Here is a 72,089-nt window from a genome sequence, read left to right as displayed (position 1 = left end):
GTTTGTAGTCCAGAGGTTGGCCAAAATGAGTAAACTAGGGTGTGGCTTGATGGAGGGAAGTGGTGGGTAGTGTGTTTATGAGAAAACAAAAGTGTCAAAGCATGGTTCAGTATTTTAAGGGAAGAGGCGCATGGCTAAGTAGGATAAGGCCAATATCCACAATGTGTCTACGTTTTCTCTCTATTACACCATTTTGATGTTAAATATGGAGACAAATTAGTTTGTGTATAATGTCAATGTCTCTAAGAAACTTGGTAAAGGGTCTAAATTCACCAGCCCAATCAGTTTGTAAGGACTTAATGGGGAGGCCGAATTGAAGCTCAACCATATTTATTAACTGTTTAAAAACTAAAAAAGCATTAGATGATTTGAATGGGGCAAGGCCCTATATTTGTTCTAATGGTGTGTTGTAGTGAGTGTATGAAGGTGGAGAGTGAAGTTTGTGTGCTTTTCCCACACAACAAGCCGAACAAAACATAAAATTATTTTTATTTCTTGAAATTGGAATGTTACATTAATGAAGAATAAGATATAAAGTGTTTTCATTAGGATGACCTAACCTTAAATGACAAAGAAAATAAGAGCTTCATGACATAATGTCAACACGAGTACTAGATGAATTACAAACAAAAGTATTATAAGTGTTATGTGAAGCTAGCCAAGAGGCTAGGCTTGAAGAATGCATTTGAAGACTTGAGAATTCATTGAGTTCATCTGGTCCTATTGAACCTTCTAGCAAGATAGAATCAATGGCATGAGATTTAACAAAATGATTAGGATAAAATCAAAATATACAAAGTTATCTTTAGCAAATTTATACACACAGATAAAATTTTTGGTAACGGAAGGAACATGAAGTAAGTTGTGCATAACTTAAGGAACATTAAGATTAGGAACATTAAGATTACAAGGAGAGGTGAAATGAGGGGAACTGGAAGATAGAAATGAAAAACCTTGGCCATTGCCTATGAAGATCCGCTCTTGTCCTTCCAAGGGCATTTGTTGGTGAATGTTTCGTAAACTATTCGTCACGTGATAGGAAGCACCGGAGTCATAGAATCGGGATGGATTGGGACGGGGGAAGTGTTGTGATCATGGCATTAGGTGTCGGGAAATTTTGAGGCATAGTAGAGTGGGGTGGAAGTTGGGGACGAATCCATGTGTTTGGAAAGCCATAGTATAAACCTTTAGGTGCATTTAAGCTTGCATAAGGTGCTTCAAGGCTTGTGTAATTTTGAAAATCATCAGGAAGAGGTGCTTGATAATGTTGATTGAAGCGTGGTTGCACATAGTAACAGTATGACCAAATTTGAAACAAACTTGACATTGGATATTGTTGAACCTGCCACGGCCGTGTTCGCCACAACCACGACCAACTCCACCATAGCGGTGGTTGCATATAGTAGCATTATTGCCAAATTTGAAGTGAACTTGACATTGGATATTGTTGAACCTGCCACGGCCATGTTCGCCATGACCATGGCCAATTCCACCATGGCCCGAGAAATTGAGCACTAAGGCATTGTTATCTAGTGCTTGCATCGCCTAATGCTCACCCTGAGGAGCAGAGGGAATTGCTGGGGGGAATCAACAAGACTCTTTGTTTGTGTTATAGATTGATTGAAGTTGTTTTAGAAACAGTGAATTTCTTGAACTTTTTAAGATGCATTTCACGCGCAAGGAGAGCTTCAACTTCCTCAAGTTGAATCGATTCAAATTTACATTCAACAACAAAAACTATTGACTAAAGTCATGTGGTAGACCTTAAAGAATCACATCAATATGTTGTGAAGGAGGAAGAGGATCACCTAGGAAGCAAGAGAGTCAATCAACGCCTTGATTCAAAGGAGATACTCTTCACCAGTACAATGTGATATAGAGTCGTTGCTCGCAATTTAGAGGGTTGCCGACGAACACAAATGAACTTTTTGAAATATGCATGGATGCAATCTCAAAGCTGATGAGCACGAAGGCAGCCAACGACTCTGGTCATGGTTGTGAGGACTGAAGCCATGAGAGCAACTACTGATCTTGTGTGATCCAAGGACAATACACAGGATTTTCAGTTCCTACATTTTGATCAGAAATTGAAAGGCACTGAGTTGGAATGTCAGAAGAAAAGGAATCAATTGAAGGTTGTGACCGTTGGTCATAGGCTCAACTTGTTGACGCCATATGAGAAAAGAAATTCTCATCTAATTTCTCTGATATTTTGAGTTAAATGAGATAAAATTGAGGAATCAGATGAGAATTTTTTTCTCATATGGCGTCGTCAACAAGTTGAGCCCATGTGTTACAATGACTGAATTGATTCAGTTACAACTGAATATTGGTAGTTATATAGCTAGTCTAGTCCTACACCAAAGTTGCCTTATCCTACACTCAGTCATAACTTATTTTTGGTTAGTTATGCCACGGTGGCAACATATGAGAAGGGAAGCTACTAAAACTACTCATCTCCCAATTATCTACTATAGATAAGGAATTCTTCTTCATATAGACAACAATGGTTGTAGGTATCTCTTGCCATTATTATCACCAATGCGATTATGTATTTAAAAGGCTGATTTTCCTTTGCTCAAAGCTCTGTACTATCTACTGTTGATAAAAATTGGTTACTTCTTCCAATATATATGGCCATTTATTGATGGTGTTTTTCACTTTGGTATTGAATTTCATGTAGTTTTGGTATAAAGTATTAACCATTTTGAGATCAAACAAACTTAACTAAAATCTTTTAGGTTTATCTCTTTACATGTTTCTTTGGCTTTGGAAAATAACAAACAAATATTGAATTTTCACAGTTCGGTCATCAACCACCCTATAATCTCCCTCTTCAGTTCTTAACTTAGATATGCCCTAACATGAAATCTGTTGGCTTTTTCTTTCACCGTGTATATGAAATGTAGAACTTGACACATATAAATAGATACATGTCTTTTAATTTGCTTGCTCAAATTTACAAAACTGGTTTGTAAGGTGAGGGCTGCTCAAGCTGTATAATCACTGCACATGCTATATCACTTAGTATTGTGGGGCTAAATTCGCCCTTTTACACCCAACATAATGAAGGTGTTCGAGGATGCAATGAAGGCAACCCAAATGCCGCAGTGTTGGACTACTAGGAACGGGCCATTAGCCTGAAGTGTGAACAGCGCAGTAAGCCTAACCACAAATCTAGCATAGGCTCTGATATCATTTTTGGGTTTATGTTTGGTCTAATTCAACCTTACAAAACCGGCTTGTAAGGTGAGGGTTGCCCAAATTTTTCACACACTATATAGGTCCTATCTCTAGGCAATTCGGGACTAAATTCACCCATTTTCACCCAACACAGTGAAGGAGTTGGGGACTGCAATGAAGGCCCAAATGCCGCAATTAGACGGCTGGAGGCAGACAGCTATGACGGAATTTCCAACAATGATCAAATTGTAAAAAATGCTGAAATTTGTGTTGGGCCAAATATTTGTTAAGATTATAGAAAAGGAAAGCACATATAACTTGATAATATATTTTTAACACATTTTAATAGTTGAGTATGAGGATAGATTTTCCTTTATGCTATTCAGATGGTAGATGGTGTTTTACAATTAATCCGACAAAACAATTTTTTCTTTTTCTTGTGATTATATATTACCGTTTACATGATTCTTATAATATCCAAATTCTACCTGACTTTTGAATTACTTATCTTAAATGGTAGACATTGATCACCGATAGGTTGTGATTTTCTTGGTCAGATCTCCGGAGCATATAAATATCGCCGAAATATGATTTATGTGCATGCCAAGGGGATGATCGTGGATGATGAATATGTTATAGTGGGATCTGCTAACATAAACCAAAGATCTATGGCTGGTACTAAAGATACTGAGATAGCTATGGGTTCATATCAACCTCATTACACATGGTCTGCGAGGAAAAGACATCCACACGGACAGGTTCGTATTTATCAATTAGCTTTATTATTTTAAGTTCTATCAGCAACTTTTCTATTTGAAAATTATGTAATTTTGCAACTTTTCTATCTGGAAATTACGTAATATTGCAACTTTTCTTATCTCTTATGCATATCTGTGATGGTTTTTATTGTTGCAGATTTATGGTTACAGAATGTCACTTTGGGCAGAACATCTTGGAATGTTAGATGAAACTTTTAAAGAGCCGGAGAGATTGGAGTGTGTACGGAAAGTGAATGAAATTGCAAACAATAATTGGAGAATTTACTCTTCTGACGAATTGTCACTTATACAGGGACATCTTCTTAAGTATCCCGTAAAAATTGATTCTGATGGGCTGGTCAGCTCATTACCTGACTGTGACAGTTTCCCTGATGCCGGTGGTAAGATATTGGGGGCTCATTCCGCCACAATTCCAGATATCCTAACAACATAAACTCCTGAATTCATTTGAAGTTTTGGTGAATATTTGTTGCGTGCCTCTTCATAGGGAATAACATTGGAGTGAAATGTTTTGTTTTCTAAAGTTGATTGTTCAAATCATTGGTAAACCTTTTACATAGGTAACAATCCATATTTGTAAAAAAGATGACTAATTTGTATATTATTGTGTCAATTGTATTGTAGATTGTTTGTCAATTGTATGACTACTATGTGTGGTAATAGTTTTCTGCAACTTAATTTGCACTCAACACACTTTGCTCCTAAATTTAAATTAGTGGTTCCTTTATAGCAGGGGTGTATATGGGCCGGTTTGAATTGGGTTTGGCCAAATGCAATATACAATCCATATTGGACACTCTGGTTTTGGTGATGTAAATTAACCACCCATTACATTAATGAGCCGATTTGGACAAATCCACTAATTTTCGGGTTGGGTTGGGTAGTGGGTTCCCCAAATAAGTTTTTTTTTTTTGCTTATTAACATTAAAGGACTAAATGATGAGTCATCATATATTTTTCATAAAAGTTACTCAAAATTTGTATCTTAAAAAAAATAGATAATCTATTTTTACTATTATATAATAGTAATAATAGTAATAATAAATGATGATATCAACTAATAAAAATGATTATAAAATACTAGTAACAAAATAAACTTGCAAGACATAAAATTGTATTAGCATTAAAATAACAAAAAGGTGAAACATTCAAAATTAGTTAATGTCATGGTTCACTAAAATAGTAAATGTTAAGAGACTAAATTTATAGCAGCTAAGTTAATATTCATCAAAATTATTAAAATTGTAATAATAAATATTTGATTAGCGAGTCAATGGGTCTTTTGGGTTTGAGTTTTACCCGAGAACCCGATTTTTAATAGAATTTTTAGTTTTAAAACTCATATCCACCCAATTATCCGACCCAACCCACTATTTTGGATTTTCTTGAGTGGGTTTGACTAGGTTTTGTGGGTTGACCCAAACTATGTACACCCGTACTTTATAGGATCATACCTGGATTCTAACTTTCTATTGGAAATCCTACATTGGATTAAAATTGGGTAAGTTTAACACAGTGTTACCCTAGGATTTCGACTTACCAATAAATGGGCAACTGGGGCTCAAAATTGGTAATTGGGCCTCAATTTGGTAGAAAAGCCCTAAATTGGTAATTGGGCCTCAATTAAATAATTACATTGCCATTTGGGTCGAAGTGGTTCGACTAAGTAACGCTTAGTAGTCGAAGCTGTTCGACTAGAAAGATTATCAGAGGCTTCAGCGTTCGATCAGAAGTATGCGAAGACTTAAGAATTTTGCTGCAGAAACTGAAGTGGAAGTCGAGAGGTATTAGAAGTTAAAAGGAGACAGTTTTCAGCAGTTACAAGAGACGAGTGGAGGTCTCACAGTTTAAGATCTTGCATGTCAAAGACACGTGTTGACTGATAATCAGTCGACCGTTATTAGTAGTTATTTTATTTTACTATTTAAGCAAGTTCCATAGGAATAGTTAGGGGTCCGCATTTTCTACATAAACACAAGTAAACTCAAATCTCTGTGCAATAATGAGTAAAGAGTGCAACCTTGGAATGTATGTATGCGTACCAGTTTGATTTATGCAATCATTTTGCTTTATATCTTCATCTTTCAGTGTGCATTTACTGCCTTTTTTATTGCTTTGATTTACTTTAAAGCCTTTAATTTCAGTGTTTTATTTTTATTTTGAAGTCACTGTTACATTCAATACAAACCAGATACACATAATATAACAAAATAAAGCAATTAGTCCTGGAGTATTCTAGTTGATTCCGCAAAAGTAACCTTTAAAAAGGAAACTAGCGCTTGTTTACCATTTTTCTGGGTAAACAAATTGGCACGCCCAGTGGGACCCGTCAATTGCTGTTTGTTTTATATTTGTTAGTATAATAGTTATGTATGATATTAAGAAGTGGTCGAAAATTAACTAACATGGCTGAAGTTAATACAAATAATTCTGATCTTTCTGGAAATCAAGGGGTTGTTCTAACCGGAACAACACCACAAAGTGCCGCAGATTCATCCCCAGTTAGAACAACAAATACTGGTGGATCGACGGCAGCAATATTGGTATCATCACCAACGAATGTACGGTCACCGTTTAATCCGTTACGACCGCCATTTCATGGAATGATGTCTCCATCAGGTTTTAACCCTCAGTTTGGAATGCCCACGTCTATGATGCAAGGTTTGCACACAAATCCTTCATTATATTCTGACAGCATGATGGCTACAAGCACATCAAATCCAGGGGGTCGACCTATAGGCATAGGATATAATCACCAGGCTTTGCCATCTTTAAGTACTACGTCAATGTTGTCAATTCGACAACAAATAGACGAAAGTAATCATGAAATGGTGAATGCCCTTACTCAACAAATGGGAACTGTTTTTACTCCCATGATAAATAACACGAACCAAAGTTATGGAATATTGGCTGGACAAATGGCCAGAATTGCAGATTTCTTTGGAGCGCCCCCACAACCAAATCTTTCGACAACTCAAGGGTCGAATGTGAGAGGGGTCGAACCTATAGGACAAGGAGATCAAATTGAGCAAGAGATCCCTAGAATAGTACAAAGGCATCAAGATGCTGACCAGGTTCTTAGGAACATCCAGCAAGATGTCAATGTTGGACACAGTAATATCTCTAATGTAGTCGAACAAATTTTAGTTCAGAATGGAATAAATGTAGGTTTGCATAGACCAAATTTCGTTTCCCCGTTGTCAGAATACGTAAGGCAAACAGAATTGCCTAGGGGGTGGAAAGTCCCAAAATTCACCAAATTTGCTGGTGAGACTGGAGAGTCGACGGTCGAACATATTGCTAGGTTCCAGACAAAGGCTGGAGAAATAGCAAACAATGAAAATCTAAAGATGAAGTATTTTCCAAGTTCTTTAACAAAAAATGCATTTACTTGGTTCACGACCTTATCTCCACAATCTTTGTTCTCCTTGAACCAATTAGAACGATTGTTCCATGAACAATTTTATATGGGACAGTCGAAAATTAGTTTGAAAGAATTAGCTGGAGTTAGGCGAAAGGGTACAGAACCAGTCGATGACTATCTAAACCGTTTTAGGTTACTGAAAGCTAGATGTTTCACACAAATTCCTGAACATGAGTTAGTGGAAATGGCTGCAGGTGGGTTAGATTATTCCATAAGGAAGAAATTAGACACCCAACATTTGAGAGATATGGCACAACTGGAAGATAGAGTACGCCAGGTCGAAAGGCTAAAAGCTGAAAAAGCCAGAGCTAGTAAATATCATAAGAAAGAAAAGATAGCTCATGTCACTACAAGTGAGTTCGACTCTACTAGCGATAGTGAATACGAAGAGGGAGAGGTCAACGTGGCTGAATTAAAGCCAGGACCACCATATATTTGTAAATTGCTCAAGCCCTCAAAAGATAAAAATCTGATTGAAAGTAAAAATGAAAATTTTTCTAGTAAAACGTATTCATTTGATATAACAAAATGTGATGAAATATTTGATTTGTTGGTTTCTGATGGGCAAATCATAGTACCCCCAGGACTTAAAAATCCTCCTCTCGAACAAAAGAAAAAAAGAGGATTTTGTAAATTTCATAATTTCTTGGGTCATAAAACTTCTCAATGTGTCCTTTTCAGGGATTTGGTGCAGAAAGCTTTGAAAGAAGGAAGGTTACAGTTTGGAGAAAAGCCAAAGTCATCAATGCAAGTTGATATTGATCCTTTGCAAGTCGAAGAGGCTCACTATACTGAGCTTGCTGATGTGATGATGGTCGAGACTACTGATGGTTTCGTTAGAAAGCAAAACGGCGCTACTGATGGCAAAGTTTTGAACATGGTTTATCCTGAACCAAAAGAAAGTCTTTTGAAATTCCTTGAGAGATGCCACAATAACAACTTTCAAGTTGGATTATGCCCAAGGTGTGATGTTGTTTTCAATGTCGATGCTGCAAACAAAGTGAGGTTCGATCCTCGTCGAGGCAAGAATCGTCAATTCATGTACACAGGAGAAAACAGTGGTCGAAGGGCTTGAGAATACAGGAAGATGTTTGAAAAACCAAGGACTTTCCGTCCCAAGACGGATGTCCCTGAAGACAAATGGGTGAAACCCATTAACTTCAGAGGTAAACGCCCAGAATGGCAAATTCAAGGCGAGGGAACCAATGCTGAAGGCTCTTGGACGGATAGTGGATCTAAAAGAAAAGATTACATATCTCCAAACTACAAAGGAAAGAACCCCATGACTCGAACGCAGTGGAGGCGTTACCAAAGAAGCCATAAGAATGGACAGGAAAATTCGAAAATGGTGCAGGCAGGATTTTCTCACTATCAGCCAAAGCCTTTTCACAGGAAGTTGACTGAAGAGCAGGCTAAAATGGCAAATGAAAGACTGGCTGCAGGAATGATCCTAGGAAAGAAACTGATTAAAGAATTGGTTGATGATGATGCTCCGATCCTCAATACAGAAAAAGAGACTGAGTATTCTCCACTGTCGGACGAAGAGGTCGACGACAACTTTGACATAGAGTCAGATGAGCTGCTAATCGACTGTGGAATTGTCTCTGTACTTCCAGCAGAGTTCGACAGAGTATCTGAGGTATCTGAGAACGAAGATGATTTTCTTCCTGACGAGAATGTTGAAGAAACACCTGTCTGTTACTATGTAATGGGAAAAGGAGTGGTAGAAGAGCAAAAGGCTGTGTTTGAGAGGCCAGGTCGAGGAATGATGTATCATTTGAAGCCTTTATTCATAAGGGCAAAAGTGGATAATGTTCCAATAAACAAAGTGTTTGTCGATGGTGGGGCTGTTGTAAACTTAATGCCTTATTCCTCACTTCAGAAAGTGGGTAAATCTGACAAAGATTTAAGGCCCCATAATATGGTGTTGTCTAATTATGAGGCAAGGCAAGTGGAATACTTGGAGTAATTCAAGTAAAACTAGATGTTGGTTCGACTGTCAGGTCAACCATCTTTATGGTGATTGCATCGCAGGCAAATTTTAAACTGCTGTTGGGTCGAGAATGGATCCATGGAGTAGGGGCAGTTCCTTCGACCTTACACCAGCGTGTGGCCATTTGGAGGCCAGATGGTATAGTGGAGAATATTGAAGCTGACCAAAGTTATTACAAAACTGAAAGTGGTCGTAGACACTTTGACCAACATCTGGCAAATGTAGCTCCTTGCTACAAAGCAGAAGAGGTATACTCTTCTGATGAAAGTGTGTCTAAGTATTTGAACTTAGACCCAAATTATGGTTTCATTTGGAATAAAGAAGATCCTAATGAACCATTGAACCATGAAAGTCCTCCAAAGCAGAGGACATCAGTCAAAGATGATGACCACTGAGTCAGAATACCTGGCTCGAATAACGGCTTATTTGGCCGAAAACAAAGAAAGAACGGCTTTAGAAGCCGAATTAGAGAAAAATATGGCTATTGAGGCCATGTTGGTAAAAAATGAGGACAGGCCTGAAGTCGATCACCAAGTCGAACGACTTGATGGGATATACGATGATGAACCTTTAGGTTTCGAAATGGATCCATTAGGATCAGTCAAAAGAATGCAAGCTCAAGATCCCCTGGAAGAAGTTGATTTGGGTGATGGGATCATTAAAAGGCCTACATATGTGAGCACGAAGCTTGCAAGTTGTTTAAAAACCAAGTTGATTCGACTCCTAAGAGAATACAAAGATTGTTTTGCTTGAGATTATCACGAAATGCCTGGTTTGGGTCGACAGGTGGTGGAACATCGACTACCTTTAAACCCAGGTAAAAAACCTATCAAGCAGCTTCCTAGAAGATTTGCGCCAGAGGTTATGGAAAAAATTAAAGTAGAAATTGAAAGATTGCTGAGAAGCAAGTTTATTCGAACTGCGAGGTATGTCGAATGGTTAGCCAATATAGTGCTTGTCATAAAGAAAAATGGTAGCCTTCGTATATGCATAGATTTCAGAGATTTAAATAAGGCTACCCCTAAAGATGAATATCCCATGCCGGTTGCTGAAATGTTAGTCGACTCTGCAGCCGGATTTGAATATCTCAGCTTATTGGATGGATATTCAGGTTACAACCAAATTTTTATAGCTGACGAAGATGTACCTAAGACGGCGTTTCAATGCCCATGTGCTTTAGGAACTTATGAATGGGTAGTAATGCCCTTTGGTTTAAAAAATGCTGGAGCTACATACCAACGAGCCATGAATTCCATGTTTCATGATTTTATTGACAAGTTTATGCAGGTTTATATTGATGATATTGTAATAAAATCTAACTCTGAAAATGGTCATTTGGACCATCTTCGACAATCTTTTGAACGAATGAGGAAATATGGACTCAAAATGAACCCTTTAAAATGTGCTTTTGGTGTACATGCAGGGGATTTCCTGGGCTTCGTGGTTCACAAGAAAGGCATTGAGATAAACCAAAATAAGATGAAAGCAATCTTGGAGCTAAAGGCGCCAGAAACAAAGAAACAACTCCAGTCATTGTTGGGGAAGATTAATTTCTTGAGGAGATTCATCTCAAATCTAAGTGGCAAAACGAAGATATTTTCACCACTTGTGAAGCTCAAGAACCAAGATCAATTCAAATGGGAGCAAGAACATCAACATGCATTCGACCAAATAAAAGCTTATTTAACTAAGCCTCCTATTTTGTTACCCCCCAATAGGACAAAAAGTATGAAATTATACATAGCTGCATCAGGCTCGACAATTGGGAGTATGTTAGCCCAAGAGGATGATAATGGCGTCGAAAGAGCTATATATTATCTAAGTCGAACCCTAGTAGATGCTGAAACTAGGTATAATGATATTGAAAAATTATGCTTATGCTTGTACTTCTCATGTAATAAACTTAAGCAATATATAAAGCCTGTTGATGTGTATGTGTCCTCTCATTTTGATGTTGTTAAACATATGTTGTCTAAACCAATTTTGCATAGTCGAATTGGTAAGTGGGCCTTAGCGCTAACTGGATTTTCCTTGACACATGTCCCTTTAAAAGCTATGAAAGGACAAGTTGTGGCTGATTTTATAGTCGACCATGGGTTAGTCGAATTGTCTCTAAATCAAGTCGAACGAACTAACTGGAAACTGTTTTTTGACGGTTCTAGTCACAAAAACGGAGCAGGCATTGGAGTCTTGATTATTTCTCCCAAAGGACTTCCAACAAAGTTCCATTATAAAATGAAAGAAATATGCTCTAACAATGAGGTCGAATATGAAGCCTTGATAACTGGTTTGAAGGCCCTAATAGATTTAGGGGCAACACGAGTTTAGATTCGAGGTGATTCTGAGCTAATAATTCGACAAATCAAAAAAGAGTATAAATGCATCAAAGAAAATCTAATAATGTATTATGCAATCGTGATACGCTTATTAGAAAAATTCGAACATGTTGAGATCTTGCATGTACCAAGATCTAACAATTACATTGCCAATGAATTGGCACAAATTGCTTTTGGGTATAGAGTTTCTAAAGACAAGTTAGAAGATATGGTCGAGATCAAGAATAAAGAAACCCATGAAGTATTAGACAAGTTAGGTCAATTGTCAACGTCAAAATTTGAGGGGGTAGGTGATAATGTTGAAAGTAAAGTTGAAAGTAAAGATTTGTATGCCTTGGAAATTTTTGCCATCGACAATATGACTGATGCTAATTGGAGAAACCCATTGGTCCAATACCTAAATAATCCAGTCGGAGGAACTGATCGAAAGATTAAATATAGAGCTCTAAACTATATGATATTAGGAAATTATTTATACAAGAAAACAGCCGAGGGTGTATTGTTGAAATGCTTAAGTGAAGCTGAAGCATATTTGGCTGTGTCAGAGGTTCATAGTGGTGTTTGTGGAGCTCATCAGTCAGGCCATAAGATGAAATGGTTGTTGTTTAGACAAGGTTTATATTGGCCGACAATGCTAAAAGACTGTATTGAATATGCAAGAGGATGCCAAGAGTGCCAGAAATTTTCAGGCATTCAACATGTTCCAGCCAGTGAATTGCATGCCATTGTCAAACCTTGGCCTTTTAGAGGATGGGCTTTGGATTTAATAGGAGAAAGCAACAAAGATTCATTTTAGTAGGAATAGATTATTTTACTAAATGGATAGAGGCAATCCCACTAGTTAATGCTGATCAAGAAGCAGTGATTAGTTTCATACAAAAACACATTATCTATAGATATGGGATTCCAGAAACTACTACTGATCAAGGATCAGTTTTTGTTGGTCGAAAGATGCAAGCTTTTGCAGCAGAGACATGATTTAAATTGCTAACATCCACTCCGTATTATGCTCAAGCTAATGGTCAAGTCGAAGCTGCTAACAAAGTTATTATAAATTTGATAAAAAAGCATGTGGGGAGAAAGCCAAGAAATTGGCATCAAACGCTCGACCAAATCCTTTGGGCTTTTCGAACGTCACCAAAGGAAGCAATAAATACTACCCTATTTCGTTTGACTTTTGGGCATGATGCTGTATTGCCTGCAGAAATTCATCTACAGTCGACAAGAATTCAACGACAAAATAGTCTCTCGTCTGACGAATACTGGAATATGATGTTAGATGAATTAGTAGAATTAGACGAAGAAAGGCTAATAGCGTTGGATAGGTTAATAAGACAAAAAGAAAAAGTGGCGAAGGCTTACAACAAGAAAGTCAAAGAGAAGACATTCATGGTAGGTAATTATGTATGGAAAGTTATTTTACCCATGGATCAAAGGAATAAGTTATTGGGCAAATGGTCCCCAAGTTGGGAAGGACCGTTCAAAATTTTGCAAGTGTTTTCAAACAATGCATATGAAATTGAAGAATTAAATTCAGATGGTCGAATTTTGAGGGTGAATGGTAAATATTTGAAGAAATATAAACCTATACTTCAAGAAATTCGCATAATAGAATAAAACCAAAAGATTATATGAAAATGGCTAAAAATTTGGCCAATCATTACAAAAAAGTTCTTAATAAAGAGCATTGGCAGACATTACAAAATATAGCCAGTCAGTCCAAAACAAAATTACAAAGTTGGAAAATTGTTCCTAAAATAAGCTAGCTTGGCTGACTCAAAGTCGATCTTAGAATCAAGTCGAGACAAGTTTTGCTTAAGTTGTCGAATGTTGCTTTCCAACTTAAGGGCATTTTCACCATGACCAAGTCATTTCAAGACTTCTTGGTTAATAGTTTCAGGTGAAGGGATTTCTTCAGTTTGGGCTAAATTGATTTTCTCTTGTTCAAGACCTTGAATCTTCTTGTTGAGAGCATCAATTTGAGCTTTGTAGTCAGCAATCTTGTTGTCGATCTCTCCCTTCTTATCAGAAAACTTTAAAGTCTTCTCCTGAAATTCTTCGACCTTTTTGGCCGAAGCTGCACTGGCATCCCATTCCCTCTCCATTTCACGCTCCTTGTTCTTTGCCTGTCGTGTAATGTTCTTCTTTGTCATAAGGTCTCTCCAGAGCTGGTCGAAGTACGCCTCAAAATCAAAGAAGAATTGAACAACAACTGGTGGAAGAGAAGCTTTGATCAATAAATCTAAGATCTTACGAATTGCTCCACCAAGATGTTCAGAACTTTCAAGAACAGCGAGAAACTCAGGTTCGTTCAGATGGGCTTTCAGCTGGCATATAGCTTCGACAAGAGAAGCATCAATCTCAGCATCAGGATTAGTCGATTGAGCAGGAATCTCAAAAGAACTTGGTCGCAGCTTTTGAAGTCGAAAAAGAGCCTCCACAGGATTAGTCTTCTTCAAGTCCAGAATTTCTTCCTGACTAAGAGAACTGTTGGAATTAGTATCATCAGCAATAGAATGTGGTCTTGACTGAGAAGCTGCATTGGGTTCTGGTCGAGGAACATCTTCAGTATTTTTTATAGCAGATGATTGTTCGACGTTGGGTTTGTCCTGAGGATCTGTTCGACTTCGACCTGGAGTGTTAGCCGAATCAGTGTTGCTTCCAAAAGCGTCAGTCCTTTGAGGGCTAAAAGGATTGGAGTCATGAGTGGCTTCAGCAGTTTTCTCAGCAACTTCGACAACTTTCTCCTGAGTGTGGTCGACAGTTGGTGCACTCTATTCAAGAAACATGTTAGAAAACAGAGATATTGAAAGAGATATGTGGGAGAAAAATGCTAAGCTACCTCAGTAAGAATTTGAGATGAAGAAATTGTTGGAGCTGTTTGAGGTTTGACAACCACTTTGGGAATGTCCTTTACAACTTTTCGTCTTTTTGATGGAGTCAGAGGCGGGGGTCGTGAAAAGATCTCACTTTCCTGATTTGGTGGAGATGTAGTTTCGTCTGATTCAGTAGGAACTACCAACTGAAAAGGAAGAATAACAATTAATGAATGTTAAGGTAGATTTGATAAGATTAAAGATCAAGTTAAGTACCTTTTTAACAGTTTTGTTTTTCTTGATGGTGGTATTGCTCGACGTGCTGGGGCGCTTTCGACCTGGCTTAGGAGTAGGAGCTTCGTTTTGATTGGTAAGATCATGCCCTGAAAGGTCTAAAACTTATATTAGAATATTGTTGTTGACAATGAAAAGAAAACGAAGGCAGATATGAAATACTTACTTATGGTAAGTTGATCCTCCAACTTGTCGAACGCAGTATTCAGTTTCTTGGTAAAAGAATCTCGATCAAATAGTTGATAGTATTCAGACCACCACTCACTAAACTCTTTAGTTGTAAAATAGGAGTTCTGAAAGGTGAAAATTGGGTGTTCCAGAGATTGTTTGTTATGAAACTTCAAGCAGTCAAGGTGTTGACGGGCTGTGAACGGTCGACCAGAGTAACAAATATCACCATCATGGGAATATAAGCTTTTGGGCAACATCTGGCTTAAACCAAATTGCCGAGAGACCAAATTTGGTTGATAACTTACAAACCCATAGCACTTTCCCGTCGACTCAATACGATGAGTGAGAAGTGTTGGGGTCAGAAAAGCAGCCCAAATAGCATTCAGTTGAGCTCGAAGAGTCGGAGTGTTCCCAGGGAAAATAGCTTTGAACCAAGTTGGCCCAAAGCATCGATTGGAGAAAGGGGCCATGGAAGCAATGAATGTTTTACACTCAGAAAACAACCTCACATATTTGAGGAGGTTGGGCCTATTAGACTCATCTTGAGGAGTTTGAAAGGCAAGCTTGATGCCTTCGACTCTCCGGTCATACATGACCTCTAAAATGGATCGGGAAACAGTATAACCTATATGCGACTCGAAGGTGGCATTCAACCAATGTTGTAAGAGCCAATAAGGTCCCGACAGAGAGAGTTGTTTTGGAGTCTCATGCAGGCGTTTGATCCTTAAAGATGCTATACCTAAGGTATGATAGAGATAAGCTAGGAGCAGCTTACCTAAAGAGACCTTTCGACCTTCATGAATCTGAATAGCCAAAGGTATGTAAGCTTTAGCAATCTGAACTGATCCTGGACAAAACAGATAATATGAGAGCCAGTAGGTGAGGAAGGCAACATGCTCTTCGTCAGAGACTTCTTCTGTCGACTTGTCATAATGATCTTGCATATACTTGGTGATGGTAGCATTGGTGAAATTGAAATTCATTTTTGTGGGAAGAGTCGGGTCGAAGATTTCACCCAATGGCGAAAGCCCTGTGATGGCAGCCACGTCGAAGAGAGTGGGAGTCATCATTCCACAAGGAAGGTGGAAGGTGTTAGTCGAACCTTCCCAGAAGAAGATCGAAGCAAGTAGCATTGGAGGACAAACTCTATGACCAGTTCTGGATAATTGTATGGCGTCGAAGATGCCCAATTCCTCCCATCTTTGTTGTTTTTTCGCTTGAACTTTGTTAAGCCAAGCCAAGTATTCCTTGTTGCCAGGAGCTGGAGTCGAACGAAACACCCTAAGCGAAGGGTCCATAAACTTCAAGTCGAGGGTACGTGGTTCGTCAAAAGCTACAGGCATGGTGGTTTGGAAGCAAGGAAAGAAACCAGTGGTTTGCTCTGGGTGGTAACGATGGTTTGGTAATGGCCCCGATGTCATACCCCAAATTTGTCCTACCCCTAACTTCTAACTGGCTTAAGCATCGCATTCATCTGCATACCTCCATTAGGGCATTAACATAGACCATGCATTCATTAATTAATAATCTGGCAAGAGATCAAGGGTCTTGAAGCAGGCTGAAGTGTCACATAGGCCTTGGCTAGAGCTTATTTCCTCAAAGATGGTGTTTTGCACTCGACAAAGACTGTGATTGGTTCAGGTCTTTTGAAAGACATTTACTCAAATGGTTTCTATGCACATGGATTTCTTCCTAGGGTTTATTTCCCTATTTTTCTTGGATCAGGATTCTTTATATTAGGGTTTGTGCCTTGAGATTTTGTGGCTAATCAATTCCATGCCTTTTTATACATCAAGGTTATTGGCTTAGTTGATCTTCACCATCAGATGACATTCAATATGCTATGATTTGGAGTATGGATCCAATTGAGGTTTCTTTCTTCACCAGTTGATTCATCTAGGGGGATTGTATTACAAGTCATTGACCAAGAATCCTACCTCTGTTGCAAATTATGGGTTTGATGTCATTCGAGATATTCAGGTGCAAAGCATGGAAGATTGACTATTAAAAAATGAATACAATTGATTGAAATTTGAAGGAAATGAGTGAGTTTGAAGATGTGTTCACATGAGTTGACTTTTAGTCAACAAGTCAGCCTTAGAGGGTTGACCTTTGGTTGACCAACTATTTTTGTTTTGCACATTTTCCTGTGATTGACTTATGGTACGGTTCCCATTCAAAAGGAAAAGAAAAGAAGACTAAAAAAGGAGAGGAGAACACATTTTTGAAGACAAGTCAAAGCATGTCATATGATTGTTTCAAAAAAATCAATACAGGATCTGTTGCAATACAAAGTCATTACATCTTTAAGGGAAGTCATGAGTCAGTGGCATTCTTTACACAAAATGATTGAACTATTACACCATGTAAACACAAAAGGCTATCCTAAACTTGTTCTTGCAGCCGAGCCTTGTTTCTATTTTTGCCTCATCTTCAAGCTTGCCAAACTCATCACCACGTTGTCAACCTACAAAATCAAACCTGCATCACGTGTGTCTAAAGGAAGTATTCATGTCCAAAGAAAATTACATCATCCAAATTCCATTCAAAACTACAAAATCATATTACCACTCAAGATCCACCTACATGACAAGAACCAAAAGCTACATTGCATATTCTACTGAAAATTACAAAAATACAAGAGTTCTTCACACTACACTTTACATTTCCAAACTTCATTACAAAAGTATCCTCGCATCTCATTTCATCACAACATCCAGTTCAAAAATATATCCATTACATCCATACCAATCTACATAAAATCTACACTAAAACTAGGATCCAATCTTCATCTTCCTAATCTGAAATTCCGCCACGATTCCAAGATTCATATAGTTCATCCCTCATTGTACTATCTCCCTAAACACAGCATCCCTGCAACAAACAAGTCCAGCCAGTCAGAGTCAGTTTAGCACTGCATACGGCAAACAAGGAAAAAACAAACAATGAAGCAAGTTCGAAACTATCCGGATCTCATCGCCAATTCACACCCATTCAAACCACCTATCAACTAACATCATAATCCAAAACCTGCATAACTAAACCAGTTCAGAAACAATTCGCAAAAGAAAGAAAAACAGTTACTTGCAGCCTTTCCAAACTAAGTTAGCCATAAGCAAAACAGTTACATGAACCTACCACCTACTAACAGAATTCCAGCTCATCAAAAACAGATCAAAACAGAATTCTAACTACCTATCATAACTGTCATAACAGAAAAACAATTTAACCAATCATTTGCAAGCTCATATAACTTCTCCTCACTAACTAACAAACGTCTCAACTCAGCCAACAGAATAACAGAAAAAACCAATTAGTTACATCCCTATAACTAACTTTTCTAACAACTAACAGATCCCAACCGATTGCTAACAGAGAGAACTGAATCAAAACAGAAAAAGACCAACCTGAGAATCATATAAATCTGCAGCCACTCTTCACAAAGCTCCCTCGATCCGTTCTCTCATCACTCCTCTCATCTTCATTCAACATTCTCCCTCTCCTTCAATTCTCAGAATAAGAAATCGCTTCAATCGCTTTCTCTGAATCTTCATCAACCTTCATTCCTCATCCTCTTCAAGCTTCCTCTTTAATCTTCATCATCGCACTCATCTTCCATCATCAACCTGCAGAAGAACAACGAAGAAGAGTAGAAGAAGAAGCAAGAATTAGGAAACAAGAGCAAAAGATTGAAGGGCGCTTACTTGGATTTCTCGCTACCGGCAACAATCCTTATCGCATTATCTTCATCTTCAATCAACTTACGCACCAATATCATCATCACCACGGCGCTTCCGACTTCATCGTCACCGCGTCGTCTTCGAATCATCATCAAGAAACTATCGTCAACCGCAGCAACATTACCGTGCAAAGATTCATATCGCAAAACGAAAAAAGAAGAAAAAGAATAGAGCGAGAGATTAACTGGATTCTGGATTTCTCGTCGTCGCATTCATAATCGAAGATCTTCGGACTTGTCTCCGATCGGTGAGCCGTATAATCCAGTTTCAGATTATTGCGCGTTCTTGGTGTTATCGTGTCGCGGGGATCGTTGTTAGATTGTGTTGAGAAGGAGACTCGAGGGCCGAGAAAGTGAGAATCGAGCGTATGATACGGAGAGCTTGAGACGGAGATGTCAAAGACGCGAAGGTTGTCACGGCTTCGCGGTGGCGCTACAAGTTCTTTCGTCGGAGAAGAGGGAGTTCCGGCGCCGCCAATGAGCTCATCGTGAAGGAGAGGAGGACTCGTTCAAAGAAGGTGAATCGTCACCTTTAACTTTACCCTAATCCCTTTTTATGTTATTTTTATTAATTCATACTAATTGAATTCAATTTGGTTAATAACTGTTGATTGAATGTGATTAATGTGAAAATCTGAATGTGACATGGACCAAATAGAACCTCTTGGGCCATCGAACTGCATCATACACCCCTTGTTCGTTTTTGGCATGAGTGTGAGAAAATGGTACACACAAAAATAAGCCGTTGGGCCAACCATTCTGGGCCTGCGCAATTCACCTAGCGTCACACCTCTAATTCAATATGTCCCCCCCCCTGCTTACATGTTTTCTAATTAGAATCTAGGTTTTTCGACATAGTTTTGCTCTAATTGTTAGATGAAAACATGATAAAAATCATATAATTTTCTTTGTTAGACTTTAGATAATTTCTCACATAAAAACTCATAAAAATGGTAGTAATTTTTAGTTTGATTTTACACTAATGTTTGAATTGTTTTTGTATCATTTATATGCTATTTTTGTATAATTGTTGTGCGATTTTATTACTCGTTTTTGGTCTTACTTTAGGCCTACTTTGTTAATATCATTTTAATGCTCCTATTAGAATTTACCATGTTAACATTAGATTTAGAACAATTACAAACTTAGATTAGAACATAGAATTAATTCCCCCATTGCATTCTTTTTCTTTTCAACTTTTAAAATACTTAATAAATATCGATGAAGATCATACCGTTACTATATTTCATAGTAGGAAAGAAATGATTGGGGTGTAGGCCCCGATGTATGTTCTTTCCTACTTAGCGGAGAAGAAATGATTGAGGTGTGAAGCCTCGATGTATTCCTTAACCGTTATTTAGAGAAACGATCGTGGTGTAGGCCTCGATGTGCATTCTCTAAATATTCACAAAAGAACTCCTTATTGTATCTCCTTTACTTAGCGGAGAAGAAATGATTGAGGTGTGAAGCCTCGATGTATTTCTTAACCGTTATTTAGAGAAACGATTGTGGCGTAGGCCTCGATGTGCTTTCTCTAAATATGCAAAACGAAACTTTTTGGTATGATCTAAGTCACAAATTAAATCCCCTTAAAAAACACCAACCAAAAACACTTCAAAAAACCTAATAAATGGTCAGATTTAAAACAAAGTAAGGAAGTGGTGCGAAGCCTTGTAGTAGGTTCTCGTCATCATGGAATTACCCTAAAAGACATAAACCAATCTCTTTTTTCTTTTCTTAAGGGCAAGTTATCTCCGCTCCATTGCATCCTAGGTGATCCCTTTTGCAAGAGCGCGAGCGTTAACGCCGCCCAACTGAAAAACACAAAAACAAACAGAAAATCTTTAGCCGAGCTACGGTAACTCTGATTCCTGAAAAGGATACGTAGGCAGCGGGGTAGGGCCCGTGCGAGTACAATTCTTTATTTTCCCTACATTTTGCATTCATTTCGCATTTAGACATAGACATAGTTATACACCCATTAGATAGAAACAAACGTAGGTGGATACCATCGAGTACGATGGGCGCGAGGGGTGCTAGCACCTTCCCCTTGCGTAACCGACTTCCGTACCTTGATTCTCTGGTCGCAAGACCCTGTTCCTTCCTTTGTTAGGTTTTCTGATATTCCTTTCCCTTATGGGATAAATATATTGGTGGCGACTCTGTTCATTTTTCGCGAGCGTGCGACAGCTGGCGACTCTGCTGGGGATGCTGCTAGACCTGTTGCTGGTCCATCCATAGCGAGTCGATCCTAGCCTGCGTTTGTTTGTTTATTTACTGGGTGTTTATTTGTTTTTTATGTCTACACATTGTATATACGTTTGCATATCATGTCTATTTTCCTGCTTGCATATCATGTTTATTTCTGTTTGCACATCATGCATATGGATTATATTCTGTGTTCCTTGGGGTCTTCTGTTCTGTTTTGCAGGTTGGGTGGGATGTTCTATGAGGTAAAAGGCCCAATACCCAGGCCATGAGTGATACCTTAGGAACTAGGAATAGAGTGGCCATGACGGACAGAAGACGTATGTCTGATTGATCCGATCATGTATCCACGGGCAGAGCTTGGTTGAAAGAGGCAATATCGTATGATTACGCCTACTTTCAATCCTCTGTTGGCTTTTTTGACCTACCCTGACCTAGATACACCCGTGAGTGGGGAGGGATATACATGACAGGTACCGTTGGTGACTATTCTGTTCTGTTGGTGACTATTGGTTCTCCTGGTATTCAAAAAGGTGTCGGACCTTTGATCTCATGACATCTGACCTACATCAATTATTCAGAAGTTTGTACAGTGGTTACTAAGATTATATGGACCGAGGATCCCATGCTTTTGCATTGCATAACATCATTGCTTTGTCCACTCCATTTATGAAAGATCCTAAAGTCTATTTCCAAAAAAAAAAAAGAGAAAAGAAAAGAAAAGAAAATATATGTAAAAGAAAAGGAAATAGAAAAGCAAAAAAGAAAGAAAAGATATTCTATTCAAAAAAAAAAGGAAGAATGAAAGTGTGTGAAAAGACTTTAGGATCTCTCATAAATGAAACATGCATTCATACTATCATGCATTTCATGGTTCTTCCAAAGACTTATGGGACCACTTCTATCCAGATTTCAAGATCAACAACAGATTTGACTTCTCACCGCCACAACTCCAAGATCAACTATGGAACAACTCCGTGAGGAAATGGATGAGATGAGGGAACAAATGGGTCATCTTATGTTGGAGATGCAAGACTTGGTCCATAATCAGGATGCACTAAAAGAAGAGAATAGTCAGTTGAAGACTCAGTTAAGCTTGGTTATGGAAATTCTAAAAACAGTACTAAGAAAGGAATGGGATGTTGTTCCTACTGCTGCAACAGAAGTTGTTGATCCCTTCTCTTCAGTAGGATCCCTTCCCACTCATGGAATACCTCAGGAAGTTCCTCCTCAACTCCATGTGCCATTACCTCCATGCCAATCTGTTCTTCAAGGGGGCCAAATGTGTGGGAAAAAGCCTAAGAAACCTCGGAGAATTCTCAATCCTATCCCGATGCCTTACGCTCAGTTACTTCCCCGTTTGCTGGAGCTTCAGTTGGTTGAGCTACGAGAATTGGCTACGCCTGAAAAGCTTCCCCCCACCTTTGATGCCAATGCTCGATGTGAGTTCCATTCTGGGGCACCTGGTCATGATATTAAGAATTGTAGGGCGCTGAAGCAGCAAATTCAAGATCTCATTGATTCAAAAGTGATTTTGTTCACCCCCGAGGGTATGTTTGTTCAAGGAAATGGGGTTCCAACTGCGGTAGAAGAAAAAGTTGATTCATACTTCTATGTCAAATCCACTTCAAATCAGAAGCATAATGCACCATCTTGGGTTCCAGGTTTCCCACCTCATCAATCTCCATTTGTTTCACAGCCAGATCAAAAGAGGAAGACCCCTGAACAGAATGGGTACTGGAATCATTGCCATCAGCAGGGTCCGCAAATGCCAAGGAGACCACCAAGAAGGATTGACCCAATTCCTGTGACCTATAGTCAGCTGCTTTCTCATTTGCTCAAGGATTCTTTGGTCCAACTAAAGGAGTTTAAGCCCCCTCCAACATCGATTCCTCAAGGATATGACTTAAATGCAAGGTGTGAGTACCATTCTGGGACATCTGGACATTCAACTGAGAATTGTAATATTTTGAAACACAAAGTCCAAGATCTCATTGACTCCAAAGTAATATCATTCACTCCAAATGGCCTGCACATAAGACGAAGAGTTCATACATAAGTGAATGTCCGTATTCCAGAAAGTATCACCAAAAAAAAAAGGAATATAATAATAAGCCCAAATGGAGTCAAGGCTCCTCAACTATGGCAATCATCATTTCCTTTCTGTGTTCTCATTTCAAGTATTTCCTGTTTTGTAGAAAGCCGCTTCCTTGAACTCATTGGTATAATAATAATAAAAACACCACAAATTCTCGAGCAACTTTGTCAGAATCTCTTTCAAGTAGTAATCAAGAATGTTTTGTAGAAGCATCTCTCATTCTCAAGGTTCTTATGCTCAGTTGTATCCGTGGGGGTTGGTGTTTCAGTTGGTGTTTGAGTTCTCTTTGCAACAAATAGCTTCTCTAAGTTTGGTGACTACGCAAGGTTCCTCCATGTTTGATGGCAAATACTTCTTCAATGAATATGCTTGGGGCTCCCGCACGAGGGATAAGCAAGACGTACTCTTATCTTGAGCATTGCGCCATTTGCATTGCTCGAATCCCTAAAAGCTTTACAAATTCCTGGGTGGCTTCATCAGAATCTTCTTCCGTGTGATAATCAAGAGTGTTCTTCACAATGCTTCTCATTCTCAAGGTTTTGCTTCATACACCAGTTGCCTCTTCTCGAAATTTCCCTCTCATTGGCCTTCGTTTGTTAACAAAGACAAGAGGAATATGAGAAATAAATTGACGTGATTCTGTTGCCTTGTTCCCATTCGCTTCCCTGTTTGTTGGAACTTCAATTGGTTAAGATTCGAGTATTGGGTCTTCTTCACCACAAGTAGCTCTCTTGAGTTGATGATCATACAAGATTCTTCCCATTTATGATGGCGATTACTACTCTGGCAACTATGCTTGGGGCTCCCGCACGAGGGATAAGCAAGACGTACTCTTATCTTGAGCATTGCATCACTCGCATTGCTCGAATCCCTAAAGCAAGGCAAAAGTTTACAACTCATGGGTGACTTTGTTGGAGTTCTCTTTGGAAGTAATCTGAAGTGTTTGGAAGGAACTGCAGAAAGTGTTCAAGCTCAACAAGTCCAGACGGAGTCAAGTCTCCTCAACAACGACACCCATTTAGTTTCTTACTGCATTCTCATTGTAATTTTTTTTCATTTGTGTGTTTAAGCATCAATAGCATGTAAAAACTTGTTAATTTTTGAATGAAAATAAAAATACATTGCCTATGTTTGTCTTGAAGTAATCCATTCGTTATCACTCATAAAATGTTTTTGGCATTACGATACCAACTTTACTAATTGCTTGCTTATGCAAAAAGCTGAGGGAGAATGATGAAAGATAAAAATGCAAAATCTCTAATCATGTGTTTTCGAATAAAAACCCTACTGAGGATGTACAGGCATTGTTTCAAATCCCCAAACACTGGAGATATAAGGGAGATAGACCCTCGTTAACCCCTTTGAGCCTTGGAGAAGGAGTTTCTTTTCCAATCATAAAAACCCTTATTTTAACCTTGGGGCGGGGTAGTGTTCATTTAACTTGACCGAGTGATTCAAAACTCACAAAAAAGGTATGCATCTAAGGATACAACAATGGATATCCTTCAAAGGGTTGAGGAATGTCACAACCTCAATGGTTATCCTTATCCTATCAAGAGGTCAAGAGATGACGACACAACGATGGTTATCCCTCATCAATCAAAGAATGAGGCAGTCACAATCACCTCCCGCAAATCAAAGATTCAAGATCACACGACTTGTTCAAAAAAAAAAAGAAGGTGAATAAAAAAAAAAAAAGAGCCCGCTAAGTCAATAACATGAAAACAAGTGACTTAGGCAAAAAGGTTAGGGCATCCCGCTGGACTCCAATATAAAATTCAAGAGAATTTGTCCAGGCAAAAGTTAGGGAAAGCAAAAGCGAAAAACAAGGATTACAAAATAAAGATCCTCATCAAAAGAACAAAGTTGTGTGATCAGACACCAAAAAGGAAAGTGAGTGACTGCCATGTCCGAAAAACTTCATTGATTCTTCAACCATCTCAAAATCCCTTGTGAGGGATGAGCACTTGTGTCGAGTTAACTGAACATAGGATTGGAGAACATCACGAAGGGGGTGGGAACAAATAATTTTGAGCCTAAAATCCTTTGTTTTCTGAAAACCGTGAACCTGGCCAAGTTACAACCCTCAAAAGTCCTAATTGAAGTAGGGTTATTTTGAAAGCACACTCTGATGAGACAACATTTAACTGACTCCCAATGAAGCGTAACTCATATCCATGTTGGTATCGTATGCTTGCTTTATCTTCCATATGCAAAAATCGAGGTTGTGTCGACTAGTGATCCATTCACAAGAGGTCGCAACCTCATTTCATAAAAAAGTTTTAAAACTTCAAGACTAACATAGGCTTTGCATTAGAATTATCATTCTTAGAATTAACATTCTTTTGCATGCAAAATATGTGCTTAACATCAAGGAAATTTTCAAAGATCAGAATCAGTGAGTAACTTAATCATGTCAAGGTACAAGAGACTTGAGAACTCCGAGGAGTAAAAGCCAATCATTTCAAATGTTGACCATCAAGGGGAAGATCCTCTAAAAAACTCCGTTGGGCATGAACAGTTAATGCCTTCTTCGATTACCTTGAGGGGAAGAGTTTGAAGACTCCGTTTGAGCGTGGTGAAGTTGTTTCCACGTTTGTTTGACTTCAAAACAAAGAAAGCTTGAGGATTCTAAGTAAGATGTGCCTAATCAGGGGCAATTGAATCGAGGTTGGACCTCTCAAATTCAGTATATCTGGGGCAATCATGTCGATAAATCTCTTCAAGCTTTGATCAATCTGGGGCAATCAAGTCGAGGAATCTCTCTCAAATTCAACCAATCTGGGGCAGTTACGTCGAGATTTGACAAATCTCTCCAAGGATCCACTGGGGCAATTTCCTTCATGGGTCATGAAACTTGGGGCACGATCTTCTGAGTTTTATTGTCCTCTCCCAAATCATAGGAGTTTATTTCTCCTAGAACCTTGGTCTCTCCCTAAGCTTGGAGTTTATTTCTCCCGAGAGTTTGTTCCGTTCCTCAAGCATAGGAGTTTATTTCTCCTAGGAGTTGTTCTACTTCCTTAATCAAGGCTCCTTATCTGGATTTCTCATCCCCAACATGGTGAATCGAGGGAATATCCTCAAGTTGAAAACCTTCCAAGCAGTGGCACATGGTGAGAAGTCAGAAATTATTCTACAAGCCAACAACCAGAAGGGGCATCTTGCAAGTCAAAGTCCAATATCTTTGGGCACCTCCACATGGTCCTTAACACTAAGGGGATTCTCCCTGGTGTTTACCTCACCAATGCCTTTATTTGGCATCCTGCATATAGTGTTCACTGCATATAACATTGCATCCTCAAAAGCGTAGCATATCCATCAAAGTGGGGCATTACGCCACAGAAAAATTCAAACATGCATACAAAGCATAAGCCAGATAATACAAATCGTCCCTCAATCAAGACGATGATACATCCCCCACATAAAAGGTTGTCCTTACAAACTTCGATTGGTATCTGCTGCCACATCACAAACATTCCCAAACCACGGTGCCGATACGAGGTTTCCTCAGTTTCTGATGAGCGTCTGACACAATGTCTTCTTTTGTCCTGATGTCGAGTCGATGTTGAGTCATAAATCGTAAAAGATCTTATTCTTTCAGTCCTGAAGATCATGCTTAGGTCTTCTCCTGATGTTGAGTCGAGGTTGAGTCATAAATCGTAAAAGATCTTATTCTTTCAGTCCTGAAGATCATTCCTAGGTCTTCTCCTGATGTCGAGTCGAGGTTGAGTCATAGATCGTAAGAGATCTTATTCTTTCAGTCCTGAAGATCATGCCCATGTCTTCTCCTGATGTCGAGTCGATGTTGAGTCATAGATCGTAAGAGATCTTATTCTTTCAAGTCCTGAAGATCATGCTTAGGTCTTCTCCTGGTGTCGAGTCGATGTTGAGTCATAGATCGTAAGAGATCTTATTCTTTCAGTCCTAAAGATCATGCTTAGGTCTTCTCCCGGTGTCGAGTCGATGTTGAGTCATAGATCGTAAAAGATCTTATTCTTTCAGTCCTGAAGATCATGCTTAGGTCTTCTCCTGATGTTGAGTCGATGTTGAGTCATAGATCGTAAGAGATCTTATTCTTTCAGTCCTGAAGATCATGCTCAGGTCTTCTCCTGATGTTGAGTCGATGTTGAGTCATAGATCGTAAAAGATCTTATTCTTTCAGTCCTGAAGATCATGCTTAGGTCTTCTCCTGATGTTGAGTCGATGTTGAGTCATAGATCGTAAGAGATCTTATTCTTTCAGTCCTGAAGATCATGCTCAGGTCTTCTCCTGATGTTGAGTCGATGTTGAGTCATAGATCGTAAGAGATCTTATTCTTTCAGTCCTGAAGATCATGCCTAAGTCTTCTCCTGATGTTGAGTCGATGTTGAGTCATAGATCGTAAGAGATCTTATTCTTTCAGTCCTGAAGATCATGCTTAGGTCTTCTCCCGGTGTCGAGTCGATGTTGAGTCATAAATCGTACGAGATCTTTTTCCTTTCGGTCATTGTTTCATACAACCATTCTCTTTGAAAACCCCGTGTCGGCACCGCTACCACGTTATAAGCTATCTTCGTCCAAATCCATTGTTCACTGTAAATATATCCACCAGAAAAACAAATTCCTCTCTTTCCCCAGCAGATATCAAAACAAAAATAAAAAATAAAGACCACTTCATCTCCTCGGGACAAATTTCGGGTCTCGGATATTTAATCTTCTTCTACCTCGAATGTTCGAAAGGCTAGCGCCAATCTCACCTTCAAGTTTAAGACGATTAAATAGGGGCAGCTGTCATACCCCAAATTTGTCCTACCCCTAACTTCTAACTGGCTTAAGCATCGCATTCATCTGCATACCTCCATTAGGGCATTAACATAGACCATGCATTCATTAATTAATAATCTGGCAAGAGATCAAGGGTCTTGAAGCAGGCTGAAGTGTCACATAGGCCTTGGCTAGAGCTTATTTCCTCAAAGATGGTGTTTTGCACTCGACAAAGACTGTGATTGGTTCAGGTCTTTTGAAAGACATTTACTCAAATGGTTTCTATGCACATGGATTTCTTCCTAGGGTTTATTTCCCTATTTTTCTTGGATCAGGATTCTTTATATTAGGGTTTGTGCCTTGAGATTTTGTGGCTAATCAATTCCATGCCTTTTTATACATCAAGGTTATTGGCTTAGTTGATCTTCACCATCAGATGACATTCAATATGCTATGATTTGGAGTATGGATCCAATTGAGGTTTCTTTCTTCACCAGTTGATTCATCTAGGGGGATTGTATTACAAGTCATTGACCAAGAATCCTACCTCTGTTGCAAATTATGGGTTTGATGTCATTCGAGATATTCAGGTGCAAAGCATGGAAGATTGACTATTAAAAAATGAATACAATTGATTGAAATTTGAAGGAAATGAGTGAGTTTGAAGATGTGTTCACATGAGTTGACTTTTAGTCAACAAGTCAGCCTTAGAGGGTTGACCTTTGGTTGACCAACTATTTTTGTTTTGCACATTTTCCTGTGATTGACTTATGGTACGGTTCCCATTCAAAAGGAAAAGAAAAGAAGACTAAAAAAGGAGAGGAGAACACATTTTTGAAGACAAGTCAAAGCATGTCATATGATTGTTTCAAAAAAATCAATACAGGATCTGTTGCAATACAAAGTCATTACATCTTTAAGGGAAGTCATGAGTCAGTGGCATTCTTTACACAAAATGATTGAACTATTACACCATGTAAACACAAAAGGCTATCCTAAACTTGTTCTTGCAGCCGAGCCTTGTTTCTATTTTTGCCTCATCTTCAAGCTTGCCAAACTCATCACCACGTTGTCAACCTACAAAATCAAACCTGCATCACGTGTGTCTAAAGGAAGTATTCATGTCCAAAGAAAATTACATCATCCAAATTCCATTCAAAACTACAAAATCATATTACCACTCAAGATCCACCTACATGACAAGAACCAAAAGCTACATTGCATATTCTACTGAAAATTACAAAAATACAAGAGTTCTTCACACTACACTTTACATTTCCAAACTTCATTACAAAAGTATCCTCGCATCTCATTTCATCACAACATCCAGTTCAAAAATATATCCATTACATCCATACCAATCTACATAAAATCTACACTAAAACTAGGATCCAATCTTCATCTTCCTAATCTGAAATTCCGCCACGATTCCAAGATTCATATAGTTCATCCCTCATTGTACTATCTCCCTAAACACAGCATCCCTGCAACAAACAAGTCCAGCCAGTCAGAGTCAGTTTAGCACTGCATACGGCAAACAAGGAAAAAACAAACAATGAAGCAAGTTCGAAACTATCCGGATCTCATCGCCAATTCACACCCATTCAAACCACCTATCAACTAACATCATAATCCAAAACCTGCATAACTAAACCAGTTCAGAAACAATTCGCAAAAGAAAGAAAAACAGTTACTTGCAGCCTTTCCAAACTAAGTTAGCCATAAGCAAAACAGTTACATGAACCTACCACCTACTAACAGAATTCCAGCTCATCAAAAACAGATCAAAACAGAATTCTAACTACCTATCATAACTGTCATAACAGAAAAACAATTTAACCAATCATTTGCAAGCTCATATAACTTCTCCTCACTAACTAACAAACGTCTCAACTCAGCCAACAGAATAACAGAAAAAACCAATTAGTTACATCCCTATAACTAACTTTTCTAACAACTAACAGATCCCAACCGATTGCTAACAGAGAGAACTGAATCAAAACAGAAAAAGACCAACCTGAGAATCATATAAATCTGCAGCCACTCTTCACAAAGCTCCCTCGATCCGTTCTCTCATCACTCCTCTCATCTTCATTCAACATTCTCCCTCTCCTTCAATTCTCAGAATAAGAAATCGCTTCAATCGCTTTCTCTGAATCTTCATCAACCTTCATTCCTCATCCTCTTCAAGCTTCCTCTTTAATCTTCATCATCGCACTCATCTTCCATCATCAACCTGCAGAAGAACAACGAAGAAGAGTAGAAGAAGAAGCAAGAATTAGGAAACAAGAGCAAAAGATTGAAGGGCGCTTACTTGGATTTCTCGCTACCGGCAACAATCCTTATCGCATTATCTTCATCTTCAATCAACTTACGCACCAATATCATCATCACCACGGCGCTTCCGACTTCATCGTCACCGCGTCGTCTTCGAATCATCATCAAGAAACTATCGTCAACCGCAGCAACATTACCGTGCAAAGATTCATATCGCAAAACGAAAAAAGAAGAAAAAGAATAGAGCGAGAGATTAACTGGATTCTGGATTTCTCGTCGTCGCATTCATAATCGAAGATCTTCGGACTTGTCTCCGATCGGTGAGCCGTATAATCCAGTTTCAGATTATTGCGCGTTCTTGGTGTTATCGTGTCGCGGGGATCGTTGTTAGATTGTGTTGAGAAGGAGACTCGAGGGCCGAGAAAGTGAGAATCGAGCGTATGATACGGAGAGCTTGAGACGGAGATGTCAAAGACGCGAAGGTTGTCACGGCTTCGCGGTGGCGCTACAAGTTCTTTCGTCGGAGAAGAGGGAGTTCCGGCGCCGCCAATGAGCTCATCGTGAAGGAGAGGAGGACTCGTTCAAAGAAGGTGAATCGTCACCTTTAACTTTACCCTAATCCCTTTTTATGTTATTTTTATTAATTCATACTAATTGAATTCAATTTGGTTAATAACTGTTGATTGAATGTGATTAATGTGAAAATCTGAATGTGACATGGACCAAATAGAACCTCTTGGGCCATCGAACTGCATCATACACCCCTTGTTCGTTTTTGGCATGAGTGTGAGAAAATGGTACACACAAAAATAAGCCGTTGGGCCAACCATTCTGGGCCTGCGCAATTCACCTAGCGTCACACCTCTAATTCAATATGTCCCCCCCCCTGCTTACATGTTTTCTAATTAGAATCTAGGTTTTTCGACATAGTTTTGCTCTAATTGTTAGATGAAAACATGATAAAAATCATATAATTTTCTTTGTTAGACTTTAGATAATTTCTCACATAAAAACTCATAAAAATGGTAGTAATTTTTAGTTTGATTTTACACTAATGTTTGAATTGTTTTTGTATCATTTATATGCTATTTTTGTATAATTGTTGTGCGATTTTATTACTCGTTTTTGGTCTTACTTTAGGCCTACTTTGTTAATATCATTTTAATGCTCCTATTAGAATTTACCATGTTAACATTAGATTTAGAACAATTACAAACTTAGATTAGAACATAGAATTAATTCCCCCATTGCATTCTTTTTCTTTTCAACTTTTAAAATACTTAATAAATATCGATGAAGATCATACCGTTACTATATTTCATAGTAGGAAAGAAATGATTGGGGTGTAGGCCCCGATGTATGTTCTTTCCTACTTAGCGGAGAAGAAATGATTGAGGTGTGAAGCCTCGATGTATTCCTTAACCGTTATTTAGAGAAACGATCGTGGTGTAGGCCTCGATGTGCATTCTCTAAATATTCACAAAAGAACTCCTTATTGTATCTCCTTTACTTAGCGGAGAAGAAATGATTGAGGTGTGAAGCCTCGATGTATTTCTTAACCGTTATTTAGAGAAACGATTGTGGCGTAGGCCTCGATGTGCTTTCTCTAAATATGCAAAACGAAACTTTTTGGTATGATCTAAGTCACAAATTAAATCCCCTTAAAAAACACCAACCAAAAACACTTCAAAAAACCTAATAAATGGTCAGATTTAAAACAAAGTAAGGAAGTGGTGCGAAGCCTTGTAGTAGGTTCTCGTCATCATGGAATTACCCTAAAAGACATAAACCAATCTCTTTTTTCTTTTCTTAAGGGCAAGTTATCTCCGCTCCATTGCATCCTAGGTGATCCCTTTTGCAAGAGCGCGAGCGTTAACGCCGCCCAACTGAAAAACACAAAAACAAACAGAAAATCTTTAGCCGAGCTACGGTAACTCTGATTCCTGAAAAGGATACGTAGGCAGCGGGGTAGGGCCCGTGCGAGTACAATTCTTTATTTTCCCTACATTTTGCATTCATTTCGCATTTAGACATAGACATAGTTATACACCCATTAGATAGAAACAAACGTAGGTGGATACCATCGAGTACGATGGGCGCGAGGGGTGCTAGCACCTTCCCCTTGCGTAACCGACTTCCGTACCTTGATTCTCTGGTCGCAAGACCCTGTTCCTTCCTTTGTTAGGTTTTCTGATATTCCTTTCCCTTATGGGATAAATATATTGGTGGCGACTCTGTTCATTTTTCGCGAGCGTGCGACACCCGAGAAAGCCATTAATTTATCAGTAATCTGAAAAGGGATTAACATCTGGTTTTGCCAAATGATGGCTTTGGCCTCAGTAAGGTTGGGTTGAGGAATGAAACCTAAGCCTTGTTCTTCTTCCTCACGAGACATAATAAACCCTAAAGGGTTCGCACCCGTATCGTACACAGTGGTGTTGGTGGTTGTAGCTGCCATTGTTGTGTATAAAAGGAGAAGAAGAAAATGGGTAAAGGTTAGAGGAAAAGAGATGGTTCTTTCTGAAACGTTTGAGAAGAGAAGTAAAACGAGGAGAAAGAAAGAAAAAGGAGAAAGAAGCTGCACATATATATAAGCTGGTGGTGACGTCATTAGAAATCGTGCAAAAAGAAGTTGTAAAATCAATGGTCATGTCAAAGAAACGCTTTGAAAACTGGTTTCAGAAAGTGGGAGCAGTTATAGCCCATTACCTAGTGTTTAGGTAATAATTAGTGCCTAGGAAAATGAAATGTAATCATGGCGTAATGGGAATTAACAAAAGTCGAAACCCAAGAAAGAACTGAAACGCCATCTTTTCTTTTTCCTAAAGTCAGTCGAAAGAAGTCGCTCGGGGGGCAATTTGTTACCCTAGGATTTCGACTTACCAATAAATGGGCAACTGGGGCTCAAAATTGGTAATTGGGCCTCAATTTGGTAGAAAAGCCCTAAATTGGTAATTGGGCCTCAATTAAATAATTACATTGCCATTTGGGTCGAAGTGGTTCGACTAAGTAACGCTTAGTAGTCGAAGCTGTTCGACTAGAAAGATTATTATAGGCTTCAGCGTTCGATCAGAAGTATGCGAAGACTTAAGAATTTTGCTGCAGAAACTGAAGTGGAAGTCGAGAGGTATTAGAAGTTAAAAGGAGACAGTTTTCAGCAGTTACAAGAGACCCGTGGAGGTCTCACAGTTGAAGATCTTGCATGTCAAAGACACGTGTTGACTGATAATCAGTCGACCGTTATTAGTAGTTATTTTATTTTACTATTTAAGCAAGTTCCATAGGAATAGTTAGGGGTCCGCATTTTCTACATAAACACAAGTAAACTCAAATCTCTGTGCAATAATGAGTAAAGAGTGCAACCTTGGAATGTATGTATGCGTACCAGTTTGATTTATGCAATCATTTTGCTTTATATTTTCATCTTTCAGTGCGCATTTACTGCCTTTTTTATTGCTTTGATTTACTTTAAAGCCTTTAATTTCAGTGTTTTATTTTTATTTTGAAGTCACTGTTACATTCAATACAAACCAGATACACATAATATAACAAAATAAAGCAATTAGTCCTGGAGTATTCTAGTTGATTCCGCAAAAGTAACATTTAAAAAGGAAACTAGCGCTTGTTTACCATTTTTCTGGGTAAACACACAGACCACCTTCTTAATGATTCTTGGAACACTTTGGATTCATCTAATGTCCCATGGATATTTGATGGGGATTACTTCTCTCATTCTTATGAAAAATCAAAATTTTAGAATGGCTTAAATGCACTTTTGGTCCCTGTAAGTTAGCGAGTTTTTGATTTTCGTCCTTGTAATTTTTTTTTTTGTTTGAGTCCCTATATCTTACTTTTTGCTTGAGGTTTAGTCCATAAAGCCAAAATCCGCAGGAAAATCTGCAGGTTACCTGCGGATTTTCCTGTGAAATTTCCTGCGGATTTTGATTTTAGGGACTAAAACGAACACGAAAGTGAAATATAGGGACTCAAACCAAAAAAAATAACTTACAGGGACGAAAATAAAAAACTCGCTAACTTACAGGGACGAAAAGTGCATTTAAGCCTTTTAGAATTTGGAAATGTATTTTTAAACACACCACAATTATTTGTGAGTGCATCTCTGGATAATTAATGAAAGTGCACCTCCGGATAGGGTTTTAATCATTACGCACCATTGAATCCACTAAATCTCTTCTCGCTTCCATTCCTCACTTTCAATTTTTTCTATCAAACCAAGTTTTATTTCTACTCAATCCAATCCAAATAGTTTGTCAATTTCTACTCTTAAGTTTAACATATAATCAATTGAAGTGTTCGTCATCAACTACATAATTAGAAAGTTTTTCAATTCAAATATGATTTTCTATATATGCATTAGGAAAAAAGAACATTTGATTGTGTAATTCACATTATTATATAGGTAGTTATAGTCATTGTTAGGTACTATAACTGAGCAATGTGTTTTGTGTCATTTTAGTTTTCTTGCACTTATGCCTTGACTCGTTTGTATAGTTTAATTATAGGTAACATGACTGGCAACCAAGAACGAGTGATGCACAAAAGAGCATCCCAACATATATTTGTTCGCATGAAAAGAGCCTGGCCCTTACAACCATTGGTCGGTGCCAGTTCATTTGATGTGGAAGCGTCAACTTTTGGGGTTCAGGTATCTTCGACTTTGTCTTCCTGAAGAAAGGTGTCACATGCTGCTGTCCCGGAATCTCCATCAGTCCAGATTGATGCACCTACTACTATCATTCCTGAGAAATTTGGAGGCATGTATGACACATCCGGCACATGTGGGCTGAAGAGATAAAATTTATTTGTATTTATAATTTGAAATACATTTGTTTCAATATTTTAACTTTTTGACGGTGGTGTATTTTTGCAGTACTGTGATGCTTTAAAATGAATCAACCATGATCGAAAAATTGTGAGGTTGTAACAACATGAGGAGTAGTGGTTTCATGGTGCCATACAATTATCTGGGCTACGAGATTTATGCTTGGTCAGTTATACTACTATTAATCATGGTATGTTGTCATCATTCGTTGAGAGACAACACTCTGAGATGTCATATTTTCATCTTCCGTATAGTGAGATGTCCATCTCACTAGATGAAGTGTCATGTCTGCTACATTTTTTATCACAAAAAATATTATTCGACCACTCAAGGATGACCATACCTGATGCACTGGAGACAATGGTGAACTATTTGGGAGCTGACTTATCAGATGTCCTGAAGAAACTGAGAGACATTCGAGGGGCTCATGCTAGATTTGCATTCTTGGAGAACCTATACACACAACATGGCTGCGGCACAAGAGGTTAATGGTGATGATGAATATATTATGTATCATATAGTATGTGCATTGAAGTCATACCTCATGTACTTGGTAAACACATCCACATTTGTGGACAAGAGTACTTATTACGTTGATGTGGTTTACCTCAGATACTTCATTAACTTGGAGATGATTCATGAGTACAATTAGGGCGCTTATTTGATTTACATATACTTCAAGTTAGATGTATTTTCTGAAAAAACGTAACTTCGTATATGCATATCCGAAATCACATTTTTTTTGTAAAATAGGGTGATTTCGGATATGCATATGCGAAGTCACCATTTTTTTAAAAAAAAAATATCTTCAGAAATGTATATTCGAAATATAAGAGTATTTTAAAATTTTCACTTAAAATTTGTGAAAAAACATATGAGTGCAATGAAAATTTCCATAAAATATATAATAAGCCTTGAAACTCACTAAAAACAGCAAATCTTAACACTATAAAAAAAATATGGCCCAACATAATAAAAAAACCCTAATATTTATTTACATAATGATTTTAAACTATTCTACCCCACATCTTGTCTTCTCACATCTTTTTAATTCTTCTTCTTTCTTCAAGATGCAGATTTGCACGTTTATCTTTATTGTTTAAATTTTTATTATTTTTTCTAACCATTGTTCTTATAAATTATAACATTGTTGTTATTATTTCGTTTTTCTATAGATTTATTTCAGTTTTTTCCGGTTCTCATCCAAGAGAGATTGAACCGTGACAAACTAGTCAACTGTCGATTTTCTCAGTTTTGAACGGTTTTTGACAAAATTATTTTTCAAGCATATGAACTGTTACAAAATTCGGTTTCCGGTCAAACCGGTTCCACCGACTGGTCCAATTCAATTTTTATTACATTGTATATAAGCTTGGAGGTAGTCAAGGTAATTGAAGATGTTTAAATGTACATGGGAATTTTTATCATTAGAGATTAGCAGGGATAATTCAACCTTTTTGTTTAATTTATGGTTAATCAAAAAATCTGTAGTACATAATTTAATATATTTATTACTGTCATGATAAAATTTATTAATAGTTCAAAATATTATTGGCACCATTGGTTTATATTTATGCAAAATATTTTTTTGGTTTAGCAATATTTTTATTTTAAAAAATTCAATTTATTTAAAATAGTATAATTAGAATTGTTTCATCTTTTAGTAAAAAATGATTAAATTATTATTATAGTTTGTTCCTATTAAGTATTTAAATATAATTTATATATAAATATTATAAATATTTTTTTTTGGAAAATATCATAAGATTAAATTGATAGAATTGTTAGAATAAAAAAAATTAGATTGAGAATTAAATATTGTGTTGATCGTTTTTAATTAGGGTTAATTATTATGAGGAAGATGATACTAAAGAATTTGTGTATTTCAAATATTTTATGAGAAGATGATAATTATTACTCCCTCAGTTCTTTTTTAAGTGTTATTTTAGTATAAAGCTCTTCAACCAAGATAGTGGATTGTTAGAATTACTTTTCATATTATACTCTTATTTATTTTTCTCTTTCCAAATAAATTCAATCATACACTCTTTTTTCAATAATTAATTGAAAAATGTAATGTGGAGTTATTGAGAAAATAAGGGTATAATTGACAAATTATAACATTAAATTATAAAACGACACTTAATTAGGAACAAAAAAATTCTTCTAAAACGACACTTAAAAAGGAACAGAGGGAGTATAGGGTAGGCGATAATAAAGCATTTGTGTTTAGTTACAAATATTTGTGTTTTATTTTTAGAAATATTGATTGAGTAAAATTCACACATAAAAGGTGGAGGCAATCTTCTGAAACGAAATGGCTCTGCTATGGCAAACTTCTGAAACGATTGGAGGCAATCATGAGAATGATGATCTGAGGCAAGAAACACTAAGAATATAAAAGGTGGAGAACATAAGTTTTCAGAATCTTCCTATGTGCCTAAGGACTATAGCGATGTAGTCCATAGTAGTGAAGGTTACGATACGAATGCAGGAGGACTGGAAGATGAGGGGGTTAGGGCTGGAGAGAAATCCCTTAAGGGGATGGATCCCGGTATTCCTAGTCGTGAAGAAGAAGGATATGGAGAAGAAGAAGAAGAGCTTGATCACAATGGAATTACTATTGAGGAGCATGTTGAAGGGAAGTATGAATAGCCTAACTTTGTTTTGTCTAAAATGGAAGAAAAATGGATTTTTAAGTTGTGGCGAAGAGGCGTCATTGTAAAACCGCTGGGAAGAAGAATCAGATACAAAGCTTTGCAGACAAGATTGAAGCAGGTGTGGGTAAGGAAAGGGGTGTTTAACATCATTGACATGGGGAACGATTACTACTTAGTAATTTTTTCTCATGATGATAATTACAATGCGGCACTGATGGATGTACCATGGTTCATATACGATCATTATCCGACTATCAAAGAATTGAGCCCGATCTTTCAACCGATGAGCGAAACTATAGAGAAAGTTGTTGTTTGGGTTCACATGGTAGGGTTACCAATAGAGTACTATGACTCTCATTTACTTAGCTTTATCGGTAATCAAATTGGAAATATTGTCAAATTGGATAAGAATACGTTGATGCAAGAGAGAGGGAAATATGCGTGTTTGTGTGTCGAGGTAGATTTAACGTTACCATTACCCGCAATGTTCTCAATCAAGGGGAGGAGATACAAAGTAAAGTATGAAGTTTTGTACCTACTACGTGTCAACTGTGGCAGATTCGGTCACTATAGGGAAAGGTGTAGCTTCCAGAATGTGAATGGAGAAATTATGAATGGTGGAAGAGATGATGCATGATCTGATAGATCAAAAGGTAGAGGAGATGATAGAGGCAAATGTGGTGACATAGATAGTCCGTGGATAGTTGTCCAGAAACCAAGGAGGAATGCAAGAGAAAAAGACAAATGGCAGATGGAGCTCAGGGAGAGAGGTGACAACACACAGGTGGTCATTAATGGAGATTGGCGAAATAAAAGCACATTGAAGACAAATTTTAATGCTGGCAAAAAACTTATGGGATCTAAATTTGAAGCTTTAAATGATAATATTATGGAATTATTCCAATAAAATGAGGAAAATGATGGACTGCCAATCCCAAATAATGAAGGAAATAATGAGAGTTTAAGGAAGGAGGGGACAAAAAAGTTTCAATTCATTTCTAGCAAAAGGAAGAATAATGTTACTATTACTGTTAAAAATATGAACGATGTTGTAGGAGAATCTAGTGGAGAGGTTAAGGGATTAGCTAATAAACATGCAGTAGAAGAGGGCCCACATGGAAATGACATGGAGTGTGCGATTAGTGGTGGGAAGGGAATTAAAAAAGGAGTGATTAGGAAAGAGAAAAAAGATAAACGAATGGCTACATGTGTTTAAAATTTTAAACTTAAAGGGAAAAGTGTGGGGAATAGAAGAATACCATATAATTCAGTCGTAGAAGGGCTAAACGAGGGAAACAATCAGGTATCAATCACGCAAATAAAAAACAACATAAGAAAAATGCATGTACAACATGAACAACAAGAAGGCAAAGAGGCATCTGACATGTCTATACACGATAGCATGCAGGAAGTAGAGCCGAATATTCCAAGACCACTTGATAAATGGAGTAATATTCAAGTTATTGAATGCTTTACTAAAAATGAAGGTGTAGCTAGAACAGTAGATCAACAAAGGGTGGTGTTATTTCTCTATTATTTGAATTGACATTATGTTTGGTAAAACTAATAAAGCAGTAATTAGTTGAGTAGCAATTATACTTGTAAGAGAAAACAGGTTGGAGATCTACTTGACAGAAGAACATTTTGTGTTGAAGTGTTTCAAAATCTGAAAGCAACATGTCAAAGAAGACGTCAAAAAATGTTCCATTCGACATCGCACTAGGGTTTATCTTTCAGTTACTTCAGACTCAAGTAATTGACAGCTATAGAATATTACTAACCAATATTATCCAATCATATGTGGCGCAAAGAAGAATTTGGAAGAATCAAATCAAAATATGTTTGATTGAAGACTTTTTAATTTTAGAGATTTATTAGGAAGATTTGATTGAAAACCTATTTTGTAAGAGAATCTTTTGGAGATTTGTTACAACATATTTTCTATAATTATAAGCCCAAGTCCAGTTGGGAATAGGTTATAAATAGAAGCTTTTGTAACCTAGGTAAGGAGGTCAACCAATATTTAAAATTATAAGGGTTGCGTTGGTAGGTGAAACCACCCGGTTTGTGGGATGGTTACCTTGTTCTCACTCAAAATCCTTTAGGTAATGAGTTGAGTATTGTTCTTGGAGGAAGCTCTTAATAAACTCCAAGATGGTGTTATTAGTCTAGAGTCAAGGCTGAGTATGGAGGGAAGTGCGGCTTCTTGTCTGACATAGGAGTGTGTCTCCTCATCATGGAAGTGTGTCTTCTACTTTTCAGGTGTTTGAAGAGTTGTTGAAAATTAGGCCGTCGATGCAGTGGCTGAGGTGTTTACTGATATACATCATTGCGATGATTGAGAATGAGAGGGGTTTCTCATATCTAGGGAGGACCTAGGTAGAAGGGTCATTGGGTAGTGATTAAGTGCGTTGATCATCTACGGGTGTGTTGGCTGAAGGGTCTACCAATTGATACTGCTAATAGTGGATTTCATCTCTGGCTTGGTTGCCCCCAGAGTAGGTTTGTTTGTCACCAAACTGGGTAAACAATTATGTGTGTTTTTATCTTTTGAGTACTGTTATTTTCTTGCCTGTGTTATTAATGTCAGATCAGATGTATCGACATTCTATAGGACATATGAGTTCTGTCGTACCAGAATTTCAATTGGTATCAGAGCAGGCATCCTGTTCTTGTTTCTAGGTGAGATCTCAGGGATGATACTTTCTGGTTCATGAGCAAGAAAGATAGTTTTGCTGAAAAGTTGTATGGACTTGGTCAGTCATATGTTTAAGAATGGTCCCTAGAAGTGGAGGATGACTATTCGTGACAAGGTATATGGTGACCTTGGTTTGAAGCTGTCAGGAAAGCAGAGACTCATGTTGTGCCTGAAGCTTGGTGGAGGAGTTTTTCGATTATTCCGCTGCATCTGATGGAAAACTCCTGGTGTATCCCTTGAAGATATATCATACTCTGTGATATGTGGAGGGTAATATCAACTGACTTATTAAATTAGCCTAAGATACTTGAGGTTTGACCCAAGTCCACTCATAAAGGCATTTTCAATAAGTTTGTTGATGAGAGATCATAAGGAAGCAATTTATTTTTGCTCTCTTCTTTGGAAGACCAACCTCAGGTCTTTGTTGAAGGGTCTTTTGGTGCAGTTCTTGAATGATGTTCTACAAGATGCTGGACATCATATCAGCAAATTATGCATGATTTTGCTAATTAAAGAGATTGCACAATAGATGCTTTGGGGGGGGAGGGGGCTAAACATTTGTGTATTGTTCACATGTTTAGAACCTACTCCTAATTTGGAAGAGGAGGCATCTGGGTCTAAGAAGTTACAAAGCTAGAAACTTGTTAGACATATATGTTGATCAGGACATGAACAACATATATTGTACTTTTTGGATTAGTTTATTTTGATCTAAGAAAGTAGAAGTGCATGAGTTGAGCTTGATATTGTATTTGAAGGGCATCTCATAAAAGTTCTTCATGTATGAAATCCAATTCTAATGTCAAAGACATTATCTCTGACATCTGTTAGGTTCTCCTAACCAAAGGAACCAAAAATTTCAGAGAAAGGGATTTAAGACAGCTGTTATCCAAAGGTTCGAGGTTGATAGCCTTTTATGCAAACAGGATGGAGGTTGTTTACTCAAACTTGATTCATCTGTCAAGTTTATGAGAGCATGGAACTCTGGTTCTGAACAAATAAGAACTATTATCCAAGAAGGGATAATGAAAAGCGTATCAACCTAGGCTTAGTGGTTGATAAGTATATGCACTTTGGAAGTATCATACAATCCATTGGATTGATTCTTCTGTATTAACTTGAGAAAGGGGAGCTGAACATATCACTTCAAGAGTAAGGTATGTACACTCAAGGGAGGTCCCTCTCAAGAGAGTCCAATTATGTAGTGTCTTTACATATTGGAACAGTTGGCCATGCCTTAGGGCTGAAGTGCATTAGCGAGCCTTGAAGAAGCTAAGGTGGTCGTGGTTCTGTGCTAATATTACCACCTGTTAAATGCTTATGCCTTAGATAACTTATTAGAGGAAATATTCTCTTAAGGTGAAGAAGGTTGGCTCCTACCACCTCAATGTCAGACAGGAGGTCTGTTCATATGCTCTTGAGGTATGAATCATGCATCTGCATGAAGTCATTATCTGATCATGAAGGATGATTAGTTGTTGAAGATCTCTTGTATCCCTAGCAAGAGTTATACAAATATTACTATGGTAGTTCCTCCAGAAATCATAGTTGTTGAATCCATGTGTAAAAGGTAGATGTCAGATCTAATGTTAAGACATCATCTCAAGTATTTATCTCTTCAACAAAGGAAGGCCAGTTTTGTCCAGAATAAAGCACAAGGTCAAACCACTAACCTGTTCTAGAATTATTGTGATGAAGGAGGCTGTCATGACTTCTGTCATGAAGAAGAAACAACCTAAGTCACATGTACGCAGGAGGCTGTGCATAGGACTAAAGGTGAATACAAATGGGAGATGAAGTATTTATCTGAAGAGTTATGCATGTTTTGTAGTCTGGACTCACAAGGTTCAGGAAAGGTATAAAGAATTTATTTTTCTTTATGTGGCTGAGTAACTATTAAGAGAGCTACTAACTATTGAGAGTTTATTTCTCTCAATGGTTATGGTTGACATCCAGATTCAGCTTTCAAATTTGATGTCATAAATGATGTTGGAACATCACGATTACTGGTTGTTAACAAGCTCATCACTATATTTAGAAGATGTGTTTCTGAATATGACATGATCAGTATATGGAGCTTCTAACCCTATCCACAAGGGTGTATGGGAAATGCAATACTTCTGAAGATGGCAATTAAATCTAGAAATCGCTAGAAGTTCAACATCAGATAGGGGATCAGATAGACATGTCTTTCAAGGAATTAGTTTCTTCTTCAACAAGGAACAAAGTGGCAGTCTGAAACTTGTACAATAAGGAAGCTAAGTGAAGGATAGAAAAACACTTAGAAAGGGGGGGATTGAATAAGTGTGACTTTAAATCTTGGATGATAAAAATAAATTGCACAATTATTTTTATCCTGGTTCGCTGTTAACGAAGCTACTCCAGTCCACCCCCGCAGAGATGATTTACCTCAACCTGAGGATTTAATCCACTAATCGCACGGATTACAATGGTTTTCCACTTAGTCCACGACTAAGTCTTCCAGAGTCTACAGATCACAACTTGATCACTCCAGGAACACTGCTTAGACAACTTCTAAGACTTTTCTAGAGTCTACTGATCAACCTGATCACTCTAGTTACAAACTGCTCAGCCAACTGCTAAGACTTCCTAGAGTATACTGATCACACGATCACTCTAGTTCCTTACAACTTAATGTAATCTATTCAAGAGTTTACAAATGCTTCTTAAAAGCTATAATCACAAACTGTGATATTTCTCTTATCGTTTAAGCTTAATCTCACTAAGATATTACAACAGCAATGTAGTGAGTTGATGAAGATTCTGAGCTTTGATTGAATAGCGTTTCAGCAAGTTTATTTTCGTTCAGAGTTGTTAAGAATTGGTAACCTTGCTTCTCATCAGAACTTCATATTTATAGGCGTTGAGAAGATGACCGTTGAGTGCATTTAATGCTTTGCGTGTTCCGTACAACATTGCATTTAATGTTATACGCTTTTGTCAACTACCTCGAGCCTTGTTCACGCTGTGTCTACTGACGTAGCCTTTAGTAGCTTTAACGTTCCTTTTGTCAGTCAGCGTAGTCTGCCACCTGTACTTCCTTCTGATCTGATGTTTGTGAATACGACGTTTGAATATCATCAGAGTCAAAACAGCTTGGTGCATAGCATCTTCTGATCTTCTGATCTTGAAGTGCTTCTGTTGCGTGATACCATCTTCTGATCTTCAGTGCTTCTGATCTCATGTTCTTCTGATGCCATGTTCTGATTCTGCTTCGACCATCTTCTGATGTCTTGCCAGACCATGTTCTGATGTTACATGCTGAACCATTTGAGACACAACTTCTGAGCGCTGAATTATGCGTACTCTTTATATATATTTCCTGAAAGGGAAAATTGCATTGGATTAGAGTACCATATTATCTTAAGCAAAATTCATATTATTGTTATCATCAAAACTAAGATAATTGATAAGAACAAATCTTGTTCTAACAATCTCCCCCTTTTTGATGATGACAAAAACATATATAAATGATATGAATTTGCGATCAGAAAGAGTAGACGGCAAAAGACAAATTACACAGCTATAGCATAAGCATATGAATATGTCTCCCCCTGAGATTAACAATCTCCCCCTGAGATAAATAATCTCCCCCTGAAATAAATACTCGAAGAACTTTAATAAAAGACTTCCCTGATTATTTCGGTAGAGACGATCATATAAGCTTCTGCCTTCAGAGAATTCATAGCTTCTGACTTCTGCTTCCATTGGATAGCTTCAGAACTTGAATTTCTTTAGATCCTTAGAACACTCACAGCTTCTGATTCCTGCTTCCATCGTGGACAGCTTCAGAACTTGAATTTCTTTGATCTTCAGAACATTCACAGCTTCTGACATCTGCTTCCATTCAGGACAGCTTCAGAACTTGAATTTCTTTGATCTTCAGAACATTCACAGCTTCTGATTTCTGCTTCCATTCAGGACAGCTTCAGAACTTGAGTTTTCTGGATCTTTTAGAACATTCACATCTTCTGATTTCTGCTTCCCTCGGATAGCTTCAGAACTTGAATGTCTACCAACATCACTTCATGCTAGATTTGTATCAGAACATTGTTGAATGTACCAGAGCATCATCAGAGCATCTCTACATCCTGAAATGTTACAGAACAAAAACTAAACGACAAAAGTCAGCATGAACGAGTTAGAACATAAAATGTATGTTTGAACACATTATATGTATCAGAGCCATATAGGCTGAAATAGTGTATCAGAGCAAATAATGTATCAGAGCCATAACATTATATGTATCAGAGCAAATAGAATTTTGTCAGAACAGGATAGACAATGATATTCAAATTCTATTATCAGTGCTTCTGATTCATTCTTCTTTCTTGCTTCTGATCTCTGAAGCTTGACAGCACTCAGCTTGCTTCAGTTTCCAAGAGCTTATTCCTTTTACAGAATAACGCTTCTTATGGTCTTGCTTCTAGTGTTTTCTTCTGAAGATTCACTTCACTTCTCTGTACCTGCAAAACACTTAAACCATATAGAACTTGCAGTTCTTGTTAGTGAATGTGTGGGAGCCTCTTTACCCAGCAACTGATAGATTTAATCAAATCATTTATCATTTATCTTCTCCCCCTTTTTGTCATAACATCAAAAAGAATATTTAAAAAGATTCAGATGCATAAAACGACAAAAGAAAACATTTACTAGAATGTAAAACACAAAGAAACTTTTCATTGATAATCAAAAGATATTACAAAAGGTTCCTATGTTTAACAAGATGAGAAACATTCCTAGCAAATACAAAGTAGAATTTCCAAAGAGGAAATTACTACAAAAATTAAAAACAGAACCCTAGCTAGACACGCTCTGTGTCAACCCATCAAGAATCCCGGAGGACTTCTTGTCTTCCAGACTGAAACCTCCACTGTAGGAGAGATCCCAGAACCAAGGAGGAAGTGAGGGACAGTTCACAGACAGAGAGCTAATGTTGCAAACGGGGCTTTCCCTCAACATAGACGTGAAAGTTGATAACAACATCAAAGAAGGATCTGACTTGAGAGGTATTAGAAGAGCCATCCCGAGATGCACAGAGATCTGTCGCCTTTGAGTCATGGAGCTACAACAGGCTTAGGGTTAACGCTAGGTTTTGAGAGAAGAAAAGAAAAAACGAGAGAGAGAGAGAGAGAGAAGAAAAAAAAACTTTAAGAGGAAAACAGAGAGATAGGAAACCAAAAAGCCATTTTGAAGAGTATTTAAAAAGAAATAAAATGAAACGAATGATGACTAGCATTTAATGTTACGTGACGTGAGGAGAGATAATAAAGACAAATGAGGTGACTAGCACAGTTACCTATGGTCGGTGTCCCTTCAACTGCACGCACGTCTATCCATGAATAGTAACTACAGGTTTACCATCCCGAGATAAAACGTAACAGCTGTTTTGCTTTAAAAGAGGTTCTGAATCAACTTAGACAATGAAACGTTAGTAATAACCGAATCATAATTTCTAAAAGATTTCAATCAGAACTTCTGATTGGAAAATCACATTTCATTTCAGAAGATACTCATATATAAGAACTTCTCATCTTCTCATTCTGGGCATAGATCCATACTGATGTTCTTCAGAATGAATTTAAACCTATCTTCAGCCAGGGGTTTTGTAAAGATATCAGCCCATTGATGGTCTGTATCCACAAAGTTTAAAGAAATAACACCCTTCTGAACATAGTCCCTTATGAAATGATGTTTAATCTCAATATGTTTAGCTTTTGAATGAAGAATAGGATTCTTAGATAAACATATAGCAGAAGTATTATCACAGAATATAGGAATGTTACTCTCAAATATCTGATAATCTTCCAACTGACTCTTCATCCAGAGCATCTGTGTACTACAGCCAGCAGCAGCGACATATTCTGCTTCTGTTGTTGATAGAGCAATAGTTGCTTGCTTCTTGCTATACCAAGAGATCAAATGACTTCCAAGAAATTGGCAACTTCCTGAAGTACTTTTTCTTTCAATTCTGTCTCCAGCATAATCAGCATCACAGAATCCTACTAAGTTGTATTCTTTAGATTTTCTGTAAACTAAACCAACATTAGTAGTACCTTTCAGATACCTTAGAATTCTCTTAACAGCAGTTAAATGAGATTCTCTAGGATCTGATTGGAATCTAGCACACAAACAAACACTGAACAGAATGTCAGGTCTAGAAGCAGTCAAATATAGAAGAGATCCAATCATACCTCTGTATAACTTCTGATCTACCTTCTTACTTACCTCATCCTTACCTAGGATGCATGTTGGATGTAAGTATAAGAGTGCACCTAAGAGGGGGGGTGAATCAGGTTTTCAAAATTTAATCGGTTTTATGAGAATATTTCTAATACTTTTTGGTTAAGTGTTTGAAGGTTTTTGTAAGGTTCTTTTCTTTTCTTTGGTAATGGTGATAAAAGCTATAAAGTGCCGAAAAGTAAAGGACGCAACGATATATACTGGTTCCCCTCACAATCCGAGAGTACTCCAGTCCCCTTTCAAACACGAAAGAGATTTCACTATAGTTAGAAATATTGTACAATCCTATGTCAACTATCTAACCTATAGGGTGATCAAAGGTTCTTAACACCTTTAAGATCAAATCAATACTAATGTGAATGAAGAACAATCCTCTTCAAACACAACACTTACTTCCAACAATCCTGGATAGTAAGGAGATAATACTTTTGAATTTATACAAGAGATTTAGATGAAATTTGTATAGCACTATCAATCTTGGATTGATCTTCTTCTTCAAATAAACAATTCTAACAATGAATATAAATGTTCACAATGTATGCATGAAACTTTGAATAGATTACTCAATGAAAATGTGTATGGAAAGTTTCACTTGAAAATGAGAATTTATGAACACTTGAGAATATTGAAAGATGAAGAATATGGTTTATGAATTGTTAATGAAGAAGGTGATTTTTGAATATGAAAGATGTGTAATATATAGTGTGTAAAACACCTCTTCAAAAGGTTATTTTTCCATGAAGCAATGCAATGTTTAAAAGATATAAAGACAATTTCGTTTGAGTGTAAAATGCAATGGAAAAACACACTGGTTCAGTAGGAACCGGTTCCTGCCTGGGACAACCCGGTTCCTGCTGAACGTTACAGCAGAAAATTTGAATTTTGAATGTGGGAACCGGTTCCTGCATAGGGACAACCCGGTTCCCCATAGTAAACCACAGATTGCTGAAATTTGAGAATGCTGGGAACCGGTTCCCCCATAGGGACAACCCGGTTCCTAAAACCTTTATTTTGAATTTTAACTATGAAAAAGGTTTTAAATGAACTCTTTGATATATGAGACTTGTTCATGATTATGATATGCATGAGAGTATATTTTGTGAACAATTATATGTCAAAGTGAGTATTGTTTATACCTTTGCCATTTATTGCTTGATTCTTGAATCTTTATTATTTCTTCAAGACTTTGAAATTGTGTGTTCTTTGCTTTAAGACTTGAGATTCTTTTTGCACATCCTTTATGAAAGCTTGATGTCCATATTGTCTTCATCAAAACAAACTATGCTTGGGATGCTTTTGCAACTACATTCTCCCCCTTTTTGATGATGACAACCAAGTCTTGAAAACGTTTTTGAAGAGAGTTGTTTTGTGCTTTTGAAAAAGTGTTTGAACAATGCAAGGCTCCCCCTATGTTAGAGACTCCCCCTAAATCCATGATTCCTTGATTTATGGTGATGAGTTTTACTTGATAATTTTAACAATGGCCTGCATTTTCTTTGAACAAAACAACAATACATGCATATTCTTCTCCCCCTTTGTTATTATCAAAAAGGATGGGAAAAAAGATAAAAAGATATGAATTATAACACAAATGTAAAATACCACAAAGTTAGCACACAAATGAAATACTACAAACGATACGAAACGTAGTTTGTTACGGTTACAACATAAAACAATAATAATCCTAAACATCACGAACATGAATGGAACATTGTCTAGAAAGCATAAGTAAAATACGAATAATAGAAAGAAAACATTACAAAGAAATTAAAGGAAATAAATTAATCACTTTCATCCATGTGTTCTTCATCATCATCATCATCTTGTTCATCTTCTTCTTCGCTTCCTTCCTCTCCCTCATAATGAGCCAATATACGCTTTTGAGTCCGTTGAATTTCCCGCATTTGTCTTCTCATAAGGTTATGCTCATAGTCATTCTCCCTCTTGTTGTTATCAATAGATGTTTGAATAGAACACAGCTTTGCAAACATCATATCCATTGTATATCCACCTTCGGGAGGTTGAGGAAATTGTGGAACGGTTGGCTCAAAATCAACTTTGTAGACAAATCTACCTTCACGATCCATAACTATTCCTGTATTTTTAAGAGCGGTAGCAGAAGTGATAGCACACTCTTGTTCATCCATATTTTTCTTTGGTTCCCTTTGGAGGAGAACACCAGCATTCCGAACAATATGAGAGATGGCCCTTGCATAAGGTAAGCCTCCTTTAAGGGAAGCCATAAGCTGCATGTGGCGCATAATTGAAAGTGCCCAATTCACTTCAATGCCACGTCTCAGAGCAAGCAGAACCATTAACTCGAACTCATTGACCCTGGAATGGTTAGAATTCTTTGGAAATAAAACATAAGCGATGATAAGATGGAGCATCCTATCACTTACCGATAAGCTAGAACCGAACATGTTAAATTTGGTAGCAAGTTGTTGTCGAACTGTGTCGCGTTGAGTTGGTCGGCACATATCCACAAAAACATCCATCTTACTATATGGTTGCCAATCCTCCGGTATGTTACCTTGAAGGAGCACTAAGCCTTGAGATGGAATGCCTAACACTCTACCAAATTCTTCAACATCTAAGCATATGTCCTTATTTGAAACTTTTGACAGTAATGTGAAATCATCAAATTCATCGGTCACTATCTTAAGGTTATGATAAAATTCTCTAACCAAATCCGGGTAATAATCACCATGGTCAAGCACAAAATTAGCTACCCCTGCATTAGCTAGTCTAGCCGGAAAAGAGAAACTGTGAGTAGGGAAATCCGGGAGTTTACCGTATTTTGCTTGAAGGAGTTTCCGACTACGAATGTTGAAAGTGAGTCTCCGACTCTTAACAGTTGGTTGATGCTCTTGAGGATCTTCACTGGACTCTCCAATCTTATTCTTTCCTTTTGTACTTCTTGAGACTTTGGGTGCCATTGTTGAAAGGAGTTGAAAGTTAGGGTTTGGGATTTTAGGATTTGGTGAGTGGAGAAGGATTTGAGTGAATTTTGTGAAAGAGTGGTGGATTATATAGTGTTTAGAGGTAGTGGGTAATTTAATTTGGAGAGTTATGGAGAGATAATGGAGCTTTGATTGGGGTTTGACTATGGAGGTGGAAGGGTGTTTTGGAGAAGATGAAGATGAATGAATGTGAATAATGAAAGTAAATGTGTGTGAATGAGAGTAAAAGAAAATAAATGTGTGGTGTGAAAAGGTATAATGTGTATTAAATAAAATAAGAAAAGAAAATAAAATAAGGAAGAGAAAGATTAACCACACAAACCTTTCACGTACAGCCAAAAAGGAATAAGTGAAATCTGGAAAAATGTACGTGGGAACCGGTTCGTCCCTACATGGGAACCGGTTCCTGAGACACAAAGAAAACACGCCTCTGGAAATTAGTATGGGGAACCGGTTCGTCCCTACATGGGAACCGGTTCCTGGAGTGAAAATTTCCAAAAACTTTTATTTTATGAAATATAAAGCATATATACCATATAAAATTATCAAGTCATAATAAATGAACATTTATAAAGCATTTTTTTATCACATAAAATGTTAGAAACATGTACCTTTGATGTATGAACATATTTTAAACATCACCTTCGTCTAAAATTCCAAGCTCTCGTCGAATTTTGTAAAAAGATTCTTTTGGGAGAGGCTTGGTGAAGATATCCGCAAGTTGATTATGAGTATCTACAAAAGTGACTTCAACATCTCCTTTAAGCACATGATCGCGAAGAAAATGATGTCGAATGTCTATGTGTTTGGTTCTTGAATGCATGACTGGATTCTTTATAATATTTATAGCACTTGTATTGTCGCATCGAAGAGGAATGCATCCGAGATCAAGTCCGTAGTCACGAAGTTGTTGCTTAAGCCAAAGAATTTGTGCACAACAACTACCCGCTGCTATGTATTCCGCTTCGGCCGTACTAAGAGCAACACATGCTTGCTTTTTACAAGCCCATGATACTAATGCATTTCCAAGAATATGACAAGTACCACTTGTGCTTTTACGATCAGTTTTACATCCTGCATAATCCGCGTCAGAATAACCAATTAAATTGCAAACACTACCTTTAGGATACCATAAGCCAACGTTGGTTGTTCCTTTGAGATACTTCATGATCCTTTTAACCGCCATAAGATGTGATTCCTTTGGATTTGCTTGAAAGCGAGCACAAAGACAAACACTAAACATTATGTCAGGACGGCTTGCCGTCAAATACAATAAAGAACCAATCATACCTCGATACTTGGTAATATCAATTGGAGTACCGGATTCATCTTGATCAACATATGTACCGGAGCCCATTGGAGTATTCATTGCTTTGCAATTATCCATATCAAACTTCTTCAATAGTTCTTTACAATATTTGGATTGATTGATAAAGATTCCATCTTTGAGTTGCTTAATTTGTAGTCCAAGAAAGTAATTCATCTTTCCCATCATAGACATCTCGAATTCTCCTTGCATCATCAATGAGAATTCCTCACACATTTCTTTGTTAGTTGATCCAAAAATGATATCATCAACATAGACTTGAACCAATAAAGTGTTACTCTTGATTTTCTTAATGAACAAAGTTTTATCAACCTTACCCTTTTCGAAACCCTTTTCACACAAAAAATTGCTAAGTCTATCATACCATGCTCTAGGTGCTTGCTTTAATCCATAAAGAGCCTTTCTCAACTTAAAGACATGTGAAGGATTTTTGAAGTCTTCAAATCCCGGGGGTTGTTTGACATAGACTTCTTCATTGATGTAGCCATTTAAGAATGCGCTCTTGACGTCCATTTGATAAAGCTGAAAATTTAATGAACATGCATAAGCAAGTAAAAGACGGATAGCTTCTAACCTTGCAACCGGAGCAAATGTTTCTTCAAAGTCGATTCCTTCTTCTTGATTGTAACCTTGGGCCACCAATCTTGCTTTGTTTCGAACAATTATACCATTCTCATCAAGTTTGTTCTTAAACACCCATCGAGTACCTATGATATGTTTATTACTTGGTCTAGGAACAAGTTCCCAAACTTGATTTCTTTCGAATTGATTTAATTCTTCTTGCATTGCATTTATCCATTGATCGTCTCCTAAGGCTTCATCAACTTTTGAAGGTTCAATTTGAGAAACAAAAGCCATGTGTAAGCAAGCATCTTTGAGATTTAATCTTGTTGCAACTCCTTGACTAATATCACCAATAACTTTATCAATAGGATGATCTCTATGAGTTCTCCATTCTTTTGGTAGATCATTGGTGTTTGATTCTTGTTGTTCACTTTCTTGTTGAACACTTTCTTGTTGTACTTCCGGTGCCTTCTCAATTATATCATTTGAAAGTTCTTCCGGTGCCTTCACAATTGTATTATTTGAAGGTTCTTCCGGTGCCTTCACAATTGTATTATTTGAAGGTTCTTCCGGGGGTAAATCTAAAGGATCATCATCATCACAAACAACTTCTTCCTCTTTGGAAGTGTTAGTCTCATCAAAAGATACATGCATGGATTCTTCAATAGTTAAAGTTCTTTTATTATAAATTCTATATGCTTTACTAGAAAGAGAATAACCAAGAAATATACCTTCATCGGATTTCTCATCAAACTTACCAAGATTGTCTTTGTCATTGTTGAGAACAAAGCACTTGCATCCAAAAATGTGAAAGTGAGCAATGTTTGGCTTTCTTCCTTTGAAGAGTTCATATGGAGTCTTCTTTAAGATAGGTCTAATGATTACTCGATTTCCAACATAACATGCCGTACTAACCGCATCCGCCCAAAAATATTTAGGAAGATTTGCATCACTAAGCATTGTTCTTGCAAGTTCCACTAGAAACCTATTTTTCCTTTCAACTACTCCATTTTGTTGTGGAGTTCTTGGTGCTGAAAAATTATGAGAGATACCATGTTCTTCACAAAATTCTTCAAACGATGCATTTTGAAACTCTCCACCATGATCACTTCTTATGGATACAATCTTTAATGATTTTTCATTTTGGATTTGTTTTGCATACTTCTTAAAGGCTCTAAAAGCATCACTTTTCTGCACAAGAAACAAAGTCCAAGAATATCTAGAATAATCATCAACAATAACTAAAGCGTATACATTACCTCCGAAGCTTCTTGTCCTTGATGGACCAAATAGATCCATATGCAATAATTGAAGTGGTCTTGTTGTAGTCACCACATTCTTTGGTTTGAAAGATGATTTGGTTTGCTTTCCCTTTTGACATGCATCACATAGTTTATCTTTGACAAACTTTATCTTAGGTAAGCCAATAACAAGATCATGTTTGGTTAACTTATTTAAATGATCCATATGAATATGGGCTGCTCTTTTATGCCATAACCATGATTCATTATTGTTTACCAAAAGACATTTTACTTTCAAAGATAAATCATTTAAAGAAATCATAAAAATATTATTAATTCTTGTACCTTTGAGTTTTACCTCATTGGTGACTTCATCGATGATCAAGCATTCTTCCTTAGTGAATTTGATCTTGAAGCCTTTGTCACAAAGTTGGCTAATGCTTAGAAGATTATGCTTTAGTCCTTCAACATAAAGAACATCTTCAATTGATGTGAAAGGTGGTGCACCAACTTTGCCTTTGCCAAGAATTCTTCCCTTATTGTTGTCTCCATAAGTGACAAAACCCTTGGCCTTTAACTTTAGATCTGAAAATTGGTTTAAGTCACCCGTCATATGCTTTGAACAACCACTATCTAGATACCATAGGTTTGAAGTGGTCTTCAAGCAAACCTACAAAACAAATTAAGTTTTGTTAGGTACCCAAATGGCTTTGGGTCCATCATAGTTAGTTCCTTTCTTCACCCATACATAATGTCCACTAGGAACACTAAAGTTCCTTACATAACAAGCATTGGGTGTGTGACCAATAATACCACAATAAAAACAAGTAGGTTCAAAGTTACTTCTATATCTAGGAGGATAAGATTTCTTCTTAACAAAGTTCTTCCTTTTAGGATAATGTTGCATTACTTTAGGCTTGATCACTTTCTCTTGAATTGGTTGGTTACTAGCTTTGACAAAGATAGTCTTGTTGGATGTTGGTTTATCAAATTTAGAGAAACCAAGTCCGCTCTTATCATTGGAGTATCTTTGTGTGCTAAGAACATTTTCCAATCCAATTTGCCCTTTTTCATATCTTTCTAAAACACGTTTTAATTGGACAATTTGGAAAGAAAGTGATTCACAATTCTTGCATGCAACATTATCTTCTTGAACACTAATCATTTTTTCTTTGTCATCTTTATGTTCTACTTCAATCATCTTAACCTTCTCTTCTAATGATGATATTATTTTCTTTTGAGATGAGATAGTTTTATAGAGAATTTTGCATTCTTTTAATAATTCTTCTATTGCACCTTGTGCACCATTATCAAAAAGAGAATCATCATAACTAACCTCGCCTTCTTCATCGTCGGAGTGGTGTGATGCCATTAGTGCTAGGTTTGCACTTTCGTCACTATCGGAGTCCGATGAGGAACTTACTTCATTATCTTCCCATGCTATGTAGGCCTTTTTATTTTTGAACTCCCTTTTGCCTTTGAATACATTCTTCTTCGAAAGCTTTGGACATTCCGGCTTTATGTGTCCTTGTTTCCCACATTCATAGCATATAACTTCTTGTGATGAAGTGGATGCTTCTTTATCTTTATGCTTTGAGAATTTCTTTCTTTTGACATAGTTAGTATTATCAATATTATTTTTATTACCGAAAAATTTGCCTAACCTTTTTACAAGAAGCAAGAAGTTTTCATCTTCATCCGATGCATCTTTCATTTTGCCTTCTATTGAATCCACTTTTAATGCAATGCCTTTGGATTTCTTCTCTAAGTTCTCATGCTTTTCCAATCTTCCAAGTTCTGTCTCATATTCTTGAAGTTTTCCAAATAGTGTTGCGGAAGTAAGTTTTGATAAATTTTTCTTTTCGGATATCGCCGTCACTTTTGGTTGCCACTCCCTTGTCAAAGATCTGAGCACTTTAAGATTAAGTTCTTCGGTAGTAAGAGTCTTACCAAGTGCCTTCAAGTGATTTGTCAAATGTACGAATCGTTTTTGCAAATCGAGAATAGTTTCTCCGGGCTTCATTCTAAACAGTTCGTACTCTTGGCTTAAAGTATTCAACCTTGATCTTTTAACTTCAGCAGTACCTTCATGAGTTTCTACAAGAGTATCCCAAATTTCCTTTGATGTTGTACATGTTGATATTCGGAAGAATTCATCCATACTAAGAGCACCATGAAGAAGACTGATCGCCTTTTTGTCAGCAAGAACCCTTTTTCTATCATTATCATCCCATGACGCTTTAGGTTTCTCCGATCCAACACCATTAACGACCGTTGTAGGAACATGAGGACCTTGTAGGATAGCCTCCCAAACTTCTTCTCCTTGTGCTTCTAGATGAGCCTTCATTTGGATTTTCCAAAAGTCAAAATATTCACCACAAAACAATGGAGGCTTGTTGTTAGAACCACCATCTTTGAAAACCGGTCTTTGATTTGCGGAAGCCATTCTGGATCTTTAGGAACAAGTTACCTATAACTTGCTCTGATGCCAAATGTAAGTATAAGAGTGCACCTAAGAGGGGGGGTGAATTAGGTTTTCAAAATTTAATCGGTTTTATGAGAATATTTCTAATACTTTTTGGTTAAGTGTTTGAAGGTTTTTGTAAGGTTCTTTTCTTTTCTTTGGTAATGGTGATAAAAGCTATAAAGTGCCGAAAAGTAAAGGACGCAACGATATATACTGGTTCCCCTCACAATCCGAGAGTACTCCAGTCCCCTTTCAAACACGAAAGAGATTTCACTATAGTTAGAAATATTGTACAATCCTATGTCAACTATCTAACCTATAGGGTGATCAAAGGTTCTTAACACCTTTAAGATCAAATCAATACTAATGTGAATGAAGAACAATCCTCTTCAAACACAACACTTACTTCCAACAATCCTGGATAGTAAGGAGATAATACTTTTGAATTTATACAAGAGATTTAGATGAAATTTGTATAGCACTATCAATCTTGGATTGATCTTCTTCTTCAAATAAACAATTCTAACAATGAATATAAATGTTCACAATGTATGCATGAAACTTTGAATAGATTACTCAATGAAAATGTGTATGGAAAGTTTCACTTGAAAATGAGAATTTATGAACACTTGAGAATATTGAAAGATGAAGAATATGGTTTATGAATTGTTAATGAAGAAGGTGATTTTTGAATATGAAAGATGTGTAATATATAGTGTGTAAAACACCTCTTCAAAAGGTTATTTTTCCATGAAGCAATGCAATGTTTAAAAGATATAAAGACAATTTCGTTTGAGTGTAAAATGCAATGGAAAAACACACTGGTTCAGTAGGAACCGGTTCCTGCCTGGGACAACCCGGTTCCTGCTGAACGTTACAGCAGAAAATTTGAATTTTGAACGTGGGAACCGGTTCCTGCATAGGGACAACCCGGTTCCCCATAGTAAACCACAGATTGCTGAAATTTGAGAATGCTGGGAACCGGTTCCCCCATAGGGACAACCCGGTTCCTAAAACCTTTATTTTGAATTTTAACTATGAAAAAGGTTTTAAATGAACTCTTTGATATATGAGACTTGTTCATGATTATGATATGCATGAGAGTATATTTTGTGAACAATTATATGTCAAAGTGAGTATTGTTTATACCTTTGCCATTTATTGCTTGATTCTTGAATCTTTATTATTTCTTCAAGACTTTGAAATTGTGTGTTCTTTGCTTTAAGACTTGAGATTCTTTTTGCACATCCTTTATGAAAGCTTGATGTCCATATTGTCTTCATCAAAACAAACTATGCTTGGGATGCTTTTGCAACTACATTGGATGCATAGGAGTTTTGGCTTCTTTGCAGTCCAGAAGATTGAACTTCTTCAGAAGTTCCTTCACATACTTGGTTTGGTGAACATATGTTCCTTCTGATGTTTGATTTATTTGTATTCCAAGGAAATACTTGAGTTCTCCCATCATGCTCATTTCAAACTCAGCCTGCATAGACTCAGCAAACTCCTTTCCAAGTGTAGCATTAGATGTTCCAAAAATAATATCATCTACATATATTTGACAAATTAAAATATCCTTTTCAAAGGTTTTACAAAAGAGAGTAGTGTCCACTTTTCCTCTAGTTAAACCATTATCTAGAAGGAAAGAACTTAAGCGTTCATACCAAGCTCTGGGAGCTTGCTTCAATCCATATAATGATTTCTTTAGTTTAAACACATGATTCGGAGACATAGAGTCTTCAAAACCAGGAGGTTGATGGACATAAACTTCTTCATCTATATAACCATTTAAGAAGGCACTCTTAACATCCATCTGATAGAGAGTGATGTTATGTTGAGTGGCAAAAGAAATTAATAGACGAATAGATTCTAACCTGGCCACTGGTGCAAAGGTTTCTGTATAGTCAATCCCTTCTTGCTGACTATAACCCTGAGCCACCAATCTGGCTTTGTTCCTTACCACTTCACCTTTCTCACTAAGCTTGTTTCTGAAGACCCATTTTGTACCGATTATATTAAATCCATCTGGTCTAGGAACAAGATCCCAAACATCATTCCTTGTAAACTGATTCAGTTCTTCTTGCATAGCAATTATCCAGTCTGGATCTTCTAGAGCATGATCAACAGAAGTTGGCTCGATCAAAGATACAAGACCTAATTGACAGTCTGCATTGTTCCTAAGGAATGCTCTTGTTCTGATTGGATCATCCTTCTTTCCAAGAATGACATCTTCTGAATGACCAGAGATGAGTCTGGATGATCTTCTGACAGATGGTTCTTCAGAAATACTTAGATCCTCCAGAGAAGCTGATACTTGATCTTCAGATTCTTTGCTTCTGAGAAGCTCTGCTTCTGATGCATTGCTTCTTGGCTCAACAACTTCTGATATGTCAATATCATAACCTGCAAAATTATCAACCTGCTTTGGTTTTTCAGAACCAAGCTTATCATCAAACCTGATATTGATTGATTCTTCCACAATCAATGTTTCAGTATTGTATACTCTGTAGCCTTTTGAGCGTTCAGAATATCCAAGAAGAAAACATTTTTGAGCTTTGGAATCAAACTTACCAAGATGATCTTTAGTGTTCAGAATAAAACATACACATCCAAAAGGATGGAAATATGAAATGTTGGGTTTTTTATTCTTCCACAATTCATAGGGAGTCTTATTTAGAATAGGTCTAATAGAGATTCTATTCTGAATATAGCATGCAGTGTTTATTGCTTCTGCCCAGAAATGCTTAGCCATATTGGTTTCATTGATCATGGTTCTGGCCATTTCTTGCAGAGTCCTATTCTTTCGTTCTACAACCCCATTTTGCTGTGGAGTTCTAGGACAAGAGAAATCATGGGCAATACCATTTTCTTTGAAGAACTCTTCAAAGGATCTGTTCTCAAATTCACCACCATGATCACTTCTGACCTTTATGATTTTACACTCTTTTTCAGATTGAATCTGAATGCAGAAATCAAAGAACACTGAATGAGTCTCATCCTTGTGTTTCAAGAATTTTACCCACGTCCAGCGACTATAATCATCTACGATGACTAATCCATATTTCTTTCCTCTGACAGAAGCTGTTTTGACTGGTCCAAACAGATCAATGTGCAAGAGTTCTAATGGCCTTGAGGTAGAAACAACATTCTTAGACTTGAATGCAGGTTTGGAGAACTTGCCCTTCTGACATGCTTCACAAAGAGCATCTGATTTGAATTTCAGATTAGGGAGTCCTCTGACAAGATTCAGTTTGTTAATCTGAGAGATCTTTCTCAAACTAGCATGACCTAATCTCCTGTGCCAGACCCACTGCTCTTCAGAAACAGACATAAGACAAGTCACCTTCTGACTCATAAGATCTTGCAGATCTGTCTTATAAATGTTGTTCTTCCTCTTGCCTGTAAATAGGATTGAGCCATCCTTCTGATTTACAGCCTTGCAAGACTTTTGATTGAAGATTATATCATAACCATTGTCACTTAATTGACTGATAGATAAGAGGTTATGAGTTAATCCTTCTACAAGAAGTACATTAGAAATGGAAGGAGAGTTACCAGACTTTATAGTTCCAGAGCCAATTATCTTGCCCTTCTGATCTCCTCCAAACTTGACTTCTCCTCCAGACTTAAGCACCAGGTCTTGGAACATAGACCTTCTTCCTGTCATGTGTCGTGAGCATCCAGAGTCCAGGTACCATGACATGTTGTGCTTTGTCCTTCTTGCAGCCAAGGATATCTGCAATAGGAATAATCTTATCCTTAGGTACCCATATTTTCTTGGGTCCTTTCTTGTTAGATTTTCTCAAGTTCTGATTGAACTTGGGTTTGACATTATAAGCAATAGGAGGAACAGCATGATAATTTTTAATATGAGTTTCATGATATTTCCTAGGTTGTGTCACATGCTTCTTGGTGTGTGTTATGTGAAAACTTTGTGCATGTGAAGTGTGCCTAATATCATGAGAGTGACCATACTTGAACTGATCATACAATGGCTTGTATGTGAGTTTCATTTCATCAACAGGTTCAAGTTTGTATGGGGTTTCACCCTCATAACCAATGCCAACTCTTTTGTTTCCAGATACGGCATATATCATAGAAGCTAGCTGACTTCTGCCAATACTTCTAGATAAGAACTTCCTGAAACTTAAATCATATTCTTTCAGAATATGGTTTAGACTAGGAGTGGATTTTTCTGAATTAGAAGGAGATCCAACATCATTGGATAATTTTAAAAGTTTATCTTTCAATTCAGAATTTTCCAATTCAAGCCTCTTTGTTTCAAATTCAAATAGCTTTTTCAGCTTTTTGTATTTAATACAAATCTGAGACTTGGATTCCAGAAGTTCAGTTAATCCGGAAACTAACTCATCTCTAGTAAGTTCAGAAAATACCTCTTCAGAATCTGATTCTGATGTAGATTCTGATCCGTCATCTTCTGTCGCCATCAGCGCACAGTTGGCCTGCTCATCTTCTGAATCATCTTCTGACTCATCCCAGGTTGCCATAAGACCTTTCTTCTTATGAAACTTCTTTTTGGGATTTTCCTTCTGAAGATTTGGACATTCATTTCTGAAGTGTCCTGGCTCATTGCATTCATAGCACATGACCTTCTTCTTGTCAGATCTTCTGTCATCAGAAGATTCTCCATGTTCAAATCTCTTTGAACTTCTGAAGCCTCTGAACTTCCTTTGCTTGCTTGTTAGGAGTAAATTAATGGTAAATTCATGTGTTAATATAAGTGATTTCTTCTCTAAACTAATGCAAATTGTGATAGATCCATAGGTTTTTAGTGAGAATTGAACTGAAAAGGTTTAGTTCATGTGTAAAGCAAATCGAATCACTTGTGGGTACTCTTGATGCAGGTTTAGAGCTGAACTGGAGCTTTAGGAAAACATGAAGAGGAAAGGAAGCTGGAGGTCTCAAAGGCAAAGCAAAAGATGAAGTTTGACAAGGGCGCGCCGCGGGGGTTCTAGCCAGCGCCGCGCCAAAGTCTCTGTTTCTGATCGCGCCGCGCTCATCCGTTGCCGCGCCGCGGCCTCGGCGTTTAAAGCCCAAAAGTTCTGTTTTAAAAGCCCTAGCTTCCAAGAGAAAAATAACTTTGTGAAGAGCGAAATTAGGAGAGCAATCTGAAGGTGCAGCCACAATCATCAATTGAAGACCAATTCTCTATCAAGCGAAGACATTCCTTTGATGAAGATGAATTCTTCCATTAATCCTTGTGTGTTCTTCATGTCTATGGAGAGCTAAATCCCTCTTGTTGAGTCTAAGGTAGTAGTTAACCTATGAATATACATTACCATTGATTAATTCCTGTGAACAATTGTTTGAATTTATTATCAATAAGAAACCTTGCTTTTAATTTACATCATTGTTGAATCTTTGATCGAAAGAAAGGATTTAACTTTTGCCCTAGGTTACTATATTGATTCAATTGCAATTTGCAGAGATGGAATTGTAATTGGGTTTTCATAATTATCGTTCTTAACTACTATTATCGTTATTGTGATTTGGAGAGATCGAATCTCATACCGGTAAAAGTTATCTAATTTGATTTGCAGACATGGAATCTTATTTGAGGATAAGTGAAGATAATGATTCAAAGGATTGTTCTATTGAGAATTAATTGATAATTGTATAGGATTAGGTTGATGAACCCTAAAGACTCAACATCTTTCTTTAATTGTTAACACAAAGTCCTTTACTTACTTTTATTTTATTATTTGCTTTTGATATTATTATTAGTATAAAACAAACCAAACCAAGTTTCTTAACTCAAAATAAACAACTATAGAACGGCAGTGATATTAACCAATCCCTGTGGATACGATATATTACCGAAAATATTTACCCAAAAATACTTTCAACAAATTGGCGCCGTTGCCGGGGATTGGTGTCAATATTGCATGCATTGCAATAGTTCTTATTTTGAGTCTTAATTTTTTTTTCTCTATTTGGTTGTTTCACGTGTTTGCTAGTTTTGCAGAAGATTGTGTATGCGCAGCAGAGTTTCTAGCGATCAACTTCTTTTTGATCCCGAGATCGAAAGGACCGCTAGGAGGTTAAATAGCAAAGCACGAAAAAGAGCGAACATAGCAAAAGCAAGAGACAACGCAACCGCGACATCGTCACAACAACTTGAAACCATTGACGAGTCGCAAGAAGGGTTCTTCTTTCACGAACTATTCACGGAGGAAGAACCGGAAGTTTTTATACAACCTACTGTTGGCAACATGGCTGCTAATGGTCCATGTGCTAATAGTCCAAGACTCAATCCTCAGTTCGCGAGAACTGCCGCCAACGGGCGACCGACAGAACTGAAGACCGGTATCATACAATTGATTTGTGCAAGTCCTTTCGCCGGATTGGACCATGAAGACCCGTACACGCATCTTACTCGATTCTATGAGCTAGCGGGTACTACGGGTGTCGCTCAAGCTGATGAGGAAGCATTATTTAAGAGGTTGTTCCCACACTCTTTGCTATCTAAGGCAAAGGATTGGTATCTGGATCAACCCGAGGTAGTGATGACAAATTGGAACACATTGGAAGAAAAATTTCTGGAAAGGTTTTACTCTCAAAACCGATTCTTCGAAGCAAAAACAGCAATAGCAGTATTTTCTCAAGGTAGTAATGAATCTTTGAATGAAGCATGGGAAAGGTATAAAGCTATGTTGAGAAAGTGCAAAGGACACGGTTTTTCAGACGTTGACCAAATCCATATGTTCCGTAACGGTCTCACAGCTACAAACAAGACACTTTTGGACGCCACAGCTGGTGGTTCTCTCATGTCCAAAACACCTGAAGAAGCTACTCAGATAATAGAGCGAATGGCTCTAAATGATCGTCAAGGCAATCATGATCGAACGGTAAGAGATAAGAAACCCGGAATGTTAGAGTTGAACAACAGTGATGCTCTACTTGCTCAGAACAAATTGCTAACTTCACAAGTGGAACTTTTGACACAACAAATGTCTAAATTACCACAACAGATCAAGGAGCTGAACTGGGTATCTAATTCATATCAAGTTGCTAAGTGCGAATTGTGCAAGGGAGATCATCAAACAGGATTCTGTCCACCAGTGCAAGAAGAAGAAGTGAATTACATGAATAATAACCAAGGACAGAGGCAGAATCAATATCAGAATCAGCCATACCAACAAGGTTATCCACCAAGATATAACAATCAAGGGTACCAACAAAGACCACCGAATCAAGGGTATCAACAACAAGCATTCCAGCCGTACACTCAACCACCGCAACAACAGCAAGGAGGACAATCCAAGTTGGAGGAGACAGTGAATCAATTCATTCAAACATCAGTGATAAATCAGAAGAACCAGGAAGCTGCAATTAAAAATCTGCAAACTCAAGTGGGGCAAATAACACATCAGCTTACTCTACAGACACAAGGAGTCTTGCCAAACTCAACCGTGAAAAAACCGCAAGACCAAGAGAAAATTAATGCTGTTACAACAAGGAGTCAAAAGGGTTTAGAATCGGAAAAAGAGAAAGAGGAGCTAGGTGACCCTATAGCGATGGAGGTCGATCTGGAAATAAGAGAGAATCTAAAAGAGCCAGAGGTTGTAACACTACCAATGAAACCAGTCGAAGAAAAAAATAAGAAAGATGTTGAACAAGTGATTAAACCACCCCTCCCGTTACGACTGACAAAGAAGGATTCAAAAGAGAAAGACATTCGGAAGTTTACGTCCTTGTTCAAAAAGTTAGAAGTGAATTTATCTTTCTTTGAAGCACTGGAGCACGTGCCTGTGTATAAGAAATTTATGAAAGAGGTGTCGGTGGAAAAAAGACCACTAGAAGGAGAACCAAAAATTGCAATCGAGAAGTGTAGTATAGTCGCTGCAGCAAGAAAGATCCCAATTAAGAGAAAAGACCCTGGGGCGGTGGCAATACCATGCACTATCAAGAATATATCATTTAAAAAGGTACTTCTCGACTCTGGCTCTAGTGTGAGTTTAATGCCTTTATCCATTTTCAAAAGGCTTGAATTAGACAAGATTAGTGAAAGCAAGTCGCAATTACGGTTCGCCGATCACACTACTAAGAAATCTTATGGAATAGCGGAAGATGTACTAGTAGAAGTTGATAAGTTTGTTTTTCCTGTTGACTTCCACATCATGGACATTCCGGAAGATGAAGAAACTCCGATCCTTCTTGGGAGACCCTTTTTGTCGACAGGACGCTGTAATTTTGACATTGAAAAGGGGACGCTAACGCTAAAATCATTTGATGAAGAAGTAACCTTGAAGATGTTAGGAGTCAAGAAACATAGGTCAGGGGTAAATGAGAAAAATTCAACTGGTACACCGGAAGGTGCACAAGAAGGCAAAAAGCTCAAAAACCTCCAAGAAAAAGTCTCTAACATATCTTCTCCAATGAGACCAAATTATGATGATGTCAAAAGTCCTAAGAGGGCTAAGGAGAGTGATAAGAATGGGGAAGATAAAGTGAAGAGAAAAGCTATCCAGGCTTTTTATCTTCATGAGTTTGTGGGTATGGAAGTACAAAGTAGCGAGTGCTGGAAAAGGAAATACCCTCCATAAAACAAGGGGTAATGGACCGTCGAGCCATGCGACGTTAAACGAAGCACTTTGTGGGAGGTAACCCACACTTCTAATGTTTTATTTTTTTTTCTATTTCAGGAAATAATAAGGGAACCTTTCTGGTGAGAGCTAGGAAGAGGCAATTGATATTGCAATACCCTCTGTGAGTCAACCCTCCCGGGCTTGTACTGAAACATTGAGGTCAATGTTTAGTTCAAGTTTGGGGGTGGATTTACTCTTTTTGCATTTTTTTTTCAATTTTATGCTTTTATGTCGGTTATGCACTTCCAGTTAGAGTAAGTAGTCCCATAACAAAGCGAGAATCTCAAGCGAAGTACCAACAATGGAGCAACATGCGTGAAAGTGGTAGTGAGTGAAATTTTTTTGAGAAAATTAAATTTTCACTTTCTTTTTCAATAAAGTGACAAAGCAGGTATGAATTTTTGAACTCAAACTCCTAATGTGTGCATGAAATTTAGGTTGTTAGTAAATTCTTAACAGAAGTTCTTTATGGTACACTATTGTATTGGATTGGTTTAGCCTTAACCATTGTAAGGAAAGCTTTCCATTGTTTACTATATGCAGGAGACCATCAATTGCTTTGACTTGTTTGTATCATGCTAAACCATTTGTTGCATCGTTTGTGGAAATCTGTGAAAGTGATTTAGGCACTTGTTTGAATCTGAGAGTTCTTTTAGCCTATTCCAATGAAAAAACTTATTTGCTTCTGTGAGAGTGTGATCCTTTGCTAACCATTCTTTGAGCCTGAGGTCAAGATAAGCATTATAATATACACCAAGGAAAATATCTGGTAAGTTTTGATCTCAATAAAAAGTTTTGTTCTGGACCATCAACCATAAAATTTGGTGATGTGTTTTCTCTTTGACCTTTTTAGAAAGTAGGGGAGCATTCATATAATCTAAAATACAGGTTGATCTCCAAGTTGGGGAGAGTCACATTCAAAAGAAGAGTAAGTACTTATGGTAATCGGTGAAAGAAAAAAAGTCGTAGCTTGAAAAAAAAGAGAAGTAACAACGTTAGAATATAACGGTTGTTGAAAAAAAAAGTGAAAAAGAAGAACCAAGCTACGAATGAAAAAGATGGACAGGTAAAGGAAGTAGAGTTTTAGAGAAAAAGAAATAAGTTATGAATTGGATGCTTCCCTATATTAGGAACAACCCTTGATTATCTTCTTTTCTTTGAATCTAAACCACATTACAACCTTAGAAAGACCTTCTGATTCTCAGATTCCACAAGACTTGATGCGAGCAATTTGGTGAACGTATGATATGGATCTTTGTTGATTTAATTGTTTGGATGAGTGTTTAACCCCTCTTTTATTCATCATACTTTTTGAGGAGAGTGATTAGTGCTGATTCAATTACAATTGTGTAGTGTTTTGAACTTCTGGAGGTAATTTGCTTTCAAAGTTTGTTTCATATGTATATTCTGAGTTTGCAGGTAGAAGAGGAGTATTTAACTTAGTTACTGGATTGAACCACTTGAGAAAAACTTTTTGAAAAACTTGTTGCTTGATTGTCGGTAAACTTTGCTGGAGGTAAGTAATTTTGTTTAGGGACAAACAAAACTCTAAGTTGGGGAGAGTTTGTTAGGAGTAAATTAATGGTAAATTCATGTGTTAATATAAGTGATTTCTTCTCTAAACTAATGCAAATTGTGATAGATCCATAGGTTTTTAGTGAGAATTGAACTGAAAAGGTTTAGTTCATGTGTAAAGCAAATCGAATCACTTGTGGGTACTCTTGATGCAGGTTTAGAGCTGAACTGGAGCTTTAGGAAAACATGAAGAGGAAAGGAAGCTGGAGGTCTCAAAGGCAAAGCAAAAGATGAAGTTTGACAAGGGCGCGCCGCGGGGGTTCTAGCCAGCGCCGCGCCAAAGTCTCTGTTTCTGATCGCGCCGCGCTCATCCGTTGCCGCGCCGCGGCCTCGGCGTTTAAAGCCCAAAAGTTCTGTTTTAAAAGCCCTAGCTTCCAAGAGAAAAATAACTTTGTGAAGAGCGAAATTAGGAGAGCAATCTGAAGGTGCAGCCACAATCATCAATTGAAGACCAATTCTCTATCAAGCGAAGACATTCCTTTGATGAAGATGAATTCTTCCATTAATCCTTGTGTGTTCTTCATGTCTATGGAGAGCTAAATCCCTCTTGTTGAGTCTAAGGTAGTAGTTAACCTATGAATATACATTACCATTGATTAATTCCTGTGAACAATTGTTTGAATTTATTATCAATAAGAAACCTTGCTTTTAATTTACATCATTGTTGAATCTTTGATCGAAAGAAAGGATTTAACTTTTGCCCTAGGTTACTATATTGATTCAATTGCAATTTGCAGAGATGGAATTGTAATTGGGTTTTCATAATTATCGTTCTTAACTACTATTATCGTTATTGTGATTTGGAGAGATCGAATCTCATACCGGTAAAAGTTATCTAATTTGATTTGCAGACATGGAATCTTATTTGAGGATAAGTGAAGATAATGATTCAAAGGATTGTTCTATTGAGAATTAATTGATAATTGTATAGGATTAGGTTGATGAACCCTAAAGACTCAACATCTTTCTTTAATTGTTAACACAAAGTCCTTTACTTACTTTTATTTTATTATTTGCTTTTGATATTATTATTAGTATAAAACAAACCAAACCAAGTTTCTTAACTCAAAATAAACAACTATAGAACGGCAGTGATATTAACCAATCCCTGTGGATACGATATATTACCGAAAATATTTACCCAAAAATACTTTCAACATTGCTCTTCCAGAGTTGATTTACCCTTCTGGAAATCATGGACAGTTCATCTTCTTCTTCAGATTCTGATTCTTCAGGATCTTCTTCTTTGGCCTGAAAAGCGTTAGTGCATTTCTTGATATTGGATTTTAATGCAATAGACTTACCTTTCTTTTGAGGCTCATTTGCGTCCAGCTCTATTTCATGACTTCTCAAGGCACTGATAAGCTCTTCCAGAGAAACTTCATTCAGATTCTTTGCAATCTTGAATGCAGTCACCATAGGACCCCATCTTCTGGGTAAGCTTCTGATGATCTTCTTTACGTGATCAGCCTTGGTGTATCCCTTGTCAAGAACTCTCAATCCAGCAGTAAGAGTTTGAAATCTTGAAAACATCTTTTCAATGTCTTCATCATCCTCCATCTTGAAGGCTTCATACTTCTGGATTAAAGCTAGAGCTTTAGTCTCCTTGACTTGAGCATTTCCTTCATGAGTCATTTTCAAGGACTCATATATGTCATAGGCCGTTTCCCTGTTAGATATCTTCTCATACTCAGCATGAGAGATAGCATTCAGCAAAACAGTTCTACATTTATGATGATTCCTGAAAAGCTTCTTCTGATCATCATTCATTTCTTGCCTTGACAGCTTTACGCCACTGGCATTTACTGGATGTTTGTAACCATCCATCAGAAGATCCCATAGATCACCATCTAGACCCAGAAAGTAACTTTCCAGTTTATCTTTCCAGTATTCAAAGTTTTCACCATCAAATACCGGCGGTCTAGTATAACCATTGTTACCGTTGTATTGCTCAGCAGAGCCAGATGTAGATGCAGGTGTAGGTGTAGACTTTTCACTTTCATCAACCATCTTTTACTGAAGCGTTTTTCTCTTCCTGAATCTTTTCTAAACACGGTTAAGTGCTTGCACCTTAGAACCGGCGCTCTGATGCCAATTGAAGGATAGAAAAACACTTAGAAAGGGGGGGATTGAATAAGTGTGACTTTAAATCTTGGATGATAAAAATAAATTGCACAATTATTTTTATCCTGGTTCGCTGTTAACGAAGCTACTCCAGTCCACCCCCGCAGAGATGATTTACCTCAACCTGAGGATTTAATCCACTAATCGCACGGATTACAATGGTTTTCCACTTAGTCCACGACTAAGTCTTCCAGAGTCTACAGATCACAACTTGATCACTCCAGGAACACTGCTTAGACAACTTCTAAGACTTTTCTAGAGTCTACTGATCAACCTGATCACTCTAGTTACAAACTGCTCAGCCAACTGCTAAGACTTCCTAGAGTATACTGATCACACGATCACTCTAGTTCCTTACAACTTAATGTAATCTATTCAAGAGTTTACAAATGCTTCTTAAAAGCTATAATCACAAACTGTGATATTTCTCTTATCGTTTAAGCTTAATCTCACTAAGATATTACAACAGCAATGTAGTGAGTTGATGACGATTCTGAGCTTTGATTGAATAGCGTTTCAGCAAGTTTATTTTCGTTCAGAGTTGTTAAGAATTGGTAACCTTGCTTCTCATCAGAACTTCATATTTATAGGCGTTGAGAAGATGACCGTTGAGTGCATTTAATGCTTTGCGTGTTCCGTACAGCATTGCATTTAATGTTATACGCTTTTGTCAACTACCTCGAGCCTTGTTCACGCTGTGTCTACTGACGTAGCCTTTAGTAGCTTTAACGTTCCTTTTGTCAGTCAGCGTAGTCTGCCACCTGTACTTCCTTCTGATCTGATGTTTGTGAATACGACGTTTGAATATCATCAGAGTCAAAACAGCTTGGTGCATAGCATCTTCTGATCTTCTGATCTTGAAGTGCTTCTGTTGCGTGATACCATCTTCTGATCTTCAGTGCTTCTGATCTCATGTTCTTCTGATGCCATGTTCTGATTCTGCTTCGACCATCTTCTGATGTCTTGCCAGACCATGTTCTGATGTTGCATGCTGAACCATTTGAGACACAACTTCTGAGCGCTGAATTATGCGTACTCTTTATATATATTTCCTGAAAGGGAAAATTGCATTGGATTAGAGTACCATATTATCTTAAGCAAAATTCATATTATTGTTATCATCAAAACTAAGATAATTGATAAGAACAAATCTTGTTCTAACACTAAGAACATTTGATATGGAATATGTGAAAAGTTCCAAATCAAGTGTGTCCTTGCTTATGTGAACAGCTCAGGGTACTTGATATCTCTCTCAATGAGCTGATGATTCTGGGTCTGTAAAAGTCAAGATGATTTTACACTATGAAGTCATACTCAACTGGATGTCCAATCGGGAGTATGTAATAGTGGTTACCCTACACTATGGGAAGATGAAGTCTCTTATAACTCTTCATCCTGTGCTTCAAGGTTTATCTTTAACTGAAGCATTGTTGTCCATAATAGGAGAAGTATTGAACTTGTTCATGGATTAGAGCTGCAGTAGTGCAGCCGTGGGGATGGAATTTCAGATAACATGTCGTGACATTTCAGTATGCTTAACAGGGCGTAAATGGTTAAACCAAGTAAAGGTGATTGGTGTAATCATATGATCTCAAGTTTCTCAAGGTGGACTCTGAGAGATTATAGGGGGTCTGGGATAATTTATTTTTCTCTGCAGAACCTGAAGGGGCATTGAGATCAGCAAAGATAGTGCACTATTACATCTAATCTTATGGGAAAGTCTTTTAAAGACTAATCTACTCAAGTTGTAGGACAATGTCGAACTCGAAGTTATGACATATCTCAAGACATGTTTTATCCTTGAAGACCACAGGGATCATTCTTAAATGTTTTATCTAAGACGTGTATTGATGGTGTGTATCACGTGTTTTGACTTTCGTGCATGTTTTGGAAACTGTCATTTCTAGAAAAATCGGATCTGATGAACTTACTTCTTCTATCCAGTGCACAAAATGTACCTGATGTATTTTTTTGTTGTTGAAAAAGTGTTTCTGACCAAAACATTTGTTACAGTCTAGGTACGTTATTTTGATTGCTCAGGTATTTAGAGAGTCATTTTGTTTCTTTTTATTCACTTCACATTTTGTGTCTTTGTTTGTTTGTTCTCATGTCCTTCTTTCAGATATGAGTACCTTAGAGTCTGTGAAGGTTATGTTTGTCATCTTGCGGCAAGCATAGGGAAAAAGGGTAGTGTTCAGACATTGCTAAGTCTGAGGTTAATCTTTGCAGTTGTTTTGCAAAGGTGACGAATAGAATAGTCTATTCAGAGTCTATTTTGTTTGCAGTTTGTTTCCGTTTTGCAAATATTTTCTTTTTGTCTTATTGTTTTCTTGAACACAAATTGTGTCTTGTGTTCTGAGTTATCCAATATAGAGGTATGGTTTCTCTATGTCTGTGAATGGATAGTTCTAGTGTTTGTTTCTGTTAGTGTGTTTCCTCTTATGCTCTAAAAGAGGATGTCATTTTTGTGTCATAGCATAGTTCTCAGTTTGAGGGGGAGTATCAAATATTTTCTTCCTCATGTGCACCATGACTTCAGATTTTTCTCCTTCTATGTGAAGTTGTTGTCTGTGGTGTTATGGTTATCGGGCTATAGTGAGTTCTTCTTCTTAATAGCCTGTGTGTTTTTCTTGATAAAAAGGGGGAGTAGTGGTTATTTATGTTATCTTTAGAGAGCATCTTTTAAGGGGGAGAAACTATGTGTTATCCGTGGGATCCTTAAAAGAGAGAGAGAACATTGGAGTTGGGACTGGCAAGAAGATGTCCTGGTATGATGTTGAGACATCATAGACGAAGACTGAAGATTGTCACATACAGTGATTGAAAATAAAAAATAGTGACTTATCTGAAGACTTCGAATTACTGTTGTTGTACTTAATTTAAATATCTTTGTATTTGTTTTAGCTTCTATAATGTAAATGTTGTATAAATTAGTTTTAGCCAAAAATAAGCCAAAGGGGGAGATTGTTATTTCTCTATTATTTGAATTGGCATTATGTTTGGTAAAACTAATATAGCTGTAATTAGTTGAGTAGGAATTATACTTGTAAGAGAAAACAGGTTGGAGATGTACTTGACAGAAGAACATGTTGTGTTGAAGTATTTCAACATCTGGAAGCAACATGTCAAAGAAGATGTCGAAACATGTTCCATTCGACATCGCGCCAGGGCTTATCTTTTAGTTACTTCAGACTCAAGTAATTGACAGCTGCAGAATATTACTAACCAATATTATGCAATCATATGTGGCGCAAAGAAGACTCTGGAAGAATCAAATTAGAATATGTTTGATTGAAGAATTTCTAATTTTGGAGATTTATTAGGAAGATTTGATTGAAGACCTATTTTGTAGGAGAATCTTTTGGAGATTTGTTACAGCATATTTGGTGTAATTAGAAGCCCAAGTCAAGTTGGGAATAGGTTATAAATAGAAGCTTTTGTAACCTAGGTAAGGAGGTCAACCAATATGTAAAATTATAAGGATTGCGTTGGTAGGTGAAACCACCCGGTTTGTGGGATTGTTCTCACTCAAAAGCCTTTAGGTAATGAGTTGAGTATTGTTCTTGGAGGAAGTTTTTAAGCAACTTCAAGATGGTGTTCTTAGTCTAGAGTCAAGGCTGAGTATGGAGGGAAGTGCGGCTTCCTGCCCGACATAGAAGTGTGTCTCCTCATCATGGAAGTGTGTCTTCTACTTTTCAGGTGTTTGAAGAGTTGTTGGAAATTAGGTCATCGATGCAGTTGCTGAGGTGTTTACTTCTAGACATCATTGCGATGATTGGGAGTGAGAGGGATTTCTCATATCTAGGGAGTACCTAGGTAGAAGGGTCATTGGGTAGTGATTAAGTGTGTAGATCGTCAACGGGTGTGTTGGATGAAGGGTCTGCAAATTGATACTGCTAATAGTGGACTTCATCCCTGCTTGGTAGCCCCTAAGTAGGTGTGTTCGTCACCGAACTGGGTAAACAATTATGTGTGTTTTTATCTTTTCAGTACTATTATTTTCTTGCTTGTGTTATTAATGTCAGATCAGATGTCTCGACATGCTATAGGATATCTGAGTTCTGTTATACCAGAATTTCAAGTGGAGAATGAAGTTCACGCGATGGAAGTTTTTAAGGAGACACCAATTAAAGTTCAAGGTGTTCATTGTTAATGAGGGCAAGTTGTTTGATTTTTTGTCAATTGTTTATGATGAATACGAACACAAAGTTTTTTGTCTGGAATTGCCGTGGTGCGGTTAGTTCCACATTTTTAGATATTGCAATCAATATGTGAAGATGCAGAACCCAAGTATGCTAGTGATCATAGAAACAAGATGTAATCCTCTGAATTTGAGGAAAACTTTTGAAAAATTAGAATTTTAGGGATTTATTTCTACAGAGGTGAACGGTTTCTCTGGTGGAATAGTGGTAGTATGGAACAAGGAAGAGATTAAGGTCAATATAGTGAGCCGAAAATTCCAATTCTTACATATGAAGGTTCAGACAAATGTCGGGAAGACATGTTACTTTATTGCTGTTTATGCCAGGCCCAATATGGAGAATAGAAGAGTGTTGTGGGATGACCTTAGAGACATCTGTGTGGGTATGAAGGACTGTGGCTTCTAGCGAGTGATTTTAACAACATAGCTTTTCCTCATGAAAAGAGAGGAGATGTTGCAGTATCTTTAAGGAAGTGTAATCTGTTTAAAAAA

General features: G+C 37.4%; 2 protein-coding genes and 2 long non-coding RNA genes across 4 annotated transcripts in view; 2 read left to right on the top strand and 2 right to left on the bottom strand.

Moving 5' to 3' along the window:
• The window catches only part of LOC131651998 (phospholipase D delta), a 12,835-nt gene extending 8,250 nt beyond the window's left edge, over positions 1-4,585 (top strand). The window contains exons 9-10 of the mRNA XM_058921756.1: positions 3,741-3,941; positions 4,099-4,585. Coding sequence (XP_058777739.1) covers positions 3,741-3,941; positions 4,099-4,395 — 498 coding nt within the window. The 3' untranslated portion in view covers positions 4,396-4,585. The remainder of the gene's footprint in view (positions 1-3,740; positions 3,942-4,098) is intronic.
• A 12,762-nt stretch (positions 4,586-17,347) lies between these two features.
• Positions 17,348-19,301, bottom strand: LOC131646739 (uncharacterized). The gene is made up of 3 exons (XR_009297615.1): positions 18,922-19,301; positions 18,404-18,814; positions 17,348-17,870 (listed from the first exon to the last, which is right to left on the bottom strand). It is a non-coding gene; the product is annotated as an uncharacterized LOC131646739 (long non-coding RNA).
• A 9,444-nt stretch (positions 19,302-28,745) lies between these two features.
• Positions 28,746-30,700, bottom strand: LOC131646738 (uncharacterized). The gene is made up of 3 exons (XR_009297614.1): positions 30,320-30,700; positions 29,802-30,212; positions 28,746-29,268 (listed from the first exon to the last, which is right to left on the bottom strand). It is a non-coding gene; the product is annotated as an uncharacterized LOC131646738 (long non-coding RNA).
• A 6,880-nt stretch (positions 30,701-37,580) lies between these two features.
• Positions 37,581-38,780, top strand: LOC131649940 (uncharacterized). The gene is made up of 2 exons (XM_058919684.1): positions 37,581-38,021; positions 38,478-38,780. Exons 1-2 carry the CDS (start codon positions 37,581-37,583, stop codon positions 38,778-38,780), a joined length of 744 nt encoding a protein of 247 aa, XP_058775667.1.
• The last annotated feature ends 33,309 nt before the right edge of the window (positions 38,781-72,089 follow it).

The sequence above is a fragment of the Vicia villosa genome, linkage group LG2 (genome assembly GCF_029867415.1).
Source record: "Vicia villosa cultivar HV-30 ecotype Madison, WI linkage group LG2, Vvil1.0, whole genome shotgun sequence".
Lineage (NCBI taxonomy): Eukaryota > Viridiplantae > Streptophyta > Magnoliopsida > Fabales > Fabaceae > Vicia > Vicia villosa.
The sequence above is the reverse complement of the archived record's forward strand: the minus strand, read 5'-3'. Positions and strand labels throughout refer to the sequence as shown.

Bases quoted from the DNA above. Each gene is read 5' to 3' on its own strand.
- LOC131649940 (XM_058919684.1), top strand. From the start codon at position 37,581: ATGGAAGAAAAATGGATTTTTAAGTTGTGGCGAAGAGGCGTCATTGTA. The intron at 38,022-38,477 runs GTAGATTTAACG...CAATAAAATGAG, and splicing joins ATGCGTGTTTGTGTGTCGAG to GAAAATGATGGACTGCCAAT.